General features: G+C 36.1%; 12 protein-coding genes across 17 annotated transcripts; 6 read left to right on the forward strand and 6 right to left on the reverse strand.

The window, feature by feature from the left end:
* The first annotated feature begins 2,829 nt into the window (after window positions 1-2,829).
* On the forward strand, window positions 2,830-10,231 carry SLK2 (SEUSS-like 2). 2 transcript variants are annotated; one of them, XM_018117401.2, is made up of 10 exons: window positions 2,830-2,948; window positions 3,633-4,658; window positions 4,964-5,095; window positions 5,310-5,358; window positions 5,957-6,171; window positions 6,251-6,319; window positions 7,466-7,566; window positions 7,974-8,067; window positions 8,150-8,219; window positions 8,947-10,231. In XM_018117401.2, exons 2-10 carry the CDS (start codon window positions 3,729-3,731, stop codon window positions 9,864-9,866), a joined length of 2,580 nt encoding a protein of 859 aa, XP_017972890.1. In that variant the 5' UTR covers window positions 2,830-2,948; window positions 3,633-3,728; the 3' UTR covers window positions 9,867-10,231. The 2 variants fall into 2 exon arrangements, with proteins under 2 accessions (XP_017972890.1, XP_088660923.1); XM_088804797.1 differs by having other exon boundaries at window positions 2,853-2,948; window positions 3,917-4,658.
* A 352-nt stretch (window positions 10,232-10,583) lies between these two features.
* Window positions 10,584-14,119, reverse strand: LOC18605506 (F-box protein At4g00755-like). 3 transcript variants are annotated; one of them, XM_018117514.2, is made up of 6 exons: window positions 13,551-14,119; window positions 12,867-13,040; window positions 12,308-12,721; window positions 12,043-12,215; window positions 11,635-11,753; window positions 10,584-11,086 (listed from the first exon to the last, which is right to left on the reverse strand). In XM_018117514.2, the coding sequence occupies exons 2-6, from the start codon at window positions 12,991-12,993 to the stop codon at window positions 10,801-10,803; spliced, it is 1,119 nt and encodes a 372-aa protein (XP_017973003.2). In that variant the 5' UTR covers window positions 12,994-13,040; window positions 13,551-14,119; the 3' UTR covers window positions 10,584-10,800. The 3 variants fall into 3 exon arrangements, with proteins under 3 accessions (XP_017973003.2, XP_007038602.3, XP_007038603.3); XM_007038540.3 differs by having other exon boundaries at window positions 13,448-14,119; XM_007038541.3 differs by lacking the exon at window positions 13,551-14,119 and adding an exon at window positions 13,273-13,426.
* Window positions 14,120-14,570: 451 nt separating this feature from the next.
* PP2-A14 (phloem protein 2-A14) lies at window positions 14,571-16,961 on the reverse strand. Its single transcript, XM_007038542.3, has 3 exons — window positions 16,344-16,961; window positions 15,978-16,096; window positions 14,571-15,315 (listed from the first exon to the last, which is right to left on the reverse strand). The coding sequence occupies exons 1-3, from the start codon at window positions 16,656-16,658 to the stop codon at window positions 14,901-14,903; spliced, it is 849 nt and encodes a 282-aa protein (XP_007038604.3). The 5' UTR covers window positions 16,659-16,961; the 3' UTR covers window positions 14,571-14,900.
* An 8,542-nt stretch (window positions 16,962-25,503) lies between these two features.
* Window positions 25,504-27,947, reverse strand: LOC18605508 (DNA-directed RNA polymerases II, IV and V subunit 6A-like). The gene is made up of 6 exons (XM_007038543.3): window positions 27,787-27,947; window positions 27,371-27,404; window positions 27,107-27,279; window positions 26,950-27,001; window positions 25,925-25,992; window positions 25,504-25,703 (listed from the first exon to the last, which is right to left on the reverse strand). Exons 1-6 carry the CDS (start codon window positions 27,819-27,821, stop codon window positions 25,634-25,636), a joined length of 432 nt encoding a protein of 143 aa, XP_007038605.1. The 5' UTR covers window positions 27,822-27,947; the 3' UTR covers window positions 25,504-25,633.
* Window positions 27,948-30,207: 2,260 nt separating this feature from the next.
* On the forward strand, window positions 30,208-33,446 carry LOC18605510 (putative methyltransferase PMT15). The gene is made up of 6 exons (XM_007038548.3): window positions 30,208-30,964; window positions 31,619-31,829; window positions 31,920-32,217; window positions 32,305-32,697; window positions 32,784-32,861; window positions 33,006-33,446. The coding sequence occupies exons 1-6, from the start codon at window positions 30,251-30,253 to the stop codon at window positions 33,244-33,246; spliced, it is 1,935 nt and encodes a 644-aa protein (XP_007038610.3). The 5' UTR covers window positions 30,208-30,250; the 3' UTR covers window positions 33,247-33,446.
* A 599-nt stretch (window positions 33,447-34,045) lies between these two features.
* LOC108661369 (Bifunctional inhibitor/lipid-transfer protein/seed storage 2S albumin superfamily protein) lies at window positions 34,046-34,345 on the forward strand. Its single transcript, XM_018117596.2, has one exon. It carries the CDS (start codon window positions 34,046-34,048, stop codon window positions 34,343-34,345), a length of 300 nt encoding a protein of 99 aa, XP_017973085.2.
* A 1,181-nt stretch (window positions 34,346-35,526) lies between these two features.
* Window positions 35,527-39,658, forward strand: LOC18605511 (protein FAR1-RELATED SEQUENCE 5-like). 2 transcript variants are annotated; one of them, XM_018117397.2, is made up of 5 exons: window positions 35,527-35,657; window positions 36,375-38,739; window positions 38,842-38,994; window positions 39,074-39,133; window positions 39,260-39,658. In XM_018117397.2, the coding sequence occupies exons 2-5, from the start codon at window positions 36,379-36,381 to the stop codon at window positions 39,356-39,358; spliced, it is 2,673 nt and encodes an 890-aa protein (XP_017972886.2). In that variant the 5' UTR covers window positions 35,527-35,657; window positions 36,375-36,378; the 3' UTR covers window positions 39,359-39,658. The 2 variants fall into 2 exon arrangements, with proteins under 2 accessions (XP_017972886.2, XP_088661121.1); XM_088804995.1 differs by having other exon boundaries at window positions 39,074-39,129.
* Window positions 39,659-40,674: 1,016 nt separating this feature from the next.
* LOC18605512 (cytochrome P450 87A3-like) lies at window positions 40,675-43,604 on the forward strand. Of its 2 annotated transcripts, none has more exons than XM_018117494.2 (10): window positions 40,675-40,795; window positions 40,892-41,191; window positions 41,409-41,733; window positions 41,897-42,046; window positions 42,162-42,413; window positions 42,480-42,569; window positions 42,662-42,740; window positions 42,846-42,952; window positions 43,042-43,169; window positions 43,264-43,604. In XM_018117494.2, exons 2-10 carry the CDS (start codon window positions 40,995-40,997, stop codon window positions 43,376-43,378), a joined length of 1,443 nt encoding a protein of 480 aa, XP_017972983.2. In that variant the 5' UTR covers window positions 40,675-40,795; window positions 40,892-40,994; the 3' UTR covers window positions 43,379-43,604. The 2 variants fall into 2 exon arrangements, with proteins under 2 accessions (XP_017972983.2, XP_007038615.3); XM_007038553.3 differs by having other exon boundaries at window positions 40,938-41,191.
* Window positions 43,605-45,001: 1,397 nt separating this feature from the next.
* Window positions 45,002-50,068, forward strand: IQD24 (IQ-domain 24). Its single transcript, XM_007038554.3, has 4 exons — window positions 45,002-45,483; window positions 47,810-48,010; window positions 48,752-48,829; window positions 49,149-50,068. Exons 1-4 carry the CDS (start codon window positions 45,139-45,141, stop codon window positions 49,899-49,901), a joined length of 1,377 nt encoding a protein of 458 aa, XP_007038616.3. The 5' UTR covers window positions 45,002-45,138; the 3' UTR covers window positions 49,902-50,068.
* Window positions 50,069-51,194: 1,126 nt separating this feature from the next.
* On the reverse strand, window positions 51,195-51,901 carry LOC18605514 (Bifunctional inhibitor/lipid-transfer protein/seed storage 2S albumin superfamily protein). The gene is made up of 2 exons (XM_088804622.1): window positions 51,439-51,901; window positions 51,195-51,316 (listed from the first exon to the last, which is right to left on the reverse strand). Exons 1-2 carry the CDS (start codon window positions 51,890-51,892, stop codon window positions 51,195-51,197), a joined length of 576 nt encoding a protein of 191 aa, XP_088660748.1. The 5' UTR covers window positions 51,893-51,901.
* A 771-nt stretch (window positions 51,902-52,672) lies between these two features.
* RBL3 (RHOMBOID-like protein 3) lies at window positions 52,673-56,240 on the reverse strand. The gene is made up of 5 exons (XM_007038556.3): window positions 55,227-56,240; window positions 54,287-54,450; window positions 53,937-54,100; window positions 53,494-53,744; window positions 52,673-52,949 (listed from the first exon to the last, which is right to left on the reverse strand). The coding sequence occupies exons 1-5, from the start codon at window positions 55,535-55,537 to the stop codon at window positions 52,835-52,837; spliced, it is 1,005 nt and encodes a 334-aa protein (XP_007038618.3). The 5' UTR covers window positions 55,538-56,240; the 3' UTR covers window positions 52,673-52,834.
* A 2,515-nt stretch (window positions 56,241-58,755) lies between these two features.
* Window positions 58,756-60,468, reverse strand: LOC18605517 (large ribosomal subunit protein eL24-like). Its single transcript, XM_007038558.3, has 5 exons — window positions 60,349-60,468; window positions 59,655-59,730; window positions 59,423-59,524; window positions 59,180-59,328; window positions 58,756-59,089 (listed from the first exon to the last, which is right to left on the reverse strand). The coding sequence occupies exons 1-5, from the start codon at window positions 60,357-60,359 to the stop codon at window positions 58,933-58,935; spliced, it is 495 nt and encodes a 164-aa protein (XP_007038620.3). The 5' UTR covers window positions 60,360-60,468; the 3' UTR covers window positions 58,756-58,932.
* Window positions 60,469-60,948: the final 480 nt, after the last annotated feature.

The following is a 60,948-nucleotide window of genomic DNA, read 5'->3' on the forward strand; positions in this document are numbered from 1 at the left end:
TATTATGTAGATTGATTCATGAGAATTGAATATGATAGAAATTGCTATTATTACTTATTCCATTATTTGGTTGGCAGAAATAATTTTAAGAATGGTTAAGGAATAATGGGTAAATGATAAAAATACCCTTTATTAAAATTTAAAGATTTTTTAATTAAAAAATAAAAAAAAAACTATGATGAGAAATAAATACTCTTTATTAAAATTAAAAAATTTATTTTGTTAAAAGATAAAAATATTCTGAGCAATAAAATCAAAATAACGTTTACTATAATTAAATAATATTTTCACCAAAATACAAACATATTTTTATTATAATTTAATAATATTTTGTATTAGAAGATAATTAAATCTTTTATTATAATTAAATAATATTTAATATTAAAAGATAAAATATATTCTTCATTAAATTCAAATAATACTAAATAATATTATTTGTTACATTTATTATATTCAAATAATAATATTAAGTAATATGCTTTATAATATTTATTATAGTGAAATAATATTAATATATTAAATAATATTTAAATATTTTCATTTCCCTTTTTTTGAAAATGAAGTAAAAAATTGTGTCTTTTGTGCTTTAGAGAGAGGAGTGAGGAAGAGAGAGAGAAAAAATAGGTTTAGTGTTTTTTATAAGGTAATTTTTTAAATTGTAAAAAGATATATTTGTCTAATCAATTTTTTTTCTTATTCCCAACAATTTGAAATAGCTATTATCAAGGGGGCTTTGGTAATGACTATTTAGGCTTCTCTTGGAATAGCTATTATGAAGAATAGTCATTCTGTTGAACCAAATGCAGCTTTATCTCAATAATGAGAATAGGGGAGGAATGACTATTCCATTCCCCCCAACCAAGTATGGGTTTCAACAAGAAGATTAAATTTTTCTACTGGCAGTAATCTTTTATTTAAGTAATTTTATACTTTAAAAATATTTATGTTTTATATATAATAATTATTCAAATATTTACATGCAATGCACGTGATAATTATTAATAATAATATATATAAATACAGAATATATAAATACTTATGTTGCATAATTTTAATTGATGAAAATGATCATATTTGCTAATTATTTTAAAAATTTTTATTTTGAAATTTTTATGATTAACATTAATAAAAGGTTTTTAATTTTTTGTTTTCAAATTTTTATTATTAATATTAATAAATTTTATCTATTTTGTAAAGATAATTGCATCGAGTGTATTTTATTACAATATTTTTTATTCAACCTGTAAATATAAATTGTAATTGTATTGAATAAGTTTTATTAAAAAAATATTTTTAAATTCTATTAAGATTGAACAATTATTAATTAATATTACAAAATTTTAAATTTATATAATTCAAATATTAATTATCTGATATATATAATTATTTTTATTTATAAAAAATTAATTTCATATTTTAAATACAATTATTATTTAAAAATAAATAAAAATTACATTTTCATGTATAATGTATTAATGTGACCATAAATATTAATAAAGCATAATGCTCAAATAAGTTCCTAAACTATTCAAGAATATTCAAATAAACCCTAATTCTGTTATTGCATTCAATTAAGCTTCTGTATTTTTATTTTGAGTCAAATAAGCTTTTATGACTAATGATTGACTAATTATCATTAGTAAAAATGACACTTCTCATTTTATATTCACATGGTATTAACATAGTATTGATGTGGATAGTAAAAACTATTATATAATCATGTTATCATGCCAAATTAATTGTCATATTATTATCAATTATGATATGTCAATATACTATATTATTATCGATTATGATATTTTAGTATTTCACGTCAGTATAGAATAACAAATAATATATTTACTAAATTAATTATTAATTATAAGAGTTTATTTGATTTAAAATAAAAATATAAAAATTTATTTGACTCAAAATAAAAATATAAAAATTTGATTGAATGTAATAAAAATATAAAAATTTATTTAAATTTTTATATCTATTAATGAATATATTATACCTATTAATGAATATATAATCATAGAATCGCTAAAGGCCATAAACAAAAAGTGGGGCCATTTAAACCCTACCAACTTGTGCCTTGCAAAATTACAAATTGTAAGAAATCAATAAAGAAAATACAAGTTAAAAACCAACGTGTTCATGTTCACACGCTTTTAGCTGTCACACACGGACCTGTGACTGGACCTTTTCTCATAAAGCATCTATAAATTACTCTCAATTATTTAAATATTAAAAATGCATCATGAAGCATGTTAAACAAACCCTAATTATCTATTAACACAAAAATTAAAAGATTTTTCTGATTTGCTCTGCCAAAACCCACACGGGGCCTTGTTTCTATTGTGAGTCTTCCATACACGTGGCACTCTCACGATCTATCCCTATCCTTAACCCTATTTAAGGAGAAATCCCCGAGCCCACATCCTCTAGACTCAAATCTCAAAACATCCCACTTTCACCACCCAATCAAATGCCGGCCACGTCATACGTTCTCCTCGGAATCAGATAACGTGGAAGGATCTGATTAAACAAAATCAAACCCGACGCCAAACTGTAGCGGATCATTTCTCCCAAGAGACCTACCCAAGTAGCATCATCTCTCACGATCTACCGTGGGCCGCCTAGAGATCAACGAATGCAATCTTGCCACGTCGGCCGCGAGCTCGCGTCGCCACTGCGCTATCTAACACCGACTTCGTTGGGCTATCATTGCAGGGACACGTGTCCGTGAGTTTGACACACACATTCGGTGAGATAGGGCAAAATTACCGGTGCAGCCGGTAACTCCCTCTCTGCAATTCCCGCTAGGTATATAAACAGCCTCCTTGAAAACTCTCTCTCCACCAATTTTTTCAGTTTTCCAAATTAAGTTATAAAAATAAAAAAACAGAGGAAAAAAGTAACGTTTCGCTTTTTAATTTTTTCCCTTTCCAGCTCTCGATTTTGAGGTTAGTAGCTTCTCTTTTTCTTCAGTAGTAATTTTTTTTCTTTAATTTCTTGTTTAATCCTTTTCATTTACATAAAGTAGTTTAATCATTTTGTTAGCTCGAATCTGCTTTAATCGATCTCTTAAGCTGGGAAAGTTTACTGTTTTTTCTTGGAAATTTTGTTTTATTTTGAAGTGATTCCTGCTTGCTATTTCTTGATCTTCTTGTTTAACTTGCTATTAAGTCTTTAATTAAGGTTAATCTGTTGATTCTGGCGGGGCTCTCATTTCTTTTTAATTCGAGTTCGATGACAATATGGGATTTTCAATGCGTGTGATTAATTTGGGAATAGAATTTGATTAGTAGTTTGTTTCGAGTAGTAGTGTGATTTGATCGCTGATATGTGATTTTAAAGTGCAAGAATTTAAGGTTTTTAATATTCTTAACTCGATATTCTTGCTTTAGTTAGTTGGGTCCAAAATTAGGGTTTTTTGGGTAGGAGATAGTCGAAGAAGTTTGTTTCTTTACAAATTGTGAGGTTAATCTGGGAAATCTTTTGGGGCTTTCTTTAGCAGTGTTTCCAGTCTTGATTGATTTCTCTGAGTGGAATACTGTTGGAAAAGTTGTACCTTTGTTCTCTTGAAGCACATGTAATTCGGATTCTAATTTTTGTTATCTGGTTTTTCTATTATACATTGTTTTTAGATCTCTGCCACAAATTGTTGAGGGCGTATTTATTATTAGAAAGGCCTGGCTCTGGATAGCTATTTAGACTCCAGCCACCAGGGTTCGGTGCCTCCAATGGCACCTTCTCGGGTGGCTGGAGGGTTAACCCAATCTTCCTCAAGTTCTGGAATTTTCTTCCAAGGAGATGGGCAGTCCCAGGCTGTAGTTAACTCTCGCTTGAGCTCACCTTATGAGAACTCATCTAATTCAATTCCTGGAACTGGGCGTCCTAATTTGGGTCCGGTTTCGGGGGACATGAACAGTGCGGTGTTGAACAGTGTGGCGAACTCAGGACCTAGTGTCGGGGCAAGTTCTTTGGTCACAGATGCAAATTCGGCATTGTCAGGAGGTCCCCACTTGCAGAGAAGTGCTAGCATTAACACGGATTCATATATGCGCTTACCAGCATCTCCGATGTCGTTTTCTTCCAACAATATAAGCATGTCAGGTTCATCGGTCGTTGATGGATCCTCTGTAGGCCAGCAGGGCTCTCATCAAGACCCAAGTGTCCAACAAATGCAGCAGAGTCAGCAGTTGCAGCAAGGGGCCTCAAGTGCTACATCTTTGCCCACAACACAAACTGGGCAAGTTTCACTTCCCATGGGTCCACGAGTCCCGGGGTCCTTCATGCAAGACCCTAATAATCTATCCCAGGTGCAGAAGAAACCTCGATTAGATATCAAGCAAGAAGACATTCTGCAGCAGCAGGTGCTGCAGCAACTGCTGCAGAGGCAGGACTCCATGCAGTTGCAAGGTCGAAACCCTCAATTGCAAGCTTTAATCCAGCAGCAGAGACTTAGGCATCAGCAACAGCAGCAGTATTTGCAGTCGATGCCTCCATTGCAGAGAGCCCACTTGCAGCAACAGCAGCAACAAATGCAGTTAAGGCAGCAATTGCAACAACAGGGCATGCAGCAAGTAGCTGCAATGAAGCGCCCCTTTGATAGTGGTGTATGTGCTCGCCGGCTAATGCAATACTTATATCACCAGCGGCAAAGGCCATCTGTGAGTTCATGTTTTTTATCTACTGCATCTTGTGATAAAGTCTCTTGTATTTTAATTGGGTTCATGTAACACTTTCAATCCTATTAAGATTGCATTTTTTTTTTGGTAGAAATCTGCTATATGATCAATAATCTTGTTATTACAGTCATTAAGTTGTCTCTTTTTTTTTTTTTTGTAGAAATCCACTTTATGATGCCATGCATGCTTAATTATCCTGTTACTGTCTTGACATTAACTCATTTCACTTAGTAATTGGTGAAGTTAAACATTTTATTGAATCCTGTTATGACTACTTGATTTTGTAGGACAATACTATTGCATACTGGAGGAAATTTGTGGCAGAGTATTATTCTCCTCGTGCAAAGAAAAGGTGGTGTTTATCACAGTATGATAACGTCGGGAGTCATGCACTTGGTGTTTTCCCTCAAGCAGCTATGGTTCGTCTTTGTGCTTCTCTCTCTATAGTCTGTGTAACTTATGAAAATTACCTTTGTATCGCAAAGTTTAGGCCTTGCTGCCAAATTGTTTAGCTAATGAATAACCTTGCACGAATTCTTCTGTATGGATGACACTATCTCTCGCTTTGCTTCTTAAATTACATGCTTGTCTTCTAATATGTAAAATTCTTCCTTTCTTTCTTATAAATTTCAGGATGCCTGGCAGTGTGACATTTGTGGGTCTAAGTCTGGAAGGGGGTTCGGTAAGAGATTTATGAGCATTTACTTTGTTCCAGACTGTATTTTTTTTGTTGATTTTGTTAGGAATTACAGTTTAGAAATAGGGTAAGAGAAAAAGACATTCCTTAGCCTGTATTTGTTAGATAATGCTATTTGCAGTAAATTCATAACTTGCTTTTCATTGGTTTTTAGTTTTATCTAGCTTATCTCAAACTTTCCATGATTATAGAATATCCATTTTTCGCTTTCTATATATTGACATATAGGATTGAAGAGGGAAATGGAATTTCTTGAATTTTTAGGTAACATGTTTGGAATTGTTGGTATTCTTTGTCAGTTTAAAAGTTTCCTCAAGTAACATTTTCACTTCTTGGTCTCTGAATTGGACAATATACTATATACCAATGGCTTGAAATTAATATGGATTGTATAATAACATTCCATGGATTTGTGGGCTCCATTATTAATACCCTTATTTTGTCTCACAAGTTAGAGAGCAGATGCCCTGTGCCTCTGGCTTTGATCTAGTTTGTCTTTGCAAAAGCCACTTATGATTGTTGGAATTCAGTATCTGGCCACTTTCGTCATTCTGACTAACTAATTACCCTCTTATGTTTACAGAGGCAACTTTTGAAGTACTCCCAAGACTCAATGAAATCAAATTTGGCAGTGGAGTAATGGATGAGCTTCTGTTTTTGGACTTGCCCCGTGAGTGTAGATCTACTTCTGGAATGATGATGTTGGAGTATGGAAAAGCAGTTCAAGAGAGTGTATATGAGCAGCTTCGTGTTGTTCGTGAGGGTCAGCTTCGCATCATATTCACTCAGGAATTAAAGGTTAACAGAAAAGCTGTTTCACATTTTGCAGTTGTTGCCGTAATCTGGGAATAACCTATCAACACTTTCTCTTTTGCAGATATTGTCTTGGGAGTTTTGTGCAAGAAAACATGAAGAACTTTTTCCTCGTCGTTTAGTTGCACCTCAGGTACTAAGATTTGCTCCTTATTAGCTCTAACTTCTTGGCCAAAAGTTTTACATTTATCAGAAATTTAATTTTATTGGTATAATAGTTGTTAACATGCAATTGGGTATGTTTATGTTCCTTAAGGTATAGTAATTTTATTGGTATAGTAATTGTTAACACTCCTTTCCTATAGGGAATGCAGTTGTGGTTGACGTTTTTTTTTTACTTAGTTTTGAACCTGTAATAAATGTTGAGTAAATTGTTAAATTGTCTGCTTTAGGAAACATGGGGTGATCTCTTCATGTAAGTTGTGAAAGGGCTGTATTGTTTCTGTTGTCATTGGTACCAATTGCTGGTCATGTGTATGCAATATATGGAACAATAAAGAGATATTTTCATCATGGAGCTTGGATATTAATGGTACTTCAATTCCTATGAAAGAGAAAGGGAGGAGTTTGAAGTTTTTAAGCAAAGTGTTTGGGATCTGAAGGGAAAAGATAGTAGAGTAAATGAGTGAAAAGGTGATAAGACTAGAGTTATCAAGTCCTGTTTACCTTGTTTTGGAGTGGAGAGGAGCATAAGAGTGAATGAGAAATTTATGTGCTATTACCATTGCATCTCAATTTAAAATCATTACTAAAAGAAATTTTTGAGTTGAAAGCGCCAAAGTGAAATACTATGCTTTCAAACCCTTCCAATATGAGGGAATTTCAAAAATTAGCTGGCGTTTAGTTCACCTCGAAGTTCAACCCCTCAAAAAACAAAAAAAAATTCAAATAATGTAGGGTAAACCCTTTACTCCATTTCACTCAGCTCCTATATGTCCCCTTCCATCCTAACACATTGTAAATGTTGCTCTGCATCTGTTGATAATGTTAGAGAGAATAATAAAGAAAGCCCAAAATGGTGTTTTTAGTTGACTTGAACCTTTATAAGGAGCAGGCCAAAAGATGTAAATTGTTTTTGTTGCTTTCATGGTTTTATGTTAATGGTTTAATCTCTAAAATTGCTTTCTTTGTTATGTGTAAGCGGTTATTTTTAACTAATTCTATCTCTGTTTGAAACACTTCCTAAACTACATATGGGTTTGCCATTTCCTGATCAGATGTAATTTTGTTTAAGTTCTCTAAAGACAACTGATATAACTTGAACTTGTCAATCATGCAGGTAAACCAGTTACTTCATGTGGCACAAAAATGCCAGAGCACAATATCTGATGGTGGATCTGAGGGGGTTTCTCAGCAGGACTTGCAAACAAACAGCAATATGTGAGTTAATCATACAAAAGCCAAATTCTTTTTATTCCATGATTGATGTTACTTATCGGATTCTTATGGTTAGAGCCCTTAAGATCTTTGAGCAGATAAGTTGCTCGAAGTCTTTACTTGAGAAACCCTGGAAGTATGAAGCTCATCTGGTTTGTTATGTGTGGTTTACCGTCCTTGAATGCAATTAAGCGATTGGGCACAACACCAAAATGTGATTTTGCTGGATCCTGAAAGAGTAGCGTTAGTTTTAACTGAACCTCTAGTTGTAGAAGCTTAGACTGGATTTTTTTTTTTTGTTAAATTAGCGAAGGTTTTAGTGAGTGCTTAATTTTTGGTTTGCATGTACTCAGAATCTATTCCCTGGCCTTTAGAGTTTTGCTGATACACAATTGATTGCTTTCTCTCAGGGTCCTGACGGCTGGACGACAGCTTGTGAAGAGTTTGGAGTTACAATCACTGAATGACTTGGGTTTTTCGAAAAGATATGTGAGATGTTTGCAGGTACAGTTATGGCTTTGTGCATGTATCGGTGAATAATATTCTTTATTGAGTTTTCTTACAGTTTTTCCATAATTTGTTTTAGATTGCTGAGGTTGTCAATAGCATGAAAGATCTCATAGATTTTTGTCGAGAGCACAAGGTTGGGCCGATTGGTGAGTTGTACTGTATGCCTTACTGACTTCTTGACATTTTGATAGTTTTTCTTTTGTTCATCTTATCTGCTGGCCACAATCATGGAATTGTATCATAATAGGTGGATGCTCTAACTTTGATATATTGTGGCATACTTTCTTTTCTAATATTTAAGAAAATGAAATGATTCCAAGCTTGTTTCTATATTGTTAGTTGGTATTTAGTTAAGATGTGTGTGAGGGAGTAAAGCCTTTTTATGTAGCGTACAAATGATCTTCAGCTGCTTCATTCTAGTGCTTCATTTTTGTTTAAGAAAATTTAATCAGCCTTGTAAAGATTGTGGTGGGCATCACCTGCTTACCTTTCCTTCTATTAGGGAGAATGTTTGCATTGCATGCTTTGCATTTACTGGAAGTTTTTGGATAGCCTTTGTTTTCTTTCCCTGATTTTTTCACAATTTGTAATCTCTTTCTGTTTATCAGCCTTTTGTTTTCTTCTTCGGATGCTTATGCCCCTTTCTGTTTTTATCAGTATGAAATGTGCAATCCACTTGGGCAAAAAGTAACCATATCTCTGGATCTTTGTTCTGCTAAAGTTTTGGTGTTTGTTATGCTTGATCTACATATTGGTTAGGGACTATAAGTGTTTTTGGCCACATTAGGGCTACAGTTTAGTTTATGTGAATGGAGGTAAAACCGTTTTATCATTGATTCTAAACTTCTGTTTGCTTAAACACCATATTTGCAGAGGGCTTGAAAACTTATCCTCGACATGCCACTACAGCCAAGCTCCAAATGCAAAACATGCAGGAAATGGAGCAGCTAGCAAATGTACAGGGTCTGCCAACTGACAGGAATACTCTCAATAAGCTTATGGCATTGCATCCTGGAATAAACAATCCAATGGGCAACAACCATCACATGGTTGGTCGAGGGACTTTAAGCGGATCAGCACAAGCTGCTTTGGCACTTACTAACTACCAGAATCTGCTCATGAGACAGAATTCAATGAATTCAAACCCTAACTCACTTCATCAGGAAGCTTCATCTTCCTTCAATAATTCTAACCAGAGTCCATCTTCAAATTTCCAAGGGCCTGCTGCCTTATTACCAGGATCCATGCAGACCCTGCCTGTTAGTGGCTTATCAAGCCCTCATTTACCAGCTGCTCAGCAGCCACAACAGCAGCAGCAACTGCAGCAGCGCACATTAAGCGCTAATAACTTAATCCAACAGAACCATCCGCAGTCCTCTCAGGGTAATCAGGCTTTACAACAACAAATGATCCAACAGCTGCTACGTGAGATGTCTAATAACAGTACGGGAGTTCAACAGCAGTCCCTGAGTGGGCAGAATGTGAATGGGAGTATGGCAAGAAATGGAGTGGGCTTCGGAAGCAACACTGGTGCTGTGGCCCCAGCTGCCTCTAATGTGTCAGGAAGTGTTGCAGGGCCTGCACCAAGCCGAAGCAACAGTTTTAAAGCTCCTTCAAACAGTGATTCTTCAGCAGCTGGTGGCAACAATGGATTCAACCAGAGAGCACCTGATTTGCCTCAGAATCTCCATTTGCAGGATGATATAGTTCCGGATATAGCTCATGAGTTCACAGAGAATGGGTTTTTTAACAGTGACCTTGACGATAATATGGGTTATGGCTGGAAGGCATGACTAACATAGTTTGGCCCAATTAATGGCTTCTGTTGGGTGAGTATTGGGCAAATCGTTGTACAGAATATTTGAAATAGCCGCCCTTTTGTTTTCTATTGTTTTACTTTTTTTTTTTTGTTCCCCGGCCTCTCTAATATGGCATATTGTTGTGACGTCACTTGCTTTGTGCTTCAGTAGGTGGTTTAGTGATCTTTTTCTTCTTTAACGTTTTCCGGTTTTCAAGTCTTGCAAGTGTAATCTATTGAACGAACTTGAGAACAGTTTCAGTATCTTATCTTATTAATATGATATTTACATGCTTCACTGGCCTGTTAGGACGAGTGATCTTGACTGGCGGGAAGGGGGTAAATACCAGATTATAGCAAGTATATCTATTGTTCGGTAGCTGATGACAGCCTTGCATTCTATCCAGATTCCTGATTTTGTTGGCACAAGTGTCATTGCAGCAATGGGACGGTAACTTATGCACTTGAGCCTTTTTGGGCAAAATATTGGGGGATGAAGCCTAGACCAAAGGCCTTGAGGCAGCCACAATCGGTTTTAGCTGTTTATCCTCCGCCGGTTGCTTAACAGCTGCTAAATTAAAAAGCAACTGCTGCACAGCCGAAGTAAATAGTCATTAAATTGACCCTAGCTGACATTTTGCTCCATCATGACTCAAGAAAAGGCTCATAATTATAGGCTTACGCAACAAAATGAGACAAATGGAACTGGATATCGACTCCATAAACCCACCATATCAAACATTGCTAGTGTTATAACTTTGATGCAAATTTCCAGTCAGTTTCTGGTGTCACTATTTTGTTATTTGCACAGATATAAAATCCAATCCGACGTCAGATCAACAGAAGTCCAGAACCATTCAGCTGCACCTGGATTAATGCAGAATGCTAGCAAAAGAGGAAAATGTAACTGACATGAACAATTTTCAGGGTCAAGTAGGGCGCTCGTCATCTGCTTCATTAGCACCAGCTGCCACAGTCCCAAGTAGTGTATTCAATATCATTTGTTCCCAACCTCTTGTGCCTCTCTGTATTAATCTTGCAGTTAGTGTACGAAAACGAGAAGATGCTGCATTCTCCCAATTAGGTGACCCTGAGGATAGCATACAATTTTCTGTTTCAGGCAAGTACTTCAAAGCACACCTCCCTGTGGCATCAAGTATGTCTATATCAAATCTTGGTAAAAATGGCCGCCCAACAACTTGAACATGGGAGATACTGCACAAAGGTCAACCAATTTTACAAATTTAGAAACAGTTATTGTACCTTAAAATGAACAGAGACAAGATTTGCAATTTACACTTAAATGAACAAAAACTATGATTCCTGGGCCTCAATTGGTAGTTAATGCAGAGCAGGCCAAGATTAAAAGCTGTTTCCAACATTAGCCATGCTTCAAAGTCCAACTTGCACCCGAGCATTTGACTTATTGGTTGGTATATGATCTTTTGCCTTAAAAGCAGGGTTCGAATCTCCCTTCCCCCATTTAAAAAAAAAAAAAAATACTTCTAAGTGCAACTTAAAGTAATTTCTTCACTGAGAAGAACTGTGCCTCAAGATGCCCCATTACAGCTAATTTCACATTGCACAAAATGAAGCTACCAATTTGTTAATGTAAAGCCTTAGCTAGCAGTTTCTTTTGTTCTTTTTTAAATTTGGAATTACCAGCTTCTAAAACGTTAATAATCAGAAATATTGAACCAACAATTAAAAAACTTTAGTCATCCAAAATATCTCTCAAAAGTTCAGAGAGAGGGAGAGATAACCATATATAATATAAACCATCCATTTCTTGTTTCTGAACTCTACCCAGCAACTCAACTTGCAAGAATCCTCCAATGCATAGAACATTCTCTGGTAGCTTGAATTTTTGCAAGCAATTTTCCTGTCAATAAGTTATTAGAGCTGTTTAAATGAAGCAGATGACAAGAGAATTTGAACATTAAAAAGAAAAAGAAAAACTCCATGGGAAGGCTACCTTGTGTGGTAGCCTAATCACACTAGGATCGAGAGCAGGACAGAGGGAAATAACAGGAAAGGAAAAAACAGGACAAAAAAAGCCTAATCATTTTTGCTTAATAAGTCATAAAACAAAAAATAATGCCTCTTGAATTTCATTTCCCCAACTGGACATCAAATGAAAGCCAATTTTAGCTGGTTGGAATGCAGCTCACCTGAGCCATTGGAAATTCTGGTGAAATATATGTCCATATAAACTTGTCATCTGCCAATCTGTGACTAGGCATTGAGCCATCTTTAGTGTCACTCGCCTCAGGTAACCTTGGATGACCCAGTCTAAATCTAACTGCCTTTGATGAATATATAGGGAAGCCATACTGAAAATAAGCTGATACGCAAACATAATTCTGTCAGTTAAAAAAGTTTCACTACAGGCAAGTGGAATACACAAGAGAAGAGTACAAACAAGTAGAGTTGGACCTTGGAATGGCTGAACATGGAATTCTGTAACAAGACACACCTTGGCCACCAACTTATAAATTAAAGTCTCAGGGATAGCAGGATCACTTTGGCCTTCGCTTGACCAATATGATGCTATATGTTCTATTCTATCCAGTGGCTCCAAAGTGTTATGGATGCTTTCTTCAGGGTAATTATCTGTGCTGGATGCACTAATGGCCTCTGATATGCAATCTTTTCTTGTCAAAGGGTTGAGGCCTCGAGCTAAAAAGGCATAGACTCTATGATTCCTTCTAAGGCATTCCAACTCTAAGTGATCATGCTGTCTAAGTTTTACAGGATCTATCAAGTTGTTCACTTCAATGGTGTGAGCAACACTAGAAATTTCAGGCAACAATTTCAAGCAAAGCTGCTTACAAAGACCGTTAGAAATCACTGCAAGATAAACGAAAATTACTGATATCAATATTATTAAAGAAAAGCGTATAGTAACAAATAAAATCAAAGCTTAAACTGAAGCTGTAAGTAGGCTGCATCAATCAAGACATGGTTATGGTTAATTCCCGCATGCTTTGCTTACCAAATTGGCGCCAAGAACTGGAAACCAAGCAAACTCTGATGAGATCAGCAGGGTTATCCAGATGCAGTAGAATCTTCATAGACATATCAGGTCCAAGCAATTTTATAAAATCACAACAATTATCCATTTTGGATCTTTTTTGTAAAGATTTAACGCTTTGTAGCTACACCAATACTGCACAACAACAGAAGATCCAAAAAAAAAAAAAAACTAGTCAAAAACAGCTTAGGAATCAATTACCAAGCAACGATTGGACATCAGAATTCTCAGTTGTCTACATATAAGCAATATAAGGGCGGAAAAAGATCGTTGTTCTAGGTTTTCATTGAGATCAATCGCGGAAAATTCGTTACCCAGCCGAAAACAGACTAAAATCCAATCACATGAAAGACAAGACAGAACATACAGGAAATGCTTCATTCCCAAAGATGACATCTTGTGAGCTCGTTAAACGAGATTGACAAAGAAAATGAAAGAAACCATAAGCTTATAATCCATACAATGATGCAAACATGATAGATATCAGATGCAATCATGTAACCTCAAAACTTAAGTAAAAAGTGTACAGAAAGGAAAGATACCCTTTTGCAGAGAGAGAGAGGCAATAGATCCAAAGCAAAACTAAAAGGAACCAAACAAAAAAAAAAACCGTTAAAAGACAGAAAATGTAACCATTTTAGCCACCTTTCCTGTTTAATATCTGTAAGACAAGAGGGAGAACACCACCGGCCGGCCCTGAATTTCAATGAGAGAGAGAGAGAGACAGTTCTAAAAGCCCAACAAATAACAATATCGTGGACCTGTTATTACCTTGATGACATTATGGACTCCTTATATAAAATATCTTTTTGTTTTATCTAGTATATTTTTCTGGGGTTTGTTTTAATTTTTCATGAACATGTTCTTTTTTCGCCTTTGGATCATATGAAAGGGTTAAGAATTGATTCTTGCTTAAGTGGGATGATACGAGGTTATTAACTTATTATTGCTCTTGCATTTTTGTTTCAAAACCTTGAGATTCCCGACATGGTTGCCAATGTAGCGTTTCTTTTGTTCATGCTTTCAAGGAATATCCACCAGAGAAAGACAAGCATTGAAATAAAAAAAAAAAGAAAAAGAAAGAAAAGAAATTGTTATACAAGTAATAGAGTGCGACAAGTAATAGTAAAGAATAGAATTTGCTTCCTTCCCCACCATAAATATCATCTGCTAAAGTACTATAATTCTTGATTCAATCAAATGAAAGATACTTTCCACCAGCAAAGAATGAAGAAAGAGAGCAAGTCATCTTCTTTATCATGATGGGTAGACTGTAATTCATGCAATGTTTCCTTTATCTGAAGTTTTACTCGAATAATCATCCACTCAAATAGCCGCAGCTGTAACTCAAGTCCAAACGGTGGGGTCAGGCCCTCATGCACTAGATAAGATTGCCAACGTGGCCGATTGTTCCTGACCAATGAATGCTTGCGGCCCAACCAAGGTCTCCCAGTGGGTCCAGTTCAATCCAATCCCCTAACAGCCCATTGCTTCAATCCAAAAACGATTGATGAAGCCTTGTTGTGCCCTACAATCGACTCAACCAAACGAGGATTTGGATCCTTTCACTTTATCTTGAGGATGTGATTTTACCTTTTTTTTTTGTCATGTTGTGGCCAGGGTCAATTTCAATGATTTAGGATGTAAAGAAATAGACCATTCAGCTTTAAAGGTGTAACATTCAATAGGGTAGCTTGTATTTTCAATTGAATACAAGTTGGAGTCAATCCCAAATACAATTATTTTCCCATTTACTGTACAAAGCGAATAAGACAACGGTGATTAAAAAGTATAAACAAAAAAAAAAAAACCCTAGCTAAAGGACATTTTGGGACAAAAGAACATGAAATTCACATGCAAATTATATTTTGTGGACCCAAAAAAAAAAAAAAACAAACAACCCACATTTCTATTTGAACTGCTCCCCACTTTAATGTAACATTTTTAATTTAGTTTAATGTGCCTGCCTACTAGAGAACATCCTAAAAACTTAGTTTACTTCAATCTCTGCCTAAACTCACTAGGGTATATCAATACAGAATCTACACAAAGACCTCCTTTGGTATGTGTACAATCGATCTGCATCATTGAAAATTTGATCTTTGCTGGGGAATTTGAATTCTCAATGACAAAATCTCCCACATGGTAATGAACCCAGTTCCCTGGTTCATACAAGTAACATTCTGACGAGGCTTGCTGGCCATTGGAAGTTGAAAGTTGAAACCGGACGGGCTTGATATTCCAGCCATGAACCTGATCAAGGTTACAGACCCGTCGGCCGAATCTTTTTGAGGATTTGCCTAGCTGCAGCCTGAAGAATAGACTATATGCCCCTGGAGGAAATTCAAAATCTAATTCTCCAACCACTTCAAACCACCAGATTTGTTGAAGATATGCCACTGTCTGGAATCTATACACGTCAAAGAAAATTGATGTTTGAGTCAATTCTTCATTGGTTTCCCGATCTTCCCTTTTCTCAAATATCTTCGACAAGTTAAAAAACTACTAAATGAAGTTGACAACATTGAAAAGCCTATATATATTTCCCAGGTTTTGTGCATGTTTGCTTCTAATGCTAGGCAATGTTGAGAGGGAATGAAAAGTTATACGAGCTTCTTGGGATTAATAAAATGTACCCATGTTTTCATTAGCAAAGGCACCTATCTCTAGAAAAATAATGATACTAAAATTGAATACTTAAGAGACAAGGCAAGAAATCACAATACAAACGGAATAAAAAATCTTCTCAGCATAAAACTTGTAGGCCATCCAACTTGGTTCAGTCTTTTTCAGTCATAGCTCTCAAGGCGCAAGTTGCTAGTGTTAGTCCTCTTCCTAGGTGATTAGAGAATCTAGATGGCGTCGTTGCATCACATCCAGAAACACACACACGAAAAAAAATCCATTTTCTTTGAGCTCCTTGATGACAACATATTCCCAATTTCAGTTGCAATGATATATTAGAATCATTTTCCATGGCAATCCAATTGAGAAAAAGAGAAAAGAAAAGAATCACAAGAACTATTCCAAAAGAAAGGGATAACCATCAAGGAATATATAGTAATGTATTACCTGGATTCTTCTGTTGGAATGTGATTCCAATATCTCCGATCATCTATCCCTGTTATTTTCAGTGCCTTGGCGGATACTGCCAAGCAAAGCTTACCGCTGTTTTTATCCAACCACACTTCCTACAATTGGAAATTTAAACAGCAAAAAAAGATTTAAGAAACAGTAACTAGTGAATCGTAGTGGTTTACTCAGGCCAGGATTAGAATATATATTGCAGTCAAGAATCATATCCCCAAATCCTTGGTGAGTATGTCTGATTATATATCGTACAGGATAAGCATAAACAATTGTGATCAAAGATCAAATGGAAACTAATCTTTTTCTTCCTTTTGATTGGTGATGAGCAAAGAAGAGAACGAAAGCTACCTTGGTGCCACCATCAAATCGATTGGGCCTGCAAAGTCTTGCATAAGTCTCTTTCTGGCTTAAAGTCTCCGGACTTTGTCCAAGAACTTTCTTAACCAGATACCTGTAGTTTGATGGCAGCTTTGTTTCCCATACAAAATCAGCCAAAGAAGCTCCACGAAAAGCCCTGTTCAAGCTCGCTAATTTGCATATCTCTGGTGGATCCAAGTACATAAAAATTGATGATATACAGCTTTCTGGCACATCATCAAGACCAGGCCTTAATGGAAAACCCCTTTGAGCATCTGCCGCAAGACCAGAAACACCAGCCCCCATAAAAATAAAAACAAAAGAACAAGGGAAAACCTAAGAAAACTGAAGCAAAATTTTATTTCAAGAGAGGGTTCAGAGATAAAGGAGAAGATGGTATATGATGTAGGAAACAGGAGGAGAGATGGAAGAAGATGTCACCATTTCCTTCATGTTCAAGGGAGAAGGAGACAGAGGGGTAGAGGGGGGTTTCTTTTATGGGGTTTAACGAAGGATTGCAGTCTTTGAGAAAAGGGGGAAGGTGGGAGTCCTAAATAACAATATTCTCCACTGGACAATGGAAAAGGGAACGTGTAGATGACTGTGCATGGAATATATTCTGTCTTTGGATTCGAGTAATGTTATTTATACGTTATCCATACATCAGTTTTTGTGGCTTCAGTCAAAACCTGGCTAATCCACATAAATTCCCAATACAGGCAATAAATTTTTTCAAAGCTCGGCGAATATCATTTTGTTTATATTTGATTTCTCTTCTAATTTTCTTTTAAATTTTGAAAAATTTCATTTCAGTATATACTGGCTACCAGAAATGTGTTCATTGCCTCAATGTATAAATTCTAAATTGTATTGTATTTTGTTCTGAAGATAAGGCAAGCAGGAATTCAAACATTCATTTAATTAATTCACTGTTACTGATTATGGAATGAAAGCCATACTTGTTATAAAGAGGAAAATATATATCTATATATATCTATATATATATATATATGGTCAAAATACCCATCAAATTTCTGTACTCAAAATTGAAGTAATTTTTTATGTCACGTGACATATAAAAAAAATTCTAAAACAATTTTTTTGTGTTATGTCATAGGAACTAAATTGAATAAAAATAATATAATACAGAGATTAAATTGAACAAAATTGAGATATTGAGGGACGAAATTAAAACAAATATTTGAAAAATATAAATCTTTAAGTAGATGATAGATATACTTATTAATAAGCTAAATATTTAAGTGTAAAAGATTTATGATATTTAAAAATATATATAAATATTTTCTTACTTGATTATTTGATTCTAGAATATGTATATTAATTTATCTTCTTTGCAAAAATTAAGTTTGAATTCTCCTCTTATTAAAATGTCTTTGAAAACAATTTCATACATAAAATCAAATTTAGATAAATAACTTGCATTATGTTAGAGTAAAATAATATAAAAAGACTAAATAATTTATTTTCTTGTATTTATAATGATACAAAAATTTAAAATTTATTAGACTTAGGTTTTAACTTGAGCTGAACCCAAATTAGCAAAATAGGTTGATTTAATTTTTTCTTTTAATAAAAAGAAGCATGAAGATATAGAGTTAGCGATGATTATAAAAATAATTTTTTGTTTTGACTTGTTTAATTTCGACATGACAAACTTTTTATTACAATTTTAGAATATGAGTTACTCCACCCCTTCGATTTTTTATTTATTTTTTATGTTTTTATTTTGTTTAATATTTCAGGTTATATTTTTTAGATTGAAATTTCTTGAATTAAAGACTGCATTTACAGTTGATAGAGTTAAATATAATTGTAAATATTAATACAATTTTATTTGTATTTACAAATTTTTTATAGATCTAAATTAATAATTTAAATTTAGTAGAATTTGATTGTGGTATTTGAAATTAAATAAAATCATTTCATAAGAAACTTTGAGTAAATTTAAATAAAAGGTAAATTGGATAAGGATTAAATAATTCCAAAAGAATAGATATTTGTAAATTGTTAAAGTTGTAATTAAATCAACTTATTCTACTTATTTGAGTTCAGCTCATGTTAAAAACTAAATGAAATAAATTTTAAATTTTTATACTATTATAAATGAAGAAAAAAATTTATTTAGTTTTTTTATATTATTTTATTCCAATATAGTGCAAGTATTCATTTAAATTTAACTTTTGGTATGAAATTTTTTTCAATTTTTTTATAGAAGGAGAATTCAAACTTAATTTTTGAAAAAAAAATTAATGTAAATATTTTAAAATCAAATAATTAAGTAAAATAATATATATATATATTTTAATACCATAAATAATTTACACTTAAATATTTATCTTATTAATAAATATATCTATCATCTACATAAAGATTTGTGTTTTTTAAAATATTTTTTTAATTTAGTCCATTAACATTTCAATTTTGTTCAATTTAGTTTATTTATTATATATTTTTGTTTAATTTAATCTTTATGACGTAGCACAAAAAATTTTATATCTGTCACGTGGCATTGATGCGTCAGTATGTCAATGTTATGTCAACATTGTCACATCATCATATTAGTGCCACATGACGTGCCACTTCATCATGTGGGTGCCACATCATCAAAAATGTCATGTGAGCACTGACATCATCTTTTTAAAGAAAAAATTAAATGTCGTTAGTAAGAAGAACTAAATTGAAGTAATTTTTAAAATTAAAAAACTAAATTATTTCGATTTTGAATATAAAAATTAAATTGAACAAAATATATAAGTACATGAACTTGATGGGCATTTTGACTATATGTGTGTGTGTTGGTAAGGTTTGTGCGATTTGGGCTACTTTTGCTTTTCTGGCCACGGGGATGGGCGGTGACTGTATTAGGGGCAGGTAGGCGACCTTTCGGCAAGTCCTCCGCATTTAAATCACAAAGAAAAAGGCTTCAACTAACAAGATTTAGTTGTTTGTATTAGGAATTGCGAGATTTATTAGTGTGGAGAATGCAACACCTTTAATTCCTTTTGAACACACATAACATATTTACATATTCTATACCACAAAACTCATTGGCCACATGCAACACCATTAATATATATATATATATATATATATAACCCCATTATGTTTCCCTCACACGATTCTTTTAATAGTAAAAGGAGAATTAATTAATGGACTCAACAGCAGGCACGTCACTGATCATTCCCTCTTCTCATCTCATCAGTTGGTAATTACCAACTGGTTTCACATGGGTTGACTGTTTCTCTAATTAACTAGAAGTGCGTGGGGTCATTTGTACATTGCTTACTCCACAGAGTTTTGCCTGTTGACCCTAGACGGCGTTTTGGTCTAAATCGCAAATATGTTTGTAAATTAATGTTCTTTTCATTGCACTCATTTTCCGCCATGGGTGAATTGTCATTGTTTTTTCGATGGTCAGGTTCATGCCATCGCATCATGTGCATATACTTAATAGTCCGCAAACCGAACCAAAAAGCAATAATGAAAAGCAAAATGTGTGGTTTGACCATCTGTTTCAATTATTCCAAACTGCTTAAACCCAACAAATTATATGGTTCAACAAAGAAAAGACATTACCAGGCTGGTCCCTTCTCCTCATTTTCTGAATTCCTATTTCAAGTTATTTAGATAGATTGGATCAAACATCGGGTACTCCAAACTAGTATAGACGTCCCCAATAATTCGCAATTTTTCTCTTGAGTTTAACCAAATTATGGTGTCCACACGATTCCTGTTCAGCAACAGTACTGTCATTTTAGATCCTGCCGTTAACGTGGTGCTGAGTCAGAATACAAGTAAGAGCCACAAACCTTGTTCACATACCGAATCTAACAAGTGTGGGAGTTCCTGACTAATTCCTGTGCCTGAGATCAAACCAACCCATATATATATATATATATATATGCTTTTTTGTTTGGCTACCAAGCAGTCTAATCCTGAATTCCCATTTTGTTTAAAATGGAATAGCTTCCTCAATTGAGTTTGATTTGCGAATGCCAATTATGTATATCAACCTACTTGCCAGCAATGGAAATGGTTGAAGGAAATTTTGCTGATATTATAAGAGCAAACTTTGCTTCAAATTCGACGATTAAGTCACGGGAGAGATTTCAATTATATAACAATTAAGATTTTAATTCACAATTTACACCTGTTAGGAATTTGACCTAAAAATTCATAGCAAGTCGCTTTTCCAGACTTAGTCCCCCTCTTGGATGTTTTTCTCGTTTGTTTTGCATCTTTTTCTTCTAGCAAAAATTTCTGACAAACGCAAGTTCAATGAATGGTCGTTGTTGTAGTCCTGTCAATGGAAGTAAAGATCTTGAACAGCCCCCTCCCCCACCCTTTTCCATCATTTCACCATATGGAACAAATGGAGCCGCCCTATGCACATTCAACATGCAAAATTTTCGTCTAAAAGACGTAGGATATGATTACATCTGACGCTAGGGATTGGCAATTAATTTCCTGATTGATTCGTGCTTCAGCTAGAAGGCATTAAAGAACAATATTAACAGTTTAACCGGAAAATATTTCATTATAACCAAGTGGATATATAGAATTGATTCTTCACAAATTTACTGGTTGAGATCTAGCATACGATTCTATTCTACTACACTACTCGCTTAGCTATACCTTTGAATGGTCCCACTCCTAGAGAAGAATATCTTTATGACTTTATCAACTAATCAATCGTTTTACCTAACGTTGATTTGTTCATTCATCACGGTCCGCACAGTGCTACTTTACATAATTTATGAAATAAAAACAAAAATCATTACATTGATTGAGCATTAATGTCAGCCTATCGGGTGCATTTATATACATGAAAATTATAGTATGAAACACATGCAGTTATAGCCCACGCTCTTTTTGTTATCCTGGTTCCATGTTAAAGAGCAGTGACAATACTGTTTATTATCATTGCTCCATTGTTTCTCTTTTTTTTTTTGGCCAATTTTTGTTCCATTGTTAATAATAAGTACTATGATAGCAGGGCTATCAGTCCATCCTTTGGGGACTAGCGCCTGGAAAAAGGACGCGAGTAAAGAAGGATACGGCCCAAGTTTTGAGATCATTGTTGTCTGAGTAAGTCAACCGGGGATACCTGGATAAGGATGAAAACACGAAAACGAAGGCTATTGAATTTTTATATTGATCTACCTGAATGCAGGAGCCAGGAAGAGTTAAATTGATGGGGTTTCTGGCAGTCAACAGGGCAAAACAGATTGGTTTTGATTTGAACATGGAGAATAGGTAGTTGCAGGCATGGCATGAAACCAGCTACTTTAAACTTATTATTATTCAGAATAGTACAGTTTTTCTCATTGACTTAAGATGCGTTCGAGATTTTGTTCCGAAGAGATCAGGTCCTTTTTAAAAGAATAACTTATTTAACACAATGTTTAAGGGAACCGCAGTAAAAAGAACTAAATAAAAATTAAAAGAGTTAAATATATACAACTTTATAGAAAGGTTGACAGCAGCAGTAATTCCTGCCATGGAAGCCTCCCCAAATCATACAGCCACCTCCTCTTTGCAGACGCAGCAGCTCTGTCAGACAGAGGTAGATAGAGATTATACACGTTTCTTTTTTTTGGCTGAAGGTGGATAATTCTACAAAGTACTAACAATGCGAACAATATTCATAATCAGAAGTACTATTTCCTTCTTTCTTTTTCCCCTTTTTCCTTTCTTCAAGTGATTATTGGATTGGAATATAAAACACAGGCGATGCACCATAGTATGGAAAAATGAATGCAAGCCTGAATGTTTGCTTGGAACATTGTAATTTGCAACAAAATTAAGCAATGATCAAAGGAAGATATATACGGTTGGTACTTGGTAGTCAGAGAGTTAATAGTATATATATATATATAGAGAGAGAGAGAGAGAGAGAGATGAGCCAAAGGGAAAAAGAACTTACGTTGTCTTCTCCTAACCAATTCTTAATGCACTCCTCGTGATACTTGTGTGCACAGGGCAGGGTCATTAATGCATCCCCCCGGCGATATTGCATCTTGCATATCACACACCTGGGCTCAGATGTAACATAATGCATAATTATATCAGAAAAAGATATCCTATATTTTGCGGAAAGTGACCTACCGATTATAAAAAATATTGCAACATTTAGGACTTTTGTCATATTAAAGTGAGTTGAAGCAAATCAAAGACGGATAATTTGTGACGTATTCCAGTTTACCCAGTGAAAGGTTTAAGGAGGTGGCAACTGAATAACAGCCTGGTCAAGCTACTGTGCTGCTCTAATAGATAAGATTCAGAATCTCAGGTGAACATGGTTTAAATATTCACCTTTGTACGAGTAAGTTGACCCTCAATCTGACACACCAATGCAATGCGTTATCTTAACATTCAAATGACAAGTAGCTAAATGATAATTAATCTTACTCTGAGTCTTCATCACCAGATTTGCCTTTTTTCTTAGATGATCCTTTGTATTTGTGAGTTGGTAACCGGGACATCTGCTCTACCGATAGTCCTTTCTTAGCACTACCAATGGATTGTCCTAATTCGGAGATTTGCTGACAAAAGATAATGCCCAAAAGCTTATATTATTGTTTAATAAGGTTTAGCTAAATTTTATATGATTCATATCAGATAAATGTTACTGCTTATTTCTAACTTTGTCCTATTCTATATCACTCGTTTCTTGGTTCTTTAGATGAAGAAACAAAGATATAAGAAAATCCACAGATTGTTTTCACATCATTCAGGAAGTAACATTTATAACAAACCAAGGTTAGAAACTTAGCCACACAACTTCACAGCCACCATGTTTAAGATAAACCATTCACTCCCACATGCGCACTCTGTGCACATATCTTTCAAAAGCTTTTTGTTTTATTATTGGCTTTCGCATCTACCAAAAATTCCAACAGCTGATAGAGTGCAGTCTTGAAAAGAATGCCTACCTCATAAGTCATGTTATCAGGATCAACATTATCTTGATCTCCCCCCTGCAATTGAGCATAGAACCTAGTTTTATACATATAATGATTGACTATATGTTGGTACAAAGAGAGCACAGATCCTTCACCGAAAACGAAGGCCCTTCTTGACTGACACCTCCTGCCCCTGCAGACACTGAGAATTGAATTATCTTGACCAATAAGACAGTACTGAACCCTTACAAAACTGAAGAATTAACAGGGTCTTGGTGTACATGGGTAAAAATACTATTGAATTATATGAAGTGCCTATGTACATAGAGGGTCCGAAAAAAGCATCATAGTCAATTGATTTTACCTGTTCTAAAGTGTTCATCAAAGGAAAAGTTTTGGAAACCATCCTCCATCTCCTGTAAGTGTCTTGCTAGAGCTTCATCTGATGTATGTCCTGAGTACTCCCCCCAAGAACTACTGCTTCCGTAATTATCTCCATCTGAATAATTGTTATCATGCCTTTGATATATTGGAACCGCAAGCCCCTTAAAACAATGACAGAAATTAACCCATCTTTGAGAAATTTACTTTCTAGCCTGAGCCTCACATACAGAAGTCAGTTCAAATTGCAAAATTAGAGAATGAAGAAGAGGAGCCAAGGGAAGCAGGTTGGGAGGGGTGGCAATAAGCCTATTCAGGTTCAGGTACCTCATCATGGTATATCTGTTGTATATTGTCAGCTTCATAGAAAAACATGTCATACAGGTTTTTCTCAATGTTGTCCCAATAACTATCACTATTTCCTGATCTGCCTCTCCACATGATGGCTATTCACAGTTATGAAAACTATATACCTGATAATCCAAATTGAAAAGAAAAGCCCTTCTGTTGCAACCCTTTAGATCATCCGGTCGCACCAGTTTTTGGAGCATTGGTAATTAGTTTATGTTTCTCCATCTTCGGCCTGAGAGATATATATAACGGGCGGCCATTTTTATTAGACCAGTGAGCAATATTATTAGCGTGGAAACGCATTTGAATGTGCTTGTTTAAAAAGATATAGTGCTAATAAATTTTCTGATTGGGGAGGATTCATCATGAAATAACTCATTTATGGTAGTGGACTCCCTCAACTTCAAATGACTGGCATTGGTAAATCTATCCAATAAAGGCTCCTGATAGGAGGACCCTGCCATGTCTTTTTCATTTATAACCTCTTTAAATTTGAAAACAATGCATTAAGTTAAATTGTTTTCTAGGCGTGATGATTTTATCATATCCTTATCTTCACGACGGATGGAAAATGCCATAGCCAATTATATAACTCATTATCATTTTCATGGGTCTGAAATTCAGAATCAAGTATCTTGAATTTCCAGATAAATTGAAAAGCAGAATATCCCGCACAACATAATTAAGGATTATCATGCGTCACCAGAGCTTTTTTTTTTTTTTTTTTATAAAATGCATGTCTGCTCTTAATGGAAACTATATCTGAAGCAATGGTGGAAAGGATTTGTAAGAAATCTATGATAGACTCAAAAAGAGAATGCTGACTTGAGCTTTGACCTTGCTTCAAAAATGATGCACAAAGAAATTCAATGCATCCATGAAGGCAAACAGAAATAATTGTGGATCACTAATTACGATTTTTCCAACGCTAAAAACCTATTTTTGGATTGTAAGCGTTGATACCTCATGAGTTGGGAAAATTGTGGTGATAAGAATTTTTCCAGTTGAGAAATACCAGTGCGGAGGATGCGAATGGTATAATTTGTTTTGCAGACTTCTATGTACAAGACTCTGGAGAAACAGTGGTTTTCTCAATTATGGAGCAAGCAAATATTTGAATACCATCCGCGAGAGATTAATAAAAGAAGGCCTGTTTTTAGTTGAAATGACTTCATATGGAAACAAGACCTTACCCAATACCTACCCCGATCTTGAGCCTACCTCATCACTAGGATGCTTAAGAGCTAGCTTGGATACGAAAACGCACAAAAGAATAAATTGGTGATGACACAAGATAATCCAAATAGTTAGTTCTCCAAGAACAGGGTTTAAGAGGAAAAGCCTCCTCTTTGAAAGAACAAGATTCATCTGCCAATCTCTTAACAAATTCCAAAGGCTGTATCCTACTCTGAAGGCCATTTAAAGCCACATTCATTTTGTTCGATGTCAAAGGCAGAGCAGGTATTTAAATCAGTCTACTATAGAGCTCGAGGGATCATGCAAATAGTCTTTTTACATTTACAGACAAAATCCAAGAGTTACAACTCTTCCATACCACAATTACACACCCAATCTAGAAACTAAGAACACATTCCTATTCCTCCACTAACAAATGACTGGCAATCAATCACCTCCAACCTGTCTCTTCCATGAGTCTTCCACAATCAACTCATCAACTCCCCAATCCTCATAACTGAAATGTTACACCAAAGGTAAATCCATCAGAAACGCAAAAAAGAAAGCAAGTAAATAAAGACATGACAAATTGACCACATTCCCCACCCCACCCATTTATTTTCAATTTTTCTTTCCATTCTTTCCTTTAAGTACATAGCAACACTTACAGCTAAAGCCCAATGTTCAATTATTCCCTTATAGAAACCAAGAAGAGAATTCTTTTTAACAAAGTCTCACCTTCCATCAGGCAAGTAGCGCCGAATGGTGAAGGGTATTTTCCGCTCTCGAAGCTCCTTCATGGCAATCTAATACAAATGCAAAAAAAAATGAGGGTTATAGCAAAGAAAAAGCAATACAATATTATTCTATAGGATAAATGACATGAAGTGTTCTCACTAATCATGCAACGCAAAAACATCTTGCTGACAAGTTTTCAAGGTCAAGCATGGGATACTAGAAAGAAAGCTGTCAGATCAAGTAAAGGAAATATATCTAAAACTTTTGGGACAAGCAAAGAAACTGCCACATCAAGGAACAAAAAGGGAAAACCCAGGAAAAACATCCAAATGCAACTGAATACCAATCACGTTTCAACCTAAACATGATGCAAAACGAGGAGGATAAGACCACGTCAAATCATTGTTGTATATCCGGTCGAGGAATTTTGATATTATATGTTCCTTGACACATTCAGTGTGCAAAGTACTGCATACTTCAAGCATTCAAGTGTGCAATATTAACAAGATACAAGAAACCCATTCAAATGTTCTTGGGCAGTATCATGTGTATGTTACATACTGACTACTGAAGGACAGGAAGGTCCCTTGTTGACCACATATCAGCTATGCGATAAGACAATAGACACCGCCTAACAGAGTGACATCCTCCAAAACATATTGCAGAAATAGTATTTCAGCATTTGTTGTCATCTCCTCAATCTTTCCTTTTAGTTTCAATTCTCTATAAATCATTTGTCAAACAACAAACATGCATCTAGGAGGCCTATTTCCTACAAACAATCTAAAAACTTCTCTACAGCAATAAAATAAATAAACATTATAGAGAATTCAACATCCATTTTCTGCAAATTGATGTGCAAAACATATATTGTCAAATAAGTAAGCAGACTGGAAATCTCATATAAGCAGTCAACAGGCTTTATTATAAAAGTGCAAGCTACATTTGTATCAATTTTCTAAAAGGAAGACTATAAAGAAGAGACAGCAGAAAAACAAGAAATGCAGTCATTAACAAAAACTTACCTCGAGTGGGTCAGACTCACCCTCCAACTCAACCATGACAGGAGCATTCATACTGCTCAGACAAAAACAAAATTTGTTAAAGCATAAAATAAGACTGAAACTGCTAAATCCTACAGCCAACCCCGTTCAACAAAAAAAATCTAAAGTATAAGTTAACCTGATCTGCAGGGCACGAGTACCCAAGATTCTAGCACGCTCATATTTGGTCATGTACTTTGAGGTTTTGCGAATTTTGTCCTTAGAATCATGCTCTTCTTTTTCCTCAGTTTCAATAGGTTCCACAGGAACATCATCATTGTTATTGTTTTCCAAATCTTCCTCGGCTCCTTCCTGTCCATCACAAACAATTAGACAACAAATAGCTCTATCACATACATCGGATTTCTTTTAGATAACCATGAAAAAACAAATGGATCCTCACTTCAATCTCAGGCTCTGGTGGCTCATCCTCATATCTGCAGCGACAATTTTAACAACCCGAGTATAAATTCGTGAGCAACAATAACATAAAATGCCGAAATTTCACAGTAAATACGAAAGCAGAACAGATATAGGAAAAATCTTTACCCTCTATTGCGTTGCTTAGAAAAAGTAGGGTTCAAAAGTGAAAATTTCCCATTACAAACGAATTTTTAATTAAAAAAAGAAACTATTAGTTTCCCAATTTCCAAACAATCGAAGAATAAAAACTAAAAAAAACCCACTTCCCCGATTACTTTACTATCCTAATTTCAACAGAAGCCCAAAAACGTAGTAAAAATTGTAGAATCGACTACATAAAAATAAAATATAAAACCGACAAAGAAATGAAGGAAGAAAGAAGGAAAGAGAGAGAACCCCATATCCATGTCATTATAGTCGTCGTCCGCCATTGTAGATTTGCCTAAAGAAACTTGGGTGGGTGTGGATTCTCGCGGGTTTTTGCGCAAAGCTTTACTTCCCCCTCGCTTCCCGTCTCAAAAGCCCTAACAGAACGACAGAGGCTTATTTATGCTCTATAATTCCCCTTATTTAAAAACAAGCCGACTTTAAACCCGTTTAATTTCATAAAATTGGCCCTGAGGTTTCTCGTAATATCATTTGTTACCCTATGCCTACGAGGCCCTGCCTTCTTTTTTTTTTTTTCTAAAAAATTTACAAGTTAAATTATTATTATTATTCTTTTTTTTTTATTTAAGGAATGAGTTGGAATATCCATAAAAACTCTTTTGCAATATTTTATTTCAAAACAATATTTGTGAACAATTGTAGTGAGATACTACTTGTGCTTTTAAATTTCAAGAACAATTATATAATTCTCGTAACCAGGCTATCTTATATACCCATTTTTTATGGTAGGGTGGATTATATAATGGAAAGTCAGAAGGCTCCAATTTTCAAGGAATTACATTTGAATTATTGACGAAAATTCATGTCTTTTTACTAAATTAATTCAAATTTAAAATACATATTTTGTCAATAATTAGTTACAATTTTATCAACGAAACTATCAAAAGAATATTTCATCTTATTGAATTTTAATTTCTAACCATGAATTTTATCACGAAATATTTTGTTCCTTTCGAGAAAATATTCTCATTTTTAATATATCAGTTTGTTGATAATTGTTTTTTGACCAACCTTCGGACAAAACATTTCATCAAAAATTAATTGATAAAAAATATTATCGTCAGAATTTTGAGCTTTTTTAACAAAATTTTCATTGAAAATCCTTTTTCTCAATGAATTAGTAAAACTTAAAACGCAACTCACTACCTGTTTCTTTCACCAAGGGTGTAAAACTTTTATGAATTATATTACCCTTTTATTCTCAATTAACTTTCAATTATACTATTATATCGTTATTAAAAAAATTTAATAATTAATGGATATCTCTAGATAATATTTTTTTCGAAAAGCAAATATGTAGAACTTAAATTGTTAGATTTCATCAAACTACAAGTGTAAAGTTGTTGGATTTCCAGTATTTTGCTTTTTATTTCCAACAAACAAAAGTTAGAGTTAAGCAAATAAATCTCACACGTTATATATATTGATAATTGGTTTTAATCCATCCACACCAATAAGAAAATATTTAACTTTTATTATTAATTAAAAGAAAGACTAAAAATGTTATAGATCATGAGAAATGATAGATAAAATGAAATTGAAGACGATAGATTTGTACTGAAGCTTGTTTTACATAAAGATACACTTAAAGCAATAATCACAATATATAATTTTCTCTTTAAATACGAGAACACTACACTAAAATTTCTTAATGCATTATAAAAATTTAGAGATGAGATATAAGGAAACAACAATTTAAAAAAAAAATAAATAACATTTGAGTCATATTTTATAAAAGTTTCTCAATTGAGTTACATATATATAAAATTTTGATGTATAATAAGAAGATTATTAATTTGTATATCAAATGAACCTATGTGTTTTTTTTAAATGTATTATTTTATAAATTTAATGAATTATTAATTTATTATATTGATCTCAAATCGAGATCGACTAAAAATATTACTTAATCAAAATTATTAATTTATTGAATATTAATATATAAATGTTATATTGTATTTGACTATTACTAGTATTTAATATTTGAGGAATTATAATCGTTGCGTTGACGTTGGGTTATTCTTCTCCCGAATACCAACTTCCCCAAACGTTCCTTTCTATTACAAACCTCGACAAATCAAGCTTTGAATTATGGCCCATGTTGGAACAATCTCACAATTTGGTTGCTTGAGGCAATGCTCCACTTTCACCCAAGTCAAGTAAGAGTATTGCATGTTCGACGGGGAGCCAACTAGCTACCTCGTATCTTATGTATATTTTGCTAATTAATTAAATTTTCTAATCCAAGTGTGTACGACTTGGAACAGGGACTTACCAGACAGGATTTAACTGGACCGTGTTTCATAGTGATGGTAATATCCAGCCAGTTCACAATGTTTTGGCTAAGTCTAGCAGATTAATGGCAATTTCTTTAGTTGTCAAATCTCAGTCTCTGTTTTCTATTTTTGTTTGCATCATCCAGCTAAGCTTTTAAGCTGTGATCTTACCCAGTCTTCCATTTTTAGGACACACAACTTGTCTCTATCTCTCTCTTCCCCTTCACTTGAATCCAAAACCTACATAATTAATATATTTGCCATACACCGTCGCCCGCATGACTCGATCCAAAACCTATTTCTCTTCAAAGCCTTCTCCAAATCTAATACCATATAAATACTGCCATTAGTTTAAATAGATAGAAGTAGAACCAACAAACGAGAAACAACAAGCCCCTTTCGCTTTAGTCCAAACCATGGCTGGTTGCATTTTACCATACCATGCCACCTTCAAACCCCTCAAAGCCACTACAACCTCATTTGCCTCCAGAAAAGGCAGCCTCTTCTCCTTAGCTCTTGTTCTTTGCCTCTGCACCCTCTCTTTCCTCTTTGGCCTTTGGCAACATAGCGGCAGCGCCCCCACCTTCATCACCACCAACAGATCACTCCCATGCATCCCAAACCCAAACCCAAACACCACCATCACCACCCGGACAACGTCAGAAACCTTAGATTTCTCAACCCACCACGTGGCGGACGCTGATGAGGAGTCGCTTCTGCCAGATGTCAAAACCTACCCTTCATGCAGCGTTAAGTACAGTGAATACACCCCATGCGAGGACCACATAAGATCGTTGAAATTTAAGAGGGACAGGTTGATATACAGGGAGAGGCATTGCCCGGAGAAAGGAGAGCTACTGAAATGTCGTGTGCCTGCACCCTATGATTACAAGAACCCTTTCCCGTGGCCAAAGAGCCGGGATCTGGCTTGGTTCGCCAACGTGCCGCACAAGGAATTGACAGTGGAGAAAGCGGGGCAAAATTGGATTAGATATGAAGGTAAGCGGTTCAGGTTCCCCGGAGGAGGAACAATGTTTCCCCACGGTGCGGATGCGTATATAGATGATATCGGGAAGCTGATAAATCTCAAAGATGGGTCTATTCGAACCGCCATTGATACTGGCTGTGGTGTAAGTCTTCTACTCTTCTTCATCAGTTTTTTTTTATTGTACATATTAAAGAAACTGAAGATATAATTGGTTCGTTTCATTTCGTTGTGGATAAACAATTAGAAGCTCTGTTAATTATTGTGAAGTTGAAACATTGTTGGGTCAAAACGTCTCTTACTTGGGAAATGGGAACCTTTAAAATTTTACAGCGATTTTTACGTTTTATTTATTTTCATTTATTTTTCCAACCTTTTTTGGATTGGTGTGAGGTTAATGGAGGGAAACAATTTACACATTTGTCGAGACCAAACGGTTGCAGTATCAATTCATTGGGCCGCGTTACGTTACATATGTATAGGTACTATACTAATTACACATACGATGCATTCATATTCCACTGAAGCTAATAATTAATAATTATACATTAACTACTGGTAGTAATTTAAGGTCCCTTAGAATTTTTCCTTTTATAGCTATGTATACAACACCACAATATAAATGTTATAGCACCACTGGCATACTCAAAGTGCTATTAAAAAAAATCTAAATTACAAATAACGCATCAGTTAATGTTGTATATTTCTTTTTTTTAAAAAAAAAAATTTAGTATATTTCATCCCCATCAAATTTTGGAAATTTGTGTACTAACATGTAAAATGAATTCCAAAAATGTAGGTAGCGAGCTGGGGAGCGTATCTTCTGTCTCGGAACATCCTAACGATGTCGTTCGCGCCAAGGGACACCCATGAAGCGCAAGTGCAATTTGCCTTGGAGCGAGGAGTTCCTGCCATATTAGGAGTTCTTGCTTCCAAGAGGCTTCCTTACCCATCCAGAGCCTTTGACATGGCTCATTGCTCGCGCTGCCTCATTCCATGGGACCAGTATGGTATTCCCATCACCTTAATTAATTTCATTGTTAAGTACATTTAATTCCACCTGGAATTCACTTGATTTTCTTCTTTACATGGGGCGGCAGACGGGGTTTATTTGATTGAAGTTGATCGAGTTTTAAGGCCCGGCGGGTACTGGATTCTCTCTGGCCCTCCAATTCGTTGGAAGAAATATTGGCAAGGCTGGCAAAGAACCAGAGAGGATTTAAATGATGAACAGACTCGCATCGAGAGAGTTGCTAGGAGATTATGCTGGAAAAAGTTGGTGGAGAAAGATGACATTGCTATTTGGCAAAAGCCCATCAATCATCTTAATTGTAAAGTTAATCGCAAGTTTAACCGAAACCCACCTTTTTGCCTGGCTCAGGATCCTGACAAAGCCTGGTTTGTTGCTTTTCAATACCACTTATTTTTTAAATATTTTGTTACATGAATCCCTGATCAGTTTTAATTCATTTTGACCATTTCCAGGTATACAAATTTGGAAACTTGTTTGACCCGTTTGCCAGAAGTTTCCCATGATCAAGAAATTGCGGGTGGTGAATTGGCAAAATGGCCTCAAAGACTAAATGCGATCCCACCAAGGATTAGGAATGGAACTGTAAATGGAATTACAGCTGAAATTTTCATGCAAGATTCAGACGTATGGAAGAGGAGGTTGTCTTATTATAAAACATTGAACCATCAATTAGGACAAAATGGAAGGTATCGAAACATTTTAGATATGAACGCATACTTGGGCGGATTTGCCACTGCTCTCATTGACGATCCTGTATGGGTCATGAATGTTATTCCTGCTGAGGCTAAAGTCAATACACTTGGAGTTATTTATGAAAGGGGACTGATCGGAACATATCAGAATTGGTATGCTTAAGCTTGGCTGGTTTTGGATATGTTATCAGTATCAAATACTCTTTGAAAGCTTGTGTCATATAATCATTTTCTTGCAGGTGTGAAGCCATGTCTACTTATCCAAGAACATACGACTTCATTCATGCTGATTCTGTGTTTAGCCTCTATAAGGACAGGTAGTCTTATTCAGAAACTTTAATTATTTTTGTTTCGACCATCGAGGTATCACTCTGATAATTGTAGTAGAAGCAAAGATGCAAGAATCATTCAAACATTTTTAGCTAGGTTTCATAATGTGGTGCCCTGTATTAATGTTGCAGATGTGAGATGGAGGACATTCTGCTAGAGATGGATCGAATACTGAGACCTGAAGGAAGTGTAGTCTTCCGAGATGATGTGGATATATTGGTGAAGATAAAAAAGATAACCGATGGATTGAATTGGGATAGTCAAATTGTTGATCATGAAGATGGGCCTCTCAACAGGGAGAAGCTTCTGTTTGGAGTGAAGGTGTATTGGACAGCGCCTGCCACTGTTGAAACTGCATCAACAACTTCTTAAAGCTATTTTTAACTGCTTTTTCTTTTTGTTGATTTACTGATTATTCTTTCATGTCTCTAAGGCAACCAATTCAGCTAAATTCTTGAGCAACATGGACAAAATGTATGAGCCAATCTTGTTTTCCTTCATTTCCAAATATTCTTTAACTTTAATAGTATATTAAACTTGAATTTAAAAAAAAAAAAGACTTGGAATCTTAAGTGTTTTTTCTTGGCATTCTGAGCTATATTTATCATTTGTAATAATTAATTAACAAAGCTGAAAGATAACCTCAATAAAATGACATTTCATAGATCGTTAAGCCCCTTGCTGTTGCAAGGAGATAAGTTAATATAAAAAGATAGTAGATGGTCACTTAATCTATGGCTTTATTTTTCATAATAAATATTATCTTAGTGCTAATATTTTATACAACTAATATTTTATACAAATCCATCAAATGTACATCTCAAACTGGCTGATTCAAGCAACTATAACACTCAATTAGTTGATTTCTTGATATGAAGTTTTGCACTATGTTTTCTAAGCTTCTGCTATGGCAAGAAACTTTTTCCAAATTGTCTCACAAGTTTTCTGTTTTGGTTAAAATTTTACTGTGTGGTTATACACCCACGAGAAATGTAATCCTTCAACTATTCCTGAATACAACAATATTGTGATGTGCCAAAGACTTTAGATAGGTAACTCATGCGATGGCTTACTCGCTTAGCATCCAAAATCCAACTATAAATAGTCCAAAATCCCAATGAATACGACACGAAATTGAGAAAGAAAGTTAACCAATAAGATAAAAGTAGTCATGGCAATTCTCAGGTCACTGCTCTGTCTCATCAGCTGGCAAGCTGCAGCACTACTTCTGTTGCTGGCTGTAGCCGCAGTGCAGTCCCAGACGGCTAAGGCACAGAGCTGCCCAAATGAGCTCAACAGGCTCAATGTGTGCGCACCCTTTGTAGTGCCTGGTGTCCCCGAGGCCACTCCTAGTTCTGACTGCTGTGCAGCACTCCAATCTGTGCAGCATGACTGCCTCTGCAACACTCTCAGGATTGCTTCTCGACTTCCTTCTCGTTGCAATATCCCAGCTCTCAGTTGTGGTAACTGATATGTATATTAAAAATTTTTTTCCTTAATCCCCTCTTTCTTTCTTTCTTTCTTTCTTTTTTTCTAATTTTTATGCTTAAAGTTTGCTCATAACATTTCCTCATTCTATGTATGTGCAGGTGTGCAAATTAATGCATGATGGTGCAAGTGGGTAAAATAAGGCTGGACTTCTATTATATTGTCCTTTTTTTTAATGTGTACCCCGATCTGTGTCCAAGCAACACTATGGAGATCATAGAGAACTTTTTCACTGTTGAGAAATAAAACTATCTTCTCTTTGAGGAAAACTAACAACTTTCCCATTTTTTTTTTTTGTTTGACAAGTCCTTTCATTTATCTAAAGAAACAGAACACATTACGACGGAGTATCAACTCAAACCATCGGACAAAATCCTCGTGGTTGTGTCTGGATTTCAGTTAATTCGGCGCAAAGTACTCGACCTGTAATTAACAGCTAAGAGCTGACCATGCAATCCCACAACGTCCATAAAATAATGTTTGATACTTGATACCAAACAATCGTAGCCTTTTATCCCTTAAAAATTGCCATACAAACTTTGAATTATGCAGAGTTTGAATCCATCCAGAGCACTGTATCTTCATTTGCCAGGAATTTTTGTTTGGATTAAGACAGTTTTAGATGGTTTGCCATGCTATAGTAATTATTATTTATTAACCATAATTCACATAATTATCCAATTCTGCCTATGCAACCTTCCCAAACTATTGAACAATTACACATATAAATGCATTTTTAAAAATCGTTTTGTTTTTGAACTTGGAAACTGCAACCAGGGTCAAAGCAGAGGAACACAAAATTTTATTAAAAGAAATAAATAGCATATCAAATACATATGCAATTAAGTTCATATATAAATTATATGATTTAAAAATAATTACTTCCAATATATATAATTTTCTTAACTTTAATTTTATTTCATAATTAGAATTCTGATTATGGATAGAATATGATTATATTCTCATTAGCATCAATTAAGAAACATTAAAAAATATAAATACTTTTTAAAAATTAAAAGAATTTTGCCCCAATATGCGGACAAAATACTAGAATAATTATATTATATTCATCCAAATTAGTCTTCAAATTTGGGCCTCAAAGAAATTTCTAATAAAACTAAAAAAATGGTATAAAATGGGCCGCCAAGACCCATCCCAATTTATTTACTACTTATTGTACCGAAAGTGCCCTTCTTCTTCTCCCAACGCGACCGGTCCCGAATTTGTTATCCTGGTTCTCTTCTCAAATCCGACATTTCCTCTGTCGAAAACGACGATAGCCTAGTGACACCCAGGTCAGTTTTACTTCTGTGCCCTTCATGTTCTTCTATCAACTCGGTACTCAGGGAGAGTCCTTGCTTCATAGATTATTAGTGGTTAACTTGTTTTCTTTTTATTATTATTATTATTTTAATTTGCATGGGAGAAGCGTATTTATTTATCTACCCAATTTCAGTAAATGTTACTTGAATGTAATTGATGTAAGTCTTTAATTATTTTTATTTATTTTGCTTAAATTTCTTTACTTTCAGTATTCCTGGTTACCATTTTTATAAGATGGTAGTTAGGAAAATAAGAGATGTTTTGACAGGCTTTAATTTGAATAATGAACTCATCAACTTTGTACTTTGAGTGAGGCAATTTAACGAACTTTTAGCAGACTTCTCTTTCTTTGATGAATGTAAATGTAATGTTGAACTCATATTATTCAATGGTTAATAGCTTTCAAAAGCTTACATTTAATTTGTGTAATCGCTGGCTCAAAAAGAAACTGTAGAATTGCTTATATTTTCCAAGATAGTTTTTGACAAACTTACTTCATTTGCATCTTATTGCTATCTCTGAGTTATGTCTTTCTTCTGCCTATGTGCATGTTAAGGCATTGAATTCAGTGCCCTGTTTCGTTACTGAAAAACTGTTCTGTCTTTTGCTGAATACAGCTTTAATGTTTGTTGATTTTTCACCTTTTCCTCCTCTGCTACAATGTAACTCATGCTTCCTTTTTAATGAAGGTCAATGAATAGGGATGCCGATGACTTGGGCAACCTTCATGATGAGGTCGCAGATAATAGAGCTCAAACATCAGACAAATTGGACTTGAATGTAGAGCACAATTGTCGCAGCCCAAAAGTGAACCCTGTCCATACAACTCAGTCCATTCTTCCCTCGAAAGGTGAAACTAATGCAGACGGGGTACTAAAAATTGGAATAGAATTTGATTCTGATGAACATGCATACAGATTTTACAATAAATATGCTAGGTTGTTAGGTTTTAGTGTTCGAAAAGATTGGGTAAACAGGAGTAAGATACATGGTCAGGTGGTTTCTAGAAAGTTTACATGTTCTAAGGAAGGTTATAGGCGGAAAGATCAAAGAGATGTCAATGTGAAGAAGCATCGGAAGGAAACAAGAACTGGTTGCTTGGCACACATGATTATTACTCGTCAACCTAATGGTAAATATCGGGTTAGTCATTTTGAAGCAAATCACAATCATGACAACATAAACCCTAACAATGAGCAAACATTACAATTGCAAAAGGAACTATGCTTTGCTCAAGCTTCTGAAACTGATAAGCCAAACAATTCAGAGACACAAAACGCAGCCTTTGACTTGATGAGGAGAAGATTTTTGGTGCGTGAATCTCTTGATTGTCTTGCTGAGGATTATGACAATCACCTAAGATCTGAAAGGTTGAGAGATATGAAGGAGGGAGAGGCAGGTCATTTGTTGCGTTATTTTCTGAGGCAACACTTTGAAAATCCATCAGTCTTTTATGCAATACAGCTTGATATTGATGATAAGGTAAGTAACATATTTTGGGCTGATGATAATATGGTTGTGGACTATAATTATTTTGGTGATGTGGTTTGTTTGGACACAAGTTGTCGAACAAACAAAGACTTGAAGCCATTTGTACAGTTTATAGGTGTGAATCATCATAATCAAGTTGTGATCTTTGCTGCAGCACTTCTATACGATGATACTGTTGAATCACTTAAGTGGTTATTTCATACATTTTTGGAAGCAATGTCCGGGAAGAAGCCAAAGGTCATTCTAACAGATCAAGATGCTACAGTTGTTGAAGCAATCAGTTCAGTCTTACCAGAAACAAGTCACCATATATGTGTATGGCAGATGCACCGGAATGCCCTTAAACACCTTAGCTATGTACAGAAGGATGCTGAAGCTTTTGCCAATGATTTTAGAAGTTGCATTTATGACCACAAGGATGAGAATGACTTCATTCATGCTTGGGAGGCAATGCTGGAAATTTATAACCTGAAGCAAAATGAGTGGCTAAAGTGGATGTATAGAGAAAGGGAGAAATGGGCTGTGGTATATGACAGAAATACATTTTTTATTGATATGAAATGCTCACATTTAGGTGAGAGTTTATCTAACAAGTTGAGACGTCATCTCAACTCTGACCAGGACGTGCTTCAATTTTTCAAGCACTTTGAGAGGGTGGTAGATGAGCAACGCTACAAAGAAATTGAGGCTAGTGATGAGATGAGCCACTGCAAGCCAAAATTGATGGGGAATGTGATTTTGTTAAAGCATGCAAGTGAAATCTATACACCAAAGGCATTTGAAGTATTTCAGTGTGAATATGAGAAGTGTCTAAATGTTGTTGCTAATCAGTGCAGTCAAAATGGATACTTATCTGAATACAAAGTTAACACCTTTGGACAAAGTCAAGAATACACTGTTACATTTGATTCCTCTGATGATACAGTCATTTGCAGTTGTATGAAGTTTGAATATGTTGGGTTTCTTTGTAGCCATGCATTGAGAGTGCTTGATCATAGGAATATAAAGGTGGTCCCATCCCGATATATCTTAAGGAGATGGACAAAAGATGCAAGGATTGGTTGTGCACGAGAGGATAGTGATTTCATTATACAAGAAAATCCTAAGTTGGTTGCAGCAAGACGTTACAGAGATATGTGCCGTTGTATACTCAATATATCTGCCAGAGCAGCTGAATCTGATGATGCATTTCATTTTGCTTCAAGGCAACTCAATGAAATAATTGTAGGGGTGGAGAAGATCTTGACACTAAAAGCTGAGGAAGCTCAAGTTATTGCCTCAAGTAGCAGCGGTGCAAGTGCTTCTGACAGTGAAAATGCAGAGATTTTTCTGGATGGACATGCCATTGAGGATCAGGACGAGAGTAGCAGAGTGCAGAGTAAAAAGGAAAATGAGGCAGTTGTGCCACATAGACAGAAACAGAAAAATGTACCAGAGAGAGGCTCCAAGACCAAAGGAGTTCAGAACAAACGATCAAACTCACCGAACACAATTACCAGCATTTCAAGTCCGTCACCAACATATGTTTCACCTCAAGCCTCTGGCCCAGCTCCTGTTATGCGGGTAATATTCAGCTTACCGAGATAAAATAATGCTAAGAAGTAGTTATGTTCACTCAGCTTCTATGAATAGATTTATTAAATTGTTGAAAAATGCCTTGCACAGGGTTTATTCAACTTTGAAGCTAATCAGGTCGTCCAGTGCATATACCAACAGCCTAATATGGTTATGGACCAGGAGCCCAATGCTGAAATGTACCAACAACCTAACTTCTATACTGACCAACATGACTCACCGAGCCAAACCCAGTTACTCCAGGTAATATTTGTATGCTCTACATTCTGATGCATTCTGAAATCTGCTCTTTCTGTGACATACGATGACATTGTCTATGCAGGAACCTTTAATTCGCAGCACATACCAAGAGTCTGCCTCAAACAGCACCCACCTGAGGCAGGTAAACGCAACTAACTAGGGACCAAAATAATAGCCATAAGTTTGGCTGACGATTTGTTATTTTGGTGAAACTCGGTCTCTGGATGCTAATTTATCTACTGTGTTGTTACTTGTTTCCCACTTGCAGGCCATGGAACTTGACATCCAACCTCCACATTCATCTTCATTTTTGCTTTATGATCACAGATACAGAACTTCTGACACTCCATTTCTTGGGCCCAAGTAAAGGATAAGACTTGAGCATGTTCTTCTATCGTGTCAATATTTTGTTTTTGTACAGTTATGAAATGTTTAGGATTTCTTCACCTAATTGAGCTGGAGATAAGGGGCGGATTCTTCCAATCATGTTTGTAATATGTAGTTTTTGTGTGCATGTGAAAATCTATTGGGGCATGGTTACAAATTGGTATGTATTGCTCTCTCATCCCATACATTCCGATCTCTCTCCAAGAATACACGATAAGATACACCGTTTTTTGTATATAAATTGAAGTTATTAGTGCAGAATAATGCAATTCCTTCATAATTGTATTCTCCTCCTTGTTTCTTTTCTTGATAGATCGATGATCTAGAATTAATAAAGTTTCCTATGATGATATGGCTTGGATAGTTTGAATAGCTTGACATTCAATGGCTCAAGATTATTTATAGACAGCTAAAAATATGTTTTCGAAAAATAAAAACAAAAAATGTAATGTTGGGGTGTTGGCTTATCTTATCCGGTTTAAGTGTTGCACTTAATCTAACAACCTACTAATTGGCAAACATCTCAAATTATAAGAAATAAAAAACATCTTTATATTTAACTAGGAATCACAAATGATCTTACACGAGTGCCCAAAGAGCTAGGGTTAAATTTGTGAAAATGACTGTCTATCCTAGCTTTGAACTAGCATTCAAGATCTGTTTCCAGATTAAACATTCAATTTCAACAGCCGAACCAATCTATGAAATTTGAAGCTGGTCTTGATTTGCCTTTTATCTTGTCTTAACTCTTCTGATGGCAGTAATGAAGTTCGGAAGGACTTCATTGATTATGCTTCTGACAGTCTTAAACCTTCGCCAGACATTGTTGCGTGTGTATGTGTCTCTTTCTTTCTCTTCCTTTATCGGAAGGGAATAGATTTTCCAATTTGGAGAAAATAAGCCGCCGGTAGGTCAGATTTGGTGTCTATACTATACATGTAAAATTGATTAAAGCTCAAGAGTATGATGACATTCAAGTTGTGCTAACGTTGCAATAGGATTATCTGATTCCAGCACATTTCAGTTCGGTCACACCCCGTTCAACAGCACATGCGATGGCAAACCAAAGTCAGCCTTGCTCACTCAAAGAGACACTCAACCACTTTTTCAAAGGGATAATAGTTTACTGCTGTCGAGTGCGTAACAAGTAGTTGACACAAACCATATAGCATTTCCCCTGATAAAACTCATTGGACCCTCTCAATGAGACAATGATCAATGATGTAAGCCCATATGTCATCCCTGGGCTGATGTTAGGACCGTGAGATTTGAACGGAGGAATCTCCCAATTTAAACTTTTGATCTGTTAGATTTTCGTTGGCTTCCCAGGTCTTGGTTCTAATAAATGAGAGTTGGGTTTCGTAGTACTTAATGTTGAAGGGAACGACCGTGAAGACAACTGCCAAACAACCAACAGGTATCTTTTCAGTCATTAGATTTTTGTTTGTCCTGTCTTTTCAACTCTCATCTGTAAAGCCACAAGGAAAGAATTCATTTCTTATTCTATTTGTAGGTCTCAATGCACTGAAACTTGATCCAGCCCAATGCTATTTACGCAGCTGTTCCTGTTCTGACCGGAGTGCAACCTATTGCCTCGTGCACGTGTCGAGACCAAAATGCCGTGTTCTCGGCTATGCATAGCAGTAATTTTTTTAGGCATAGCTCTTTGGATTTACAACTGGAGGAACCCAAGGTGCAATGGGAAGCTCCCACCAGGTTCCATGGGTTTACCAATTGTCGGAGAGTCATTTCAGTTCTTTTCTCCCTACACCACATCCGATGTTTCCCCTTTCATCAAAAAGAGAATGGACAGGTAAAATGCAAGAGTTGACATGTATAGTTCGGCAATTTAAGCAATGGATAAATCATACTATCAATATGTCTGCTTCATTTAACAGCATCTTAATTCTAGTTGTTTAAGTTCGATCTTCAGTAAAAATAACCATAAAATGAAAAAAAAAAAAAAAACATTGATGCCCAAATCTGGAGATGTATTGAAATCACTAAACGCATCCTTTTACTTTTTCCAGGTATGGTTCGTTGTTTCGAACTAGCCTTGTTGGTCGGAAGATTGTTGTTTCCACTGATCCTGAAGTCAACCGCTTCATTTTCCAACAAGAAGGGAGATTGGTTCAAACCTGGTACATGGACAGCTTTGACGACATCGTTGGGAAGGAAAATATTCTCTCCAGTCACGGGTTTCTGCACAAGTACCTGAGAAATTTGATTTTGAACCTTTTTGGCTCTAAAAGCCTGAAAGAAAGACTTCTTTCTGAAACAGAGGAATTAACCGTCAAAAATCTGCAGTTGTGGTCTTGCGAGCCTGGAGTGGAACTGAAACAAGCCATGGCAACCGTATAACTTTGCTCCCGACTGTATTTTATTGAACTCTGCTTGCATGAAATAACAACAGAAGGCGAAAAAGGAAAAAAAGAAAACGCGAATCTATCACCAATATCTCTTTTTTAATGAAATACGATGATGCCAAAATCATGACAATTCATCCCTTTACTTACAGATGATATATAATTTTACTGTGAAGAAGCTATTTAGTTGCAATGATCCAAGGTCCGCCAAGAAGCTAAGAGCATGCTATTCAGCTTTCCTGGATGGTTTGATATCCTTTCCTCTAAACATCCCTGGAACGGCTTACTGGAAATGTTTACAGGTACCGATGCCATATATGTTTACGCAGTAACCTTAACAGAGGAAAGTCCAGATTATTAATCATTTATCTGACGATGCTGCATCTGCAATCACTTTCACTTCTAAAATAATGACAGGGACGTAACAAAGCAATGAAGGTTATAAAGAGTATGTTGGAGGAGAGGCGTGCATCACCAAAGAGACAACAGAAAGATTTTCTTGATATCGTAGTGGAAGAAATGAAGAAAGCTGAAACTATCCTATCAGAACAGACGGCTTTAGATTTACTGTTTGCTCTTCCTTTTGCTGCTTTTGAATCTGCATCCTCCGCTGTTGTATTAGCTCTTCAGTATCTTCGCAACAACCCACTAGCGCTAGCAGAATTAACCGTAAGTCTTTCAGCATTCGCTACTTATCTTTATTGACATTCTTTAAATTGATATCTCTCCTACCAGCAAGAACATGAAGCAATCTTAACTGAAAGGGAAACGAAGGATTCTGGAATCACTTGGAAAGAATATAAATCAATGACTTTTACACATATGGTGAGTTCGACTACAGTTCACTACTTTTTCTTCATTAATTTGACGTTCGTTAACAATTTTTTTTGCAAAACGTTCACAACGTTTCATCTCAGGTTATCAATGAAACTATCAGGCTGGGAAATATTGTCCCAGCAATTTTCAGGAAAGTGGTCAAAGACGTAGAAGTAAAAGGCACGTTTAAATCAACCAAACCAATTCATTTATGTTTTTGATGGTAAAATCCTATCTGCTCTTGTTATATATATGGCTTTTTTGTGTGAACTGTGGCTCGTACAGGTTATACAATTCCTGCAGGTTGGATTATTTTGGCTTGTACACCTGCTGTTCATTTGAACTCTGAAATATATGAGGATCCCCTTTCCTTCAATCCATGGCGATGGAAGGTAATTAAGTTGATTATTCGGAAAACTTTGGGACAATTCCGTTTTCCAGTCTATTTTTGGAAACTAATATACCAGTACAACAAAGCCAGGGGCGAGAACTGAATGCGGGTTCTAAATTTTTTATGGGCTTTGGGAGTGGCGTGAGACTTTGTGCTGGAGCAGAATTCGTGAAGCTGCAAATGTCTATTTTCCTTCATCATTTGGTCACAAAGTACAGGTAAGATGAATACTAATTTAAGACCTCTAAAACTGTTATTCACTATTTAATCCTTGAAGGCGAAATGAAATATTGTAAATTACTACTGATTTAGGTGGACAGTGATCAAGGAAGGAGATGCTGCTAGACAGCCCGGCCTGGTGTTTCCAGAGGGTTTCCACGTTCAAATCTCCAAGAAAAATTCCTGCCAGAATGTTGCAGAACTGTGAGAGCAGCACCTGGGAAAAGCCCAATATGTAACTAAGCCAGCCTCTGGGAAAGAACAGTAAATAAGGCAGCTTACACAGCTCAGGGCCTGTGGCTGTAACCAATGCATGAATAAATTGTTAAATAAAGGGCTCAAAGCCCCACAGCCATTTCTAAGTCCCTCGGTTCCGTGTGTTATGGAAATCCATTGTTTTCTTCCTTTTAAATAAAAAGTTTCATTGCAACCAATCACGAGTTCATGTTCCTCGTGAAGAGTCTTTGATTAAGATATACATGTTACGTCCATGTATTAAAGAATATGATTCCACTTTTTCCAACTACAAATTGACCCAAAGACGCTATTATTTGGACAAAGGTCAATAAAGCATTAAGACAGGATTCAAAGAAAAACAGAGTGATAGTCAAGGCATGGCTTGGAAGAACGCGAGGGCAAAGCAAGACTTAAGGTAGTAATGCTTATCCTAGAACTCCACGGCCACAGGTAGACTCCGTATTCGGAGGGTAATTCACCAAATAACCTGTGTTTCGCATTAAAACGCGTAGGTCCTACTCGCCAACGACCTAACACTAAACGGCCTAACTCAACAGTGAAATTTGGCCCTCCGTTAACCATCTTCAGGCTTTTTGCTTAATGATTATGCTAATCAATCCATTATACTAAAGCTTTGCTTTAAATTACCCCCTTTCCGTTTTTGTGTTGCCTAATGATGGGGTAAATTCCTACTCCCTAAGTGGGTAACTATTTCCTTTTTTTTGCTTCGTGTCAATTGTCTTGTCAAGTTTTCAATAACTCAGTTCATCTAATTTGAATTCTGCAGTTTTTTAATCTTCTTTTTGTATTGCTCTTGCGTTGCTTTCTCTCTATATTTGAATTCAAAACATGGCTAATGCTTGCCAAAAGCAATTAATGATGACAAACAAAAGTGTTTTTTTTTTCTTAAAACAGGAAACAATCATGTCTTTTCTATTTGGCGGGCGCTGTAAATAAACTCCCAGTATTTAAACTTTATTTTTAATGCTCTAATTATTTTATATTTTGTTTTTTAATACATGAATATTTATTAAGTTTACGGAAAAAAAATATTTATTAAGTTTGAATTGTTGTTAAGATATAATTTTTTTAATCCCATAAATTTTATTTTTTTCCCAAACTCTAAATCTTAAATTTTAAACTTTTATCAATTAAGTTCAACGTAATTAATCCTTTTTTAGATTTCATTGATTTCTTTTTTTCATATGTGTGATAGTTCTTAATATACTGATAATAAATATCAATTATAATTTAAGTCAAATTGTGATTAGATGAATCAAATTCTTCTATATGAAGTTTAAAAATTTTAATTTAATCTTTTGATGTAAATCATTAAAAAAAACATCCTCTGACATAGTAACATCATACACAATGGATTACACTAACAATAGTTTTGTTCTAATTTTTCTAGTTTTACATGATAAAATGTAATTCTTAGTAAGTGTTTATATTTTTACCGTATATTAGTAAATGTAATAATAACTGTTTAAATGTAAAGGGGCAAATCGACGCGCGTGTTGTACAGATATAATAGAGACGCGTATGGTTTTGAGTATTATGCGTTGTGGATCATTTGGCTACAAAATCCAAGTCTCTTCCTCTCCTCCCTCACTCGTTTCCGAACATTCTTTCCCATTCTATTCTCTCTTTTCTTTCACACCAAAAGAGGAAATGCTTATTTTCTCGTGAACCATGCCTTTCAGTGGACTTGTAGTTTACAGGCAATGAACCATGGGTCTTTTCCGGCGACTCTTCGGCGCCAAGAAGTCCGCCCAAGCCCGCCCTGATAGAGACAGGAGGCGTTGGAGCTTTGCCAGATCTTCCAATCCCACGTCTTCAAGTTCGCATCGTGATGCTCTATCTGGTTCATGCGATGACACATTGGATGCCAACAAGCACGCCATAGCAGTGGCAGCTGCCACTGCTGCTGTAGCTGAGGCTGCTCTCGCGGCAGCGCATGCAGCGGCTGAGGTTGTTAGGCTAACAAGTGGAGGTGGCGGGGCCGGTGGGAGCAACAGACGCCTCGCACAGGAGATGGCGGCTGTTAAGATGCAGTCCGCTTTTCGAGGTTATCTGGTTAGTATTTACTTTCGTTTAAGATTTTTTATTCTTCCGTGAATGCGCCCCTTCGGATTACCTTGTTTAAATTGGGGGGTTTTAGTCAATTATCGTTGACGGGGCTTTACATATTCTTCGCTAGGGAATTCTTTTTTTCCTTTACTTTTCCGGTTTTCTTTCTTCGCATTCAAAGTCGTCAAAGCAACTGGGAAAGAAAAAAAGAAAAAGTCTTTCGTTGCTAAATAAAGATAGTAAGTAATAGTCGTAGTACTTAATGTTCTTTGTTCTTTAAGCTTTAATCAGGATTCAATTTGAAACAGAGCTGTGGTTGACATTCTTTTTAGCTCTCTCCTCACCTTTCAAATTCCAAGTAGGCCAAGTAGTTCGAAAAGCTGCTTCTTCTTCCTCCCCTTCTTTTTTGAAAATTAGAATTTTAGAGCTAACGCGTTTCAAGTGTCAAGAGTGTTGTTGGGACACCTATTTGGGCAAAAGCATATGAGGTGTTCCACATTTTGTTTTCTTTAATTCCAAACAGAGACTCTTTCATTATTATTATTATTATTATTTTTACAGTATTGCTCAAGTTTTAACTGGGAATGGTCCCAAAGAAGAAGAAAGAAACAAGAACAGAAACAAGGGTGTTGTAAAGGGCCATTAAGGTGCGCCGACACTAAAAGGTCGTTGTTTCGCCATCAGGCTTTCACAAGGGACTGATTCCTTGTTATCCTCTAACCTTCTTCACTGTCGTATTTGTTAAATTTTTCTTCCCTTTTTTCAAAAACTCTCCATTTACTTCAAAATCTCATGTCGTACGTGGAAGTTTCCCACACGTGTGTTCCACTTCATTTCGAATATGTACCAGTGACGTCATATTGTGACGAAAACCAAGCTCACGAGCCTTCCACGCGTCTGCTTTCTATTTTTCTGGGTGCGTTGGTACCATGGGGAAACTGACGACGCCTGAATGGCTTAGTTTCTCACCTATCAGAAGACATGCAAATTTTTTGTACAATTTTCAGAACAAGAAAAATTAGAAAATGGTTTTTTATTTTTTTAATGAGTCCGTGAAGTGATGGGATAAGATATGAGATGACCAGAGTAAGTGTAAGCATGTGAAACTAGCACGACTTGTTTGACCCAATTCACAATTTCACATTCCTCTTTTTGCTTTCTGTCTTTCCTTTGTTGTCTCCTACTATGTTAAAAGACAAGGTGTCAAAGAGCTCAAAACACAGAGAGAAAAAAAAAAGAACAATATATTTTGAGCTGGGAAATACTACTTTGTGGACAAAATTATTCTACCCAAATGTTGTTTTGTAGAAATTTTTTGTCAAAATTGTTATCTTGCTTTATTGGGGTGGACACTAGACAGAGGGTGCATCTCTACCCTCACAAGTAGTATGCAAGTTTTACCTCGTTTTTAGTAGGCCATCATTCTGCAAGAATTTCAGTTGCAGCGAAGCTGCTGGGCCTACTTTATTCTGTAGTGAGCTGGTTAGATCATATTCTACCGGAATTGAAATAATTGTTCCAACTGGGTACGCTTTTTTTAACATCAGCTTTATGACTGAGTACTAATTTTCTTCTGAAAGTTAATTAGTTTTCGGAAAAGTTGTTAGATTTTAGTATTCCTATAGTTTACTTTTATCTCAAGTTCCGAGCTTTCTTCTGGTTTGGATAAAGAAAAGAGAGAAGAGAAAGTTTCTTTTGTATATGTCTTATGCATTGCCAGATTTGCCATGTTGGGCTACATTTTTCAAGAAAAACTGAAAAAATAGTGGCAACTAAATTGTTTATTTGTCCATTGAATTTGCCCGCCTTCCAGTGTTCCATTTTGTTGGAGGATATTTTAATTCTCAAAGGAGATGAGATGAGCATGCTAGCAATAATTAATGGACAAAGTTACTTGTGCAGATTATTAAACAATTGGGTTAAACTTTTGTAAAGCTGTAAAGACATGGTTAAATTAGTAGTACTAGTATTTATTAGTATGATCTTTAGACGTGAGAGGTTATTCTTTCTTTTCTGTTACGTCCCTCTTTTGCATTTGCTATGTAAGATAATGATTTCATCCATGGGCCTCTTGCCTGTTGAATTCATTGTGAATATGGTGTGAATCATTTTTTTTAACGGGCTAAATAACTAAAGCTATCATTAGAGACTTTAACTTCTGAAAGGACTAAAGAAATGCCAGTCTGCCCTTTTTCTTTCTTTTGTTTTTTATTTTCTTCCTGCAAAGTTCTTAGAAAGGTCATTCAATTAATTGGATTGGTATTGGATGGTTTTGGTTAGTCTCTGATGGAAATGATGCTTGATTCTTTGACTTTTTCTGGCGCTTGGTCAGGCACGGAGGGCACTAAGGGCATTGAAAGCATTGGTGAAGCTTCAAGCACTAGTGAGAGGCCACATTGTGAGAAAGCAAACAGCAGACATGCTTAGGCGGATGCAAACGTTGGTCAGACTGCAAGCTCGAGCCCGTGCCAGTCGTGCTTATGTGACAAAATCTTTTGATTCTGCCGGCAAGATGTCCCAATCACGAAATGCTGTAAGCAGACCTCTACTCTTGTTGACATTCAGATACAGTATTAATTTCTCTATTCATTAATAAACATGATTCAGAAGGTTTGTTGTCCGCTAAAAAATGGAATTTGATATTGCTTGCCATGAGCTCACATGATTCCTAATGCACTAATGGATTGAAATACTGAGGGACCAGTTGCTTTACCTACTTAAAGTTCTGATATCCTTATGGAGGATTTTGTTTTTTACTATAGTGCATTGAGTAGGGCACTGTTTAAAAGACACTGCATAATACAGGGGGTGAACTCTCCTTGTCCGCTTACTGCACCAATCAATTATTTTTGCTTCCAATTTTCGTCTCTTAAAGAAAATTTGTACACTTTTATGCACATGGCATGTCAGTGACCTAGGTCAGGCAGAAGGTTCAATCCAAGCCCCCTCTTATGACCTTATAACTTTAAGAACCTTTAGTGGTTTTGGGTTGCTATTAATCTATAATGATAAGCTGCAGATCAACTGTGGTCAAAAGGCCTACATTTTTTTTTTAAATTATTGGACAACAAAAAGACTACAGTTGTGATCAAGACAAAATTAACTGTGCTGGGCTGAATCCATAATTCAAATAGAAAGAAAAGCCACCAATTTTTAACACGTGTTTTACTGCTCTATAATGTACGGTAGGGAGGAATAATCGGTATATGAGACCTTGTTGAGAATAACTTATCTGTATGTTCATCATGCTCCTTTTTCCTGCATATATTTGCAGGTCCCTGCAAGCTCTGTAAAAGATGAATGCCAACTCCGTGCTTATAGTACTAAGTTTGATGGGCCCTCAATCCTCAAGGTATCACTTTATTGGCATTGCAGTTTCCCATTTTAGGATGCACCTATGTGGTATCCTACATGAGAAATGGTTTTGTTTTTTCAGCTTTATCCCAGATGATAGCATTCTGCATAACCTTTTAAATAGGAAATAATTTTCATCCTTGAACTTCTTGATGTTAGGATATGATTAGCTTTCACTTTTAAACGTGATTTGAAAGTCATAGGTAGTGTTCCCAAATTTGTTGAGCACGGAACCCTACACCATTAAAAATTTAAATGCACTTGGGTATAAAATTGGATCTTCAAATGATTCTTTAAGTTTGCTTCTGTCTGTGCAGAGATGTGGTTCAAATTCCAACCTGGGGGACATCATTGATCTAGAGAAAGCACGGATGGGTTCAAATTGGTTAGACCGTTGGATGGAGGAAAGTTTATGGAACAACAACAGAGATGTTCCACTTAGACATGGGCATGTTGATGATGAGAAGAGTGACAAAATCCTTGAAGTAGATACTTGGAAGCCTCACTTGAACACCCAACAAAGCAACAGGAACTTTAGGGCATCTCAGCATGGTTCAGCCTGGGATTATAACCACAGCTTTATGACGTACGACTCACCAAGAAAACTATCAGGAAAAGCTTCAAATCCCTTACCAAATCTCACTTCAGCAGAAGTTTTAGCATTAAGCTCTCTGAAATATCCTGGAGGAAAAGATGAAGCAGTTTTAAGGACCGCCGACAACAGCCCACAAGTGCTTTCTGCATCATCTAGACCTGGAAGTAGTGCTAGGAGAAGTCCTTTCACACCCGCAAGAAGTGAGTGCTCATGGGGCTATTTAAGTGGATGTTCTGGTCATCCCAATTACATGGCTAACACGGAATCATCCAGGGCCAAGTATCGGTCCCAGAGTGCCCCGAGGCAGAGGCTAGAGTTTGACAAATATGGTTCAACCAGACGAACTTTTCAGGGGTTGTGGGATTCGGGGACTAATTCAGAAAGAGATTTTCCTCAGCATGTTGACTTCAGGTACAGAGTCCATCCAGCTTCTGGTGGCTTGAATAGGCTTGGTAGTGCCAACCAAAGGGAATGATCCCTCCCCCTCCTATTTTCATTTCCTGGTGTGTGACAGCAATGCTAGAGTTGTAATTAATTTACCATCATGTTACAATCTTTGTACCTGCACGATCAATCTTAACATTATTGATATTGAAAACGGGCACAGCTTCCAAAGAAAAATATGACCCGTCATTCGCTCAACAGTTAAGATTTTCAGTTCTCGGTCCTTAAATTAGTTTGTATTTATGTAACATGGTTATACTTATATATGAACCACTTTGCTGTTCTACAAATGCTACCTCGCTTGTACTTTTAACTGTGTTGGGATCAGTTCCAACTTTCAACTCCAAATTCTCTTGAAAATAATAGCAGAAGAAAACAACAGAGTTTCAGTTCGACTTATGTGTGTATCCCACTGTGGATTCACGGAGGTTAAATCCATCCAAGCACCTGCTTTCTGTCAATGGCCTCGTTTCATCATCTGTCTTTGTCCTATCAACAGTTTGTCTGAAGCGGTTTCATAACATGGCGATATCGATGGTGAACGGACAACATTCTTTTATTATCCATAACAAAACAAAACAAACCTTGGATTCCCAGAACCAACAATCGCACAGTAACCGATACAGTTGTTGACAACGATTTGTAAAACCGGTTTCGGATCAACAGAGTGGAAATTTTCAATGATAACATGAAATCAATCTCGAGGCCCATGCAGAAAGAGCAATGAGACAAAATCAACTCACCCACAGCTTTGAATGTGATATCATGGCGTGATTGTCCTCTGATTTTCTTTTTCTTTTTTTGTTCTTGTTCATGATTTGCTTTTATTTCCAAATTTTGGTGCACATGAGTATGGTCCATGACATTGAACGGCTGTAGCACATGAATTAGATGTGAAGTAACTGCAAGTAATTTGTTCATTTCCTTGGTACCACTTTCGAGGAGAATGACACAGCTTAGTCTTCTTAGAATCATTGTGGTCTTTGACTATAGGTTATCGTCCACAATTAGTGAGGGTGAAAAGGACAGGTGACAGGTGGTAATTGGCTATTTAACTTGTTCAAATCAAGGATAAAAAAAAATGAACAATAACATATGTGGATCATCCCAATCAAGTTCAGTTCAAAAGTAGTAACAAATGCAATGGTGGTTTTACTTTTTCCGAAAAATTATCATGATTTAGATCTAATCAATCTAGTTACAAGATCATGTAATAATTGTAATCGAGTGCAAGATCAAATGAGAGTAATTAATTAGTCCTTTGTCAAATCCTTTCTTTTACACAAGCAGAATTCATATGTAGCGAAAAGAAAGTTTGTTTCTTTTATTGCTTGTGAAGTATTTTTGTCCTTCTATCTGTAGCTGAAGGCAGCTTCTTATTTGATCCTCCATACGTCTCTTCATTAGAGCCACCTTGCATCCCCTGTAATTCCCATTCATGGAATGCTGCAGAACAACCAATCATGTCAAATAGAGGTAACTAAGAACTTAAAATAAGGGCACGCTCGCCAAGTAATGACCTAAGCCATAAATAAACAGCATTTATCAAAAAGAGCATGATCATTGACCCTTATCACAAGTCTGTAAGGATGCATGATGCATGCATTTTCTGCCATGCATATCTGTATGTGCATGTGTGCCTACATGCCTATGATTTTTAGGGAGAGATTGGAGGATATACAAGTTGCAATCCGTGTTAGGATCAATGGTGAAGCCCAGTGCGACTCCACAAAAGCCTGGCAAAGTAGCAATAGCGGTGGAATTAGGATTGTAAGTGGTAATGAGCCCCATCAAGCACCCACAAACGGATTTCCTATTATCGGTGGAGTCAGCGATCAAGTTCAGGTTCATCACAGCATCACAACATGGTGAACCCGGGTAGGGGTCGGGTGATCCATAGGTAATGAAGGCGGAGCAGGTTGAGAGTAGCCCTGTCACAGTGGTGCAGTCCACTGCAGCAGCTGTTGAGATGGCCCATGAAAGCAACATCAACACACCTATCATTATTCCGTGACCCCCCATTTCAATTTATTTTATCAAAGTTATGTTAGTTTGGAGTTTGGACCTTATCCTACTAGCCTACTAGATGAGTTTGGCTTCTGGGAAAAAAAAATCCATGTAAAATTTATAGCGCTGATTTAACTTGGGTTGGTGTGCAATTGGTATGCAATGAAAAACGTGTGGAGGTTCACGACGGTTGAATGAGTATCTGCCAAAGTGCCCATGCGGCAGACCATACTGGCCAGTAGGGCATCTTACTTCGAATGAGTTGGCCCAAGAACTGCGTGCCCTGCTAAAGTTAAGGTGGACCGCACTGCGCTTACCCCAAAACCGTAGAAAATCCGCTTTACATGTCAGTTTTAAAAATAGTGCGACCCTGAGCCATGAAAAAACTACGGTGTTGTTGGTTATCACGTCAGTTAACACACTGCAGGTTTCCGGTTTGAATCAAGGCGATGCCATTTATCATAGTTTTATTTTATGTGGCCCTGATGTCAAAGACAAGTAAGAATAGCCAATCACAGGAGCCGTTACGGACGCCATTAAAAGAGCAAGGCGTCGTGGTGGTGTGGGTTATCACGTCAGTCTAACACACTGAAGGGCTCCGGTTTGACTCCGGGTGACGCCATTTATAATAGTTTTTTTTACCTTAAGATCACATGACCATGACCCGTTTACAGACGGGATGAAAGTGATTGCCTTGTAAATTTTTTGGCATGATATGCTTGAAAAGGAATAATTTTGCTCTGTTCTTCTCTTTTCTTTGTTTGTAAGAAAGGCTTCATCATGTACATAAAATAATTCTGTCAAGAGATGTAAAACCAACAATCATAGCAGTGTTCTGATGTCTAAAGAAAGGAAAATACAGAAAACACAGCACTTCACACCCCTAAGCTATAACTATGCATTTACAAATTGTATGTAGAAAAAGAAATCTCCAGACAAAGTGAAGCTTATCCAGTGCTAGTTTTCATTGCAATTCCATCTAGAGGTGGGGACACAGCTCAGATAGTGACACCAATGGCAATGATCATTTCCATTTTCTCCACGAAAGAGCATTACCAATGCAACAGTGAATCTGACATTTTAGCAAGAATAGAAAGCAATTGAGTCAGTGTGTTGGCCATTGCAGAAACATGGAATTTGATACGACTTCTGTATAAATAATACAACAAAATTTTCCAGTTTCTTCCTGATCTAAAGATATAAAGAAAACCATCTCATGCCATGGAAACAAGTAACCATTGACAGGGAACATAAACCAAAGACTGTCTTCTAAGTTATCTCGGGTTGTCATTGATATGGAAGGATAAATCCATGCCCCACTACCTCAATATGCACCACCATTATAAATGAAAGATGAGAAGGAGCATTAACGGTCATAGAAAAGTGAAAAATCTCCATTCTGTTTGCCTTTTTCATAACAAGAAAATGAATCTATGACCTGGCAAGTCGTTTCAGAATTTAAGAAAATTATTCCATACCAAATTTTCATAATACCCATGATTTTGTAGATAAAAGTGCCATTCAAATCATTATGATCACCAAGATACGATCATCTTAAAATGATATGGATTAAGGATAACAAAAATCAATTATTTGACGCATAAATGGTTACTTACCCTACAACCAACAGCACCACAGAAACCAACCACAGGACATATTGGTAAGGCCTGTACTTGGATTTCAGACGAGTACCAGCCGGAAGATTCCGACGCTCTAACCACCCACACTGAGGACGAGGTAGAAGAACAAAGCCAAGGAGGAACCCAGTCAAAAACCCACCAATATGTGCAAAATTATCAACATGTGGCAAAATTCCTATTGCAAGGTTAATGGCAATGACGACCAGAAGAGTTAGCAGAGCTGCAGCCTGTGGAATATTAAGAAGGGGAGTAAGCAAAACAAAGAGCCATTAATAAGACCATTAAAATTATTAAATTGATAAAAGCAATGTTTGTGATGCAGCCTGGTAATATGCTAAAATATTACAATGGTTAACATTGTGATAATATATGCTACAAGATTCTATGATCAAGGAAAAAGAATGTTTAATATTGTTCACCTTGTTTGTGTATATGGTCCAGTTTGTAATTAGTTCAGAAAGCATTGCGCCAAGAAGTCCAAAAAGAGCACCAGAGGCACCAACAGAGATGCTGTTTTGGATAAATAGAGAGGAGAGAACACTTCCACCAAATCCTGACAAGAGATAAAGAATTCCAATTCGCACTGCCACATTTTAAAAACAAATATCAGATCATCTCAATAGCTGAAATTCTAATTGACAGACAGTTTAAGGGGAGAAAAAGAAAGCAAGAAGCTAAAAATAAACCACAGCAATTCAGTTCAATATGTTACATACAGAGTATGAACAAGCCTTAAGATAAACTTTCACAAACAGAAGGAGAAACGCACCAAACCCAAACTGCTGTTCAAGGCGTATACCAATGAAGACCAGGCTCAGCATGTTTGCAAGAAGATGAATAACGCCAGCATGCAGCCAGATGCAAGTTACAAGCCTCCATCCTTGATGCTTAAGCACAACTTTGTTCCACGCAAGAGCTCCCAACTTCTTCAATCTGCCAACGTAACAAAATTTCTTCATTCTTTTTAAATAATAAAAAAATAGAAAAGAAAAGCGTAGAACGCTTAAAACTCACAAGTTCTGATAACCAAACTCAACCAACAACGGACACTGGGTGATAGTTTAGATTTGAAATTCATAAAAATAAAGCATTTCAACTGATCCAACAAAAGTTTTACATTCAAAATCACTAATCAGTAAAAAAAGAAAACCTCATATAACATGAATATACAGGATTTTCATATGAAATCCCTAATTCAAAAACAGAACAAAAATTAGGTCTGGAGAGCCCAAAATAAAAATGGAAATACACTGGCAAATGTGTTTTCATCATATGAGAACCTTACAACAGATTACAGAAATTCTAATTCCAGAAACTGATAAATGAAAAATCCATGGAAACCAGAGACCTAGTATCTCAAATCCATGCCAAGCAATGAGAAAAATAAATTTCAACAACTTATTAAAGCAAAAAATATATAGTATATTGAATCCGATAGAATATTATGAATTGAAAGAAGAAAGCAATTTCTGCTAAGTTCTTCCTCCAGCAACCCAATTTAATGCCTTGACAACCCCAGTAGAAAAATGATCAAAGAGAAACCATAGTTAGGAAATAGGCCAAGAAATGCTCCAAAATCGCCCCAAAGATCAACCAAATTCAGAGTTCAAACGCAACCAGAAACACGTGTTCCAAAAATTAAATCCAATAAAAGAAAAGGGACTAACCACATAAGAACATAAGAGGAATAAAAGGAATAAGTAATTTACGTAGAAGAAGAGGGACCAAAAAGTGGGTTCTCTCTCAAAGGCTCAAAAGAAAACCGACCAAGAAACCTCGCCACACACTTGCCGACAAGCCTCGTATGCCTTTGCTTGGGACAATTGTTGACATACATAACGACAACAAAAACAGCAATATTAGCCACCACGAACATAGGTACCAGCCACGATGTCCATTGCGTCTCCGTATCCTCTATCATGTAAGTTAATGAAGATGAATAGCCGCTGCTTGTAGCATTACTGTTATTGCGGTTTCTCTTCACCACTCCTCCCCTGCTCTCTATGTCGTCCCCTGGCATTTTCACTGTCTTCCCCAAACCAAACAAAAAAGAAACCTGTTTGTGGTTCTCCTTGCTTCTTCTATCCTGAACCTTTTGCCTGATTATTTGTTTCTTGAAAAGATAGGATTTTGATGGAGTTGGTGAGGGGTTTAAAGAGAAGTTAAGTTCTATGGTGAAGACAGTGGGACACTGTATTTTTCTTTTCTTTTGCTTTCAGGTTTCTAACTGCCGCAGTTCGCAAGGAAATCGGGTACCTAAGACCGTGGGTCCTGTACGAGAAGACCCTTCATTGATTGCCACGTAAGTAGCGTAAAGTTTGGTCGTTTACAAGAAGAAAGGTTATTGGTTTTAGGTCTTCGCTGGAGTGGGGGCGTGGGAGCATGGGATACGGGCTCTACTTACGTGCACTGGCTTTGCCAGTTACCCCAAACTTCAGTTTCGCGGTTACTTATACTGACACGCGGTTGTTTTAAATAGTGGCTGTCTCCGCCCTGTCTGCTGCTGCTTCAGGCCAAGATAATAGGACTAACAAAATGGCAAAAACGTTTTTCTGTTTTGTACAGTACACTTAACCAAAAGGGCAAAAAGAAAATTCTGGTTAATCGAAAGAACAACGAGGGAGAAAGGGTTGGGATCCAGTTTGACTGTTTGAATTCATGATTTAACACCTGCCTATCATGAAACTGACCACCAAGCTAGCAGGTTTTTAGGCTGCTAAGAGAATTTCAGCTATGTAATTTTCGGGAAGGAACACTCGATGTAAGGTTTGGGTAACTTGTATTTGAACTGTCATAATGGAAAATGCAATCCTATCTATTCCTAACACGAAGTCGTATAAGATATAGCTTTCAAGCTTTATCAAGATTAATATCACCAATTAGTTGTTCACTTTGATAGTTTCTTAGAACTTCTTGTCAATGGATAAATATGTTGGAGATGAATATTGAATGGTAAGTTCACAATCACTTATCGGATTTGTTGTTGTGTAACCATAGACCATAGATAGGTCTTTCTTTCTTTCTTTTCATTTGTACCTATCTTCTACGTTTGGATTAGCGATTGATTGCCCAGTCGGTGTCTATGTTGTTTTTAAACAATTACTTATCTTTATTTCCCATGAAAGTTATCTTTGCACCTACCTATCATTATCTCTAATTAATGATGCAACAAAATTTATATAAAACATATAAAAAATTCTAAATAATTTTCAAAAGCTAAATCTATGTTTGTCCTGAGTGTTTGATCATGCTGACCAGTTCATTCCTAATCCATCTGGGTGCATCTCATCGATGTAGTATCTTCAAGAAATCAGATTAAGAAAAGCAGCAAAGGTAAAAGCAGAGAATATTCTATTAAAAAGGTAAAAAGGGTAGAAATATTCTCATTCCATTTCAAAAAGCTTAAGCTCCTATATCTATTAGGCTGAGCGGCTTTGCCAAGCCTGAATGCCCTGTAATTCTTCTTGTTTCCGGTGTTAGACAGAATGGGATCACAATTATCTCAAGCAAGCATATTTCCATTTATCTAACCAATCAAATTATTTGTTGCTTCACTTTGTAGGGAGTGTATCGACGACTAGAAACTTCTGGGTGAGTTTATAAGAATCTTTTTATTATTAATTTGATGTGCAATAGAGGAATATGATGCTTTTTGTTGTTTCACATTAATTTTTTTTATTCCCCACCGCATTGTTGTCTTCATGGCTGCTTCTTTCAAGTTATATAAGCGAGAGAATGCCTTTTTGCCTTTTAGTTGTCTTTCCTTGACTCATCAGATTTCTGTCCTGGACTCTGAATCACTATCAACGAAATTACAGCAGTGTTTCGTGTTTAAAACAAAAGAAATCGTAATTATAAATCGAGATTGAAGTTCAACACACAAAGCCATACAACATTTGAACCTAAAACTCATCATGTACAAAACTCACAGTTTACCTATTTTGTCACTCCAGCGTTCGTGCTGACCAGCCTGGCCTGCACGGTTAGAACAATCCAGTGTTTCCTTCCTAGCTAGAAAATTAGCAAATCTAGAATGAGGAAAGAAAATTTGTGGTGCCAGCCCTGCCTGCCAGGGCAAATTCCCAACAGTAGAAGCAAAGCATTAAAAATGAAAGCATGTTCTTGAAGTAGATATCATTTCACATTTTTTATTCTACGAAGTTGGGTTGGCAGTATCAAAACTTTCATGCAAGGAATCAGGAATAAAGTGGCAATCGACGACAACGACATCAAAGCTTGTAGAACTTACAAGATTAATAGCGACAGCATGGTGGAGCTTGTAAGTATGCTGTTGATGCACGTGTACGCCTGTTGACTCATGATTCTTGTCTAGTACTAGTTGTAGTTTTTTCTTCCCAGTTGTCGGTAGATTTTGTTGGCTGGGCGAAGACAGAGTTGAAACGGTTGTGCTACGTGTAACTTGCAAGCCACTCTCCGCTCTTGACCTGTGGCAATCATAGTTCATCGCATTCTTACTCCTTCAGGAACGTCATCTAGGCTTGGCTTGGCCCCAAGCACCCAACTCATTGAGCTCTTCTCATTGAAGTTACAGTATTTTCTTCTTTTTTTAAGTTTACGAAACGAGAGTAGCAACGCTTACTATAAAATCAAATGAAATGATAAAATTTATCAAGAGGAACGTATGGATCATTTACTTCATGTTTGAATTCTGTACCAAAAGAAATAACTAATGCTTGAATTTGGCCATTATTATCACCAACTGTCAGGGTAGGCATGCCCCGGTATGTGCATACCAAGATCATACCCACAGGCCACAAGCGAATGTGGTACTTGGAATGGGGCAATTTCCCTTCAAGACCTAACATCAAGACCCTTTCACCAAAATTTGCCATCGAGTCCTGACATCCTTATCAAGCCTCCAATTGGCTCCACCACGTTCAGGCTAGCATGTGCAGGAAACAAGGAACCTAATGTTCATGGTTCCTTGGTCAGTAATGCAAACAAGTTCCAACAATCCCAATTCCGCAACAACTTATAGGCAGAAACAACAAACCTAACAAGGTAACTAGACGCCTTAAAAAGAGATGCGCTGATAAGAAAGAAAAGGAGCGTATATGACTTGAAGATTCTTCTCGATTCCATAGCAATTCGCTCTTTGACCTCAGGACCACACAAAAGGCATTGATGACGAAGCAAATATTTTCCAGCTTTTCAAACAGTGCCTCATTTAGGTAACCAACTCGTGAGCAATTGGAACTTAAAAAAAAATCCAGAAAATATGAAAGATCCAAAAGGATCTACACTCCCTTTCATTTCTCCATTTGCAACCACAACCATAAATCATGAACCAATAAATTTGCTCAGTGCAAGCTAATAAAAAATCCAGGGCAGAAAATTTCAATATTAAACAATACAAAATTGCTGAGAACTTCTATTACACCAGGAGTAAAAGTTTCAGCGCTTTCCACCACCACCACCAAGCTTGGGGCCTTTTGGTGCAGCACCCTTGGGCAAACTACCTTTACTTTGAGTCTTTTGTTGCTTCGACATTAGCTCAGCCTTTTTAGCCTTCTTTTCATCCTTAGTTTTCTTGATCCTCTCTTTAATTTCACTGCAGATGAGATCATGTGATTAGGAAAGAAACTTCTAATGCCAATTATAATTCCATTACAATGTAATTGCAACAACATAGTAAACATACCGTAGAGCAGCTTCCCGTGCAGCATCTCGCACTTCAGGTTTCTCAGTTCTTCTCTTCTGAATTACCTCTAGTGTGGCACCAACAATGGACCTCGAGTAGGGCCTTTTTGTGGTGCGACGCCTCTTCTTAACTGCCTCTGCAGCAATGTCCTGAAGACGTTGGCAACCGAAGATGAAGATTAGTCATTAAGAAATACCTAGAGTTCTCCTCTCTGTTAAAGAAGAAGAGGGCTTATATACTCACCTTCTTATGCTGCTTTCTGTACATTGCTGTCCAGGTAAGTTTCGATGGCTTGAGACGGTTGTGGAAGTACCTCTTGCATTTGGAGTTGGCAAAGAGGAAGACCTTAATGGAAGAATAATGATTTTGAATTTTATTAAAGGGATCAGTAAAATTAACGCAGGAAACAAAAAACAAATACTAAAACAAAACCGCACTTCAATGAAACCAAGTAATCAGCATCACTGCAGCTTACCTGAGAATCTGAGCGAACAAATCTGATACCCTTACCAGGGTATATCTTGGCCCCACTGAAGCGGCATAGTTCAGTCCTGCAATCCCAAAATTTACCAATTACAGTATTAATCTCTGTAGAACTCTAAGATCACAAGGATATATCCATTCTATGAAGCTAAAAAATAATACTACAAAAATTATTGACATGAAAACTAAAAGTAACACCACTAAGGAAACAAAATGATATCAATCTAAACTATGCTCTTCATGCAATTTCATAAACCATAACAATCATTCAAACTAATTCACATATTAAACATTCAACTACAGCTAAACAATCATTCAAACATATTACCCTTTACACCAAATTAAACATATTACATAACTATTGAAGCAGAAACTTTAACATCAATGCTCAATCAAAGCATAAGATTTGATGTAAAATACTATTACTAAGCAAACATAATTAAATCAAACAATGTGTTACAACGAGTAAAATTGGTTTTTTTTTAATGCGCATTACGTTTATATTTGTCTAGGTGTTCAATCTAATCTTCCAACCTTACGAAGAATCAACTCGGGTAAGAAACAGCCATTAGATCAAAAGGGCACCAAATGAAATGGTTAAGAAGATGTCATTACGAAACAAAAAATAAATCTTGGCCAAAAAAAGAAAAGACAACAAATAATAAAGAAGTTGCGAAGAAACGAACTTGAGAACCATGGCGGCGGCCGCTGCTCTGACGAAGTTGTTCTTGCGGGATGAAAGAAAAAGAACCCTATCTCTCAACTTTCATCTCCCATTTATAGTTGGCCTCTGGACTAGTTGAGCCCGGCCCAATATTGAGAACATGTCTGACCAAAACCTGAAGATGTATATATCTGGGCCTCAGTAGGCCCATCTAAGCATAATTTAATAAGTGAGATGAGTAAAAGAAAGGTACGGCCCAGCAAAAAATAACTATCACTGCTCAAACCCAAATTGATAGGGAAATGCTTGTATCGTGGATTTATATTAGAGGTGACCAAAACTAAATTAAATTAATTATTTATTCAAATTAAATGTGATTTAGGTAAAATGATTTAATCTAATTGGTCCATTGGATCAATTAGTCCAAAATATTTAATTTAATTGATCTTTTGGCCGGTTTTCAGTTTTAAAATTTTTGAACTAATCTATCCAAAAAACTAAACTAATTTTTTTAGATATATTAACATATATAAGATTTTTTATATATATTAAAAAGTTCATAGTAAACTTAATTAATAATATACTTAAAATTTATTAATTTATTATACGTACGTATACAAAT

The sequence above is a fragment of the Theobroma cacao genome, chromosome 3 (genome assembly GCF_053813885.1).
Source record: "Theobroma cacao isolate CCN51 chromosome 3, ASM5381388v1, whole genome shotgun sequence".
Classification (NCBI taxonomy): domain Eukaryota; kingdom Viridiplantae; phylum Streptophyta; class Magnoliopsida; order Malvales; family Malvaceae; genus Theobroma; species Theobroma cacao.

What these genes read in the sequence shown, in the direction of transcription:
- SLK2 (XM_018117401.2), top strand. Translation starts at nt 3,729, where the DNA reads ATGGCACCTTCTCGGGTGGCTGGAGGGTTAACCCAATCTTCCTCAAGT. An exon ending in ACCAGCGGCAAAGGCCATCT is followed by an intron (nt 4,659 to 4,963) that starts GTGAGTTCATGT and finishes TTGATTTTGTAG; the next exon opens with GACAATACTATTGCATACTG. An exon ending in GTCGTTTAGTTGCACCTCAG is followed by an intron (nt 6,320 to 7,465) that starts GTACTAAGATTT and finishes TCAATCATGCAG; the next exon opens with GTAAACCAGTTACTTCATGT.
- LOC18605506 (XM_018117514.2), bottom strand. Translation starts at nt 12,993, where the DNA reads ATGGATAATTGTTGTGATTTTATAAAATTGCTTGGACCTGATATGTCT. An exon ending in CCATGTTCAGCCATTCCAAG is followed by an intron (nt 12,216 to 12,307) that starts GTCCAACTCTAC and finishes TTTGCGTATCAG; the next exon opens with CTTATTTTCAGTATGGCTTC. An exon ending in CAGAATTTCCAATGGCTCAG is followed by an intron (nt 11,754 to 12,042) that starts GTGAGCTGCATT and finishes ACTTATTGACAG; the next exon opens with GAAAATTGCTTGCAAAAATT.
- PP2-A14 (XM_007038542.3), bottom strand. Translation starts at nt 16,658, where the DNA reads ATGGGGGCTGGTGTTTCTGGTCTTGCGGCAGATGCTCAAAGGGGTTTT. An exon ending in GATTTGATGGTGGCACCAAG is followed by an intron (nt 16,097 to 16,343) that starts GTAGCTTTCGTT and finishes TTCCAATTGTAG; the next exon opens with GAAGTGTGGTTGGATAAAAA. An exon ending in ATTCCAACAGAAGAATCCAG is followed by an intron (nt 15,316 to 15,977) that starts GTAATACATTAC and finishes TGACGTGTATAG; the next exon opens with ATTCCAGACAGTGGCATATC.
- LOC18605508 (XM_007038543.3), bottom strand. Translation starts at nt 27,821, where the DNA reads ATGGCGGACGACGACTATAATGACATGGATATGGG. An exon ending in ACTCGTGCCCTGCAGATCAG is followed by an intron (nt 27,002 to 27,106) that starts GTTAACTTATAC and finishes TTGTCTGAGCAG; the next exon opens with TATGAATGCTCCTGTCATGG. An exon ending in CGCTACTTGCCTGATGGAAG is followed by an intron (nt 25,704 to 25,924) that starts GTGAGACTTTGT and finishes GTAACATTTCAG; the next exon opens with TTATGAGGATTGGGGAGTTG.
- LOC18605510 (XM_007038548.3), top strand. Translation starts at nt 30,251, where the DNA reads ATGGCTGGTTGCATTTTACCATACCATGCCACCTTCAAACCCCTCAAA. An exon ending in CCATTGATACTGGCTGTGGT is followed by an intron (nt 30,965 to 31,618) that starts GTAAGTCTTCTA and finishes CCAAAAATGTAG; the next exon opens with GTAGCGAGCTGGGGAGCGTA. An exon ending in CATTCCATGGGACCAGTATG is followed by an intron (nt 31,830 to 31,919) that starts GTATTCCCATCA and finishes ATGGGGCGGCAG; the next exon opens with ACGGGGTTTATTTGATTGAA.
- LOC108661369 (XM_018117596.2), top strand. Translation starts at nt 34,046, where the DNA reads ATGGCAATTCTCAGGTCACTGCTCTGTCTCATCAGCTGGCAAGCTGCA.
- LOC18605511 (XM_088804995.1), top strand. Translation starts at nt 36,379, where the DNA reads ATGAATAGGGATGCCGATGACTTGGGCAACCTTCATGATGAGGTCGCA. An exon ending in GCCAAACCCAGTTACTCCAG is followed by an intron (nt 38,995 to 39,073) that starts GTAATATTTGTA and finishes TTGTCTATGCAG; the next exon opens with GAACCTTTAATTCGCAGCAC. An exon ending in TCAAACAGCACCCACCTGAG is followed by an intron (nt 39,130 to 39,259) that starts GCAGGTAAACGC and finishes TCCCACTTGCAG; the next exon opens with GCCATGGAACTTGACATCCA.
- LOC18605512 (XM_018117494.2), top strand. Translation starts at nt 40,995, where the DNA reads ATGCCGTGTTCTCGGCTATGCATAGCAGTAATTTTTTTAGGCATAGCT. An exon ending in TGAAACAAGCCATGGCAACC is followed by an intron (nt 41,734 to 41,896) that starts GTATAACTTTGC and finishes CTTTACTTACAG; the next exon opens with ATGATATATAATTTTACTGT. An exon ending in CAAAGACGTAGAAGTAAAAG is followed by an intron (nt 42,741 to 42,845) that starts GCACGTTTAAAT and finishes TGGCTCGTACAG; the next exon opens with GTTATACAATTCCTGCAGGT.
- IQD24 (XM_007038554.3), top strand. Translation starts at nt 45,139, where the DNA reads ATGGGTCTTTTCCGGCGACTCTTCGGCGCCAAGAAGTCCGCCCAAGCC. An exon ending in CCGCTTTTCGAGGTTATCTG is followed by an intron (nt 45,484 to 47,809) that starts GTTAGTATTTAC and finishes GCGCTTGGTCAG; the next exon opens with GCACGGAGGGCACTAAGGGC. An exon ending in ATGGGCCCTCAATCCTCAAG is followed by an intron (nt 48,830 to 49,148) that starts GTATCACTTTAT and finishes CTGTCTGTGCAG; the next exon opens with AGATGTGGTTCAAATTCCAA.
- LOC18605514 (XM_088804622.1), bottom strand. Translation starts at nt 51,892, where the DNA reads ATGGGGGGTCACGGAATAATGATAGGTGTGTTGATGTTGCTTTCATGG. An exon ending in CTTACAGACTTGTGATAAGG is followed by an intron (nt 51,317 to 51,438) that starts GTCAATGATCAT and finishes GTTGTTCTGCAG; the next exon opens with CATTCCATGAATGGGAATTA.
- RBL3 (XM_007038556.3), bottom strand. Translation starts at nt 55,537, where the DNA reads ATGCCAGGGGACGACATAGAGAGCAGGGGAGGAGTGGTGAAGAGAAAC. An exon ending in GGACCATATACACAAACAAG is followed by an intron (nt 53,745 to 53,936) that starts GTGAACAATATT and finishes AATATTCCACAG; the next exon opens with GCTGCAGCTCTGCTAACTCT. An exon ending in GTGGTGCTGTTGGTTGTAGG is followed by an intron (nt 52,950 to 53,493) that starts GTAAGTAACCAT and finishes CTAAAATGTCAG; the next exon opens with ATTCACTGTTGCATTGGTAA.
- LOC18605517 (XM_007038558.3), bottom strand. An exon ending in TTGTTCGCTCAGATTCTCAG is followed by an intron (nt 59,525 to 59,654) that starts GTAAGCTGCAGT and finishes TCTTCCATTAAG; the next exon opens with GTCTTCCTCTTTGCCAACTC. An exon ending in GCACGGGAAGCTGCTCTACG is followed by an intron (nt 59,090 to 59,179) that starts GTATGTTTACTA and finishes TCTCATCTGCAG; the next exon opens with TGAAATTAAAGAGAGGATCA.